Raw genomic sequence first — 72,089 nt, 5'->3', positions numbered from 1 at the left:
GAATTTTAAACACCATAGTAATCAATGGGAGCGTTAGTTCCTCGGTGGCGCTGCTTTGGCCTGGGTCTGCCGCCTCAGACGGCCATTCTAGTTATTATTGTTATTATTATTTTTTCTGTTTCTTTCAAAGCCAGTACATTTTCTGTAAAACTTGCTTATGGCATTTTGTATGCGAGACCCTGTGTCAAGGAACAGAGTTTGAGTAACTGTTCAAAAAAAAAGAAAGTGGCAAAAAAGGCAAGTGAGTGGAACAGTGTGATTCTGGTTGTGAAATTTTGCACTTATCCGACATATATTTTTTAAAATTTTTGAGCCTTTCTTTGTCATCTAGCCCATATATTTCTATATTTCCCATTGCTAACACTGTACATGAGAGCAACTGTACGCCTAAAATGAAATGTTTCTGATTCTGACATTACAAACAAAGCAACCAGAGGCAGAGGCAGACAACAAATGTGACAAACTAGGTCATCAATCAGGCACGCGGCATGATGGGAAATGTGATGTGATAGGCTGAAGCAACAGTATTTTTGTCTTTGTGGGTCACTGTGTCAGACCACTCTAATGGTTGTAAACTCTATATGACTTTGTTTAGGGACACGGTAGACCACACAGCACCCCATAAATCATCAGCTGCCATCTTTTCATGCCTTCCTGGGTCATTTCAGGTGCCAGTGACTAACTTTACTGTTGCACGTGACTGTATCAGCATCATATGTTTACGTATATTATCAACCCTTAGAGTCTAGGCCATTACATTGTGTAGCCTGATCCAACATCAGGGTCCTCTAGGGAACTTTTACTGCCAGTTTAAAACTAACTGAGGTTACCAAAGGCGTGAATCTCTGCTGCCTGCTTCTCTTTTTGTCTTTTTGTTTTCTTTTCATTTAGACCCTGAATGTTGATAATCTTTATTTATATGCACAATGTTGTTGTTTGTTGTTTTTTTAGAATTAAATAATTCCCTCAGCAGATAGCTTTTTATATGTTTTAGCTGCGTTTTAGCTATCATTACAGTCACAAGATACCAGTGCTATTTTAATATGTTAGAAGGGAAATTCTCAATCTGAATGAGTTCAGGCTGGGAGTGTTATCATTTCTGTGAAGTTTGGTAATTATAGACATAAACACTGCAGAGTTATGATCAATTCTATTTTTGACATGGTGCCAAAAATCTCATCCAACTTTGACTTCTAATTACAGCTTTGTCCTATGTTGAAAACTCACACTTACCACTAATTTTGATCTTCTACTTGTCTAGAATCAGCAACAAAATTCTGAAAACAATCAGATAAAAACCATAAGAGTAGTTCTAATAAATGTGCCATCTGCACATTGGCCAAAAATAGATAATATTTAACCTTTAACAGTTAATACCTCACTTCCTGTCCTTTTTTTATCATGACAGTATAAGACCTTTATGTTTGTCTGGACATGCTACATATGTGTACTTATTTTCATGCATGTACGGTACTGTGCAGGAGTTTTAGGCATGTTTGGGCTGAAATTTGAGGCTGAAGTAAGGCGTGTAATGGCGAGTACGCCCACCTGAGGGCCCCATCGGGCAGGAAGGAGGATTGACACAACCCAGGTCATGCTCTGGATGTCTTTGAACATTACCAAGGACATGGGAGAATAATCTGAGGAAAACAAAACAAAACCACAGCTTTAGGGCTGAGTTATGGGTAGATGTGGTGCTTAAACATAGCCTAGGGTACTGTTAGGAAGGGTAGGAGGGTTGCCACAACCCCCTGGTTGTCGTGTGTATGTTCTAAGCACCTGAAAACTGTCGGTGGTTGCTGGGAGTATTACCAGGGGTGCAGAGGCCCAGACAAAAGAAATGCTGTTAAGCTCGACCTTGGCTGTTGAGCGACACACATCCATGTCGGGGTTGTGCAACATCAGGACCTGTAAAGAACCGTTAGCGCTCTACATGCCTAAAACTTCTGCACCGTACTGTAGCTCTAACCCAGCTGTGGGGATGTTTAAACATATTAAGGAGATGCTTTGGAGCCATTTTTTGACGCACATGCATGGAACCACTAGAATATGCAAATTTGAATTTGAATGAATTTGGTGCAAATTTCTGTGAGTTTTTGAGGATGTCAAAACCACTAAATTAGCAGAAAGTAAAGGCATATGGATGAATGTCCTTCAAGGGCTTCCATACAAAATAAAGTGCTTCTAAAACTACATTTGAAGAGGAAAACAGATGAATGTTGTCTGTTTTTAAGTGAAACAGTACACAACGGATCATATTCTTAGTTTACTTTCTTTTTTACTAAACCACAGATGAGTATCGGTCACTTGGGGATCTGGATCTGGAAGTCACCTTTCTTCAGGTACTTTAAAATGAAAAAAAAACTTTCCCACCCTACAGAGTCTTATGTTTTAAGTCTTGTCAAAAAAGAAAAAAAAATCTGATCAAAAAGTCAATGTTTCATAAAGTTGAAGCTTAATTTTACAACTTAGAGATGCTTAATTTGACTGAATTTTGACCAGGGGGTTCATAGCACAGTGACCTGTCATACAACAAACCTAAATACATATATATTTTCACTTTACAGGGTCTTTAACCCTTTAAGGCCATCACTTTCTGTATCATTTTTCAACACCATGCCCTGTGGGCTGTGAGGGCATAAACATGAGAGCAGAACAACATGCCATCAGAGGCAGGTTAACAAGGGTTTTTCCAGCATTTCAGAAACAAGCTCACATCGAAGTTACTCATATGATTTAACTTAAGGCAACATGTATGTCTCAGTTTCCCTTTCACTTCAGCCAGAGATCTGCTCTTACTGTAATGTTGCACCACTAGGTTTTACTTATTAGTGGTGTATTCTTTTCCTATTTTCTCTTACTTTCCATATGACACTGACTTGTGTAATATTCTTATTTGATCATGCTTTTATTCACTTTGTTTTATATCTTGCTTTTATTAAGGGTTTACCCCTTTTCAGTATTGAGCATTATGGCCACTGATCATGGGTTGTCATGTCTGTTGATTGTGTGAAAACCAAGTCTACCTCCAGGTATAAATCAATCTACCTTACCACAGAATACTATGTGCTGTACGTGCTGTTAAAGCAGTGCATAAAACAGAAACTACAGACACGCTGAGGATTGTCAACACTTGTGCAGCAGTCACAGTACGTCCATGTCAGTGTGGATCAGACCTCTGCCGCTGCAAAGCAGAAACTCAGCGGGGGAATCTTGTGGGGAAACAGAAGTGGGAAAACAGATTCAACCCCTGATGTTCCCCTCTGACATCAATCCCCCAGAACCCCATGGGAAACCCCAGAAACTCCTCCTCCTCTCTGCTCCTGCAGCCAAACACCCAGCTGGAGGGTCACAAGGTCCCCCAGCTGATTTAATCCCCAGTCTGGGTCACATAAACACAAAACACTGGGAAAACGACCAATAGAAGTCAACACAGACATCCCAAAGATTGTTGTGAGTTAAGATGAACTCATTTTTTTTATTCTTAAGGAGAATCCCAACGTCAGAACCAGCTTTATTAGCAAAGTATGTCTACACTAACAAGAAATCTAGCTCTTTTGCTCTCCATACAAGAATTAAACATTACAGTGAAATCAGAAAGTATTCAGACCTCCTTCACTTTTTCTGCTGCACAGGTTCCTAAGAGCACAGCGGCCTCCATAATTCTCAAATGAAGAAATTTGGCACAACCAGGACTCTTCCAAGAGCTGGATGCCCGGCCAAACTGAGAGATCAGGGGAAGTAAGAGAAGCGACCAAGAATCCAGTAGTCACTCAATGCTTCAGAGATCCTGTGTGGAGATGGGAGAAATTCCAGAAGGACAACAATCACTGCAGCCCTCTATCAATCTGGGCTGTATAAGGACTCTCAAACTGTGAGAAACAAGAATCTCTGGTCTGATGAAACCAAGATTGAACTGTTTGGCCTAACTTCTAAGCTTTGTATCTGGAGGAAACCAGGCATCACTTATCACCTGCATAATACCATTCCTATAGGGAAGCATGGAGATGGCAGCATCATGTTGTGGGGGTGTTTTTCAGCAGAAGGGACTGGGTGACTGGTCAGAGTTGAGGGAAAACTGAATTGAGCAAAATACAACGATATCTTCAATGAAAATCTGATCTGCAGTGCTCATGACCTCAGACTGGGCCATCTTGACAGTGACCCTAAGCACACAGCCAAGACAACACAGGAGTGGCTTAAGGAAAACTGTGAATGTCCAAGAGGGGCCCTGACATGAACCCTATCCAGCATCTCTGGGGAGACCTGAAAGTGTCTGTGCACTGACCATCCCCATCCAACCTGACTGAGCTTAAGAGGATTTGCAAAGAAGAATGGCAGAAAATTCTTCTAACCCAGGTGTGCAAAGCTTGTTGAGTCATATAAAAAAAGATGAGGCTGAAATTGCTGCCAAAGGTGTTCCAACTAAGGGTTTGACTGCTTATGTCAATGTGATATTTTCATGCATTCCCCCAAAATTTCTAAAATTTTGTTTTCACTTTGTCACAGGGCACTGAGTGTAGATTAATGATATTAGAAATTTCTATATGAAAATAATAAATCTTTGTTCTGTTGTTTGTTCTCTTCAGTGGCCCACTGATAGCTTTCAACATCAAGATGTAAAAATCCTCACCAGAGCTCGGAGTCATTGTAGATTTTTTCTATTGATCAAATAATGATCTTCCGTGCTGTCACTGCTACAACATATCTAATAAAAAGAATCCTATTCTCCAAAGTGATTTACTCACATAACAGCTCCAGCTGAGCTAAAAAAAAAAGTTTCATAAAGTTGTGTAGTGTTGCGTGTGTCCTGCATTACACTGTGATTGCATCAGGCTCATTTTCTTGTCAAATGTACAACAACTCCAACCATGCACAGGCCTTTGCAAAACAACTGTGAGGGATTACGTAATAAATCTGGTCACGCAATGCCTGAACACAAGGCAGAGTGATGATGTAGAGATGTTAGATAGCAAAAAAAAAACAACAGACCGGAGAAAACAACAAAAGGGACAAAGGAACTATCAAAGAAATGAAAAGGAAAAAAGAGAGGAAAGATGTGATTGAGTTTAGGGAAAAGTTAGGAAAAGCTAAAAAAAGATCTAGAAATGTATAAAGGAAGAAAAAGAGGTTAACTGTAAAGTCCTATGGAACATAAATGCTGACTAAGGGATTTTTAAAGCACAGAGGAGAGACCATCTCAACATATAAACAAGAAAGTGTCTCTGTATTGTGTTTCAGTGAAACCTCTTGAGTAAGTTCATTCAAAGTATAACAAAAAAGGGAAAACAGTTTTATCCTCTGCATGAACAGGACAGCCAAAATTACTTTAGCCCATCCTGAATTACCATACCGGCGCTGTCTGCTATATGCATCTCTCAGTGAACACATCTCATTATAAGAGACTGTTTATGACTGAGCCTGGTGATGCCATCTATGGGACTGAAGTACTCTGTGTGGACTCACTGTACCTGAACCTGGTGAAACACAGGAATGTCTCAGGAACAGAACGCTCATTGTGGTTCATATCTGATCTGGAATCAGTCGCAGATACGAAAAAGACTGACAGTTTGCTTAATAAAGGACTAAAGACAAAGAGATAAACCTGGTGACCTGCTGTGGGGACACAAATAGTCCAGCTGTGGAGGTCTGACAGGTGGACTAGCTGAAATAGCCCTATAGAAACAACTGTTAAGATTAGCTGATGCACATTTAAAGGGAAAGTGTTTCTACAATATTCAAAAAGACTTGAAATATTATTTTTATGTGAATGACTTTATACTCAAATGAGCTCACTGTATGCAGGTCAGAGCAACAGTTCATAAATAAAACAGAGTAAAGGTCAGGGGTCTAGCCTGGGTTTGAATTAAATTTAAAGAGCTGTTTTAGAAGTAGTGGCTTGCTTTAGCTTTCTTAGCTTGGCTAAAGCCAACAGCTTTGGTAGCTACATAGTTGATGTAACTATGAAGGCCAATGTAGCTGTTACCTTAAGCTTGAGCAACATGAGCTTTAGCAAACATGGCTAATGCTAACATAGCTAAGTTAGCTATGCAGGTAACTTAGCGATGTAGCTGATGTAGCTCAGATAGCTTTAGCAAACACAGGATGAGCTAACATTGCTTTGTTAGCTTTAACTTTAGTTACATTGGCTATGTAGCTATTTTACGTGAACAACATATGGGTTTATGAGATTTGCAAAACTGTAAAAGGTGTATGTTCTTCAGCCACGCTACCTACATTACTTAAGTAGTTGACATAGCTTACGTAGCTTACTTAGATTAAGTAGCAAATGTGGCTTTGTTAGCTTTAGCCTTAACTACATTAGCTGTGTTAGAGTGTTTCATGGAGAGAAAGTTTTTCCTGTGAGCAAACTGTTTAGTCAGCTTTTTAAAATGTAGGTTTAACAGATTAGATTTTTTACACTTAACTTCTGGTATCCTAACCTTTAGCTTAACTGTTACTCTTACCGTAACTGGAAGTTTAATCCAGTTCTATTTTGAAAGTTTGAGCATGTATTTCCGTCCCAACACACATGGTGTCTCACAGTAATGGTCTGCAAGAGAGCTGTGGTCTTCTTGTTTTCCAAGACCAGAAACCGGTTAAGCCGGGTCCAGCATACTGCAACATTAAGACCAACCAGTAGTCATGCAATGCACTCTGCAGAAGTATGCAGTAGGTGGTTTCAAAAACAGACATCAACTATTTTGACAAAAGTATTCAGCTGCCTGACCATTTCATCAGGGCCTGTAACAACATTCTATTTGAATGCATGTACTTTAATGTGGCGTTGCCCCCCTTTGTTGCAGCTGTAACAGCCTCCACGCTTCTTGGCTTGCCATAAGATTTTGCAGTGTTTTTGTGGGAATTTGAGCCCATTCATTCAGTAGAGCATTTATAAGGTCAGGCACTGATGTTGAAAGAGAAGGCCTGCATACACCTTGCATCTTGTTACTATCTTTCTATACTGAAGCTGAGCCTCACTGATGCATTAAAATGGGTTTAGTTAGAAATCTTTCACTTTCATGTCATCAGACATGTAAATACTGCTTTCATACTTTCTCTTGTTTTTTCATTTTTTTAAGCCTCACACTTGTTTTGCCTGACCGACCACATTTATCAGACTGTTAGTGTTTTGTGTTGTGTCTGTAGTTTGATGTCAGTTGTTTGTTGACTTTGATGGGCTGCATCTCATTCTTTGGGTTTTCTTCGATACGTCTACTAGAGCGCAGCTGTAATGTAAACAGAGACACAATCACGTGCACAAACGCAGAGAAATCAGTAGGACAGACAGAAGAACAAACAACACACACACGCATAAAACCACAGACTCACACTGACACAGGCTTCCTCTGTGTGCAGCAGCAGCTGCGTTGAGGCTCCAAACATTTAAGTGTAGTAACATATGGAGGACGTGCGTGCCTAACGCTGTGCCAGTGTTTCTGTGTGTGTCGAAGTGTGTGTGGGCGAACATTTTGCATGTTTGGACCGGTCTGCTTCTGCTCTCATTTTTGTCTAAGGCTGTCAGTGTGCAGGGACATTTCAAAACACTGTGCTTCAATGTTTTTGTCAGTTTTGCTGGTTTAAATCATGTGCACACATGGGAGAGAGAGAGAGAGAGAGAGAGAGAGAGAGACTGTCAGAGTTCGCTTCTGCAGACTTACGTACATGCATATGTTACTCAAGTGGAAATAAAGCATATAGAAATGTTGATATTTCAGAGGATAAAAATGCAGGTAGAAAAACTTTTGTAGGAGATTTGTGCTTCCAGGGTGCATGCAGGCCTGTTCACAGAATTTGCTTGGCCCATTATGAATTCAATCAATGTGCCTGCTCCAGTTGTGAAATATTGACAGTATCAGTATTGGTGTTGGATCAGCAGCAATGGCGCTGCCATCCTTTCTGTCAGTTACCTTATTTTTGGAGCTGAAAGTGTGTCAAGCTTTTATTCGGTTCTGATGGTGAAATATTTATTTATCCCATTTTATTTTACCTTTTAAACATTTTTTCACCATCTTTCACCAACTTTTTTGGCCAATTTTGAGTAATTTAGGCCACTTTTCACCCATTTTTTATTTTTATATATTTATTTTTTTTACATTTTTGCCTTTCTATCCCTTTTGACCATCACTGCTTTTTCTGGACAGTTTTGCCACTTTGTAACTCCTTTTCACCACCTCAGACAAAAGGACTTTCAAAAAACTTAAAATTAGATTTTTTTTAATAGATTTCACCTAATTGTGAGATTAACCAGAACATATTTATTCCTGACAAAGAATCTTGATGTTCGAGTTCATCCTCTGAAGACTTACTGCGCTGTTTGCATCAATTACAAGGTTGCTGTTTCACACAATGCACATGCTCATTTTACACTGGAATATTCTCATTTCCACTCATGTTATTTGCATATGTGCATGTTTATGTTGGTTTATTCTGTACTATTTCAAAACTCAGATTTTAATGCTTACATGGAAAAATTGATCAATCAGATAACATTCTCTGTACGTTACATTTTTGTTTATCATGCATTAATCATATCATGAGCCCTAAAACTCTCCATGAGCAATCTTTTTTCAAAATAAAGCTGTCCTGTCTTTAAAGAGGCTGACACATTCATGCTAAAGAGTTGCAAACTTTTGCAGAACTCTGCACAAATTCCCTTCCAGCAGCAGCCACAACAACAAAGAGGAAGTGAAACTAAAAACTTTCTGTGGGTTCATGAGTGTGTGAGGACACAGACAGCTGGGAACATCAGGCCCCGCCCACCACTCTACTGTCATTGGCTGTGTTGTTGCCAAGCGCTTTTAATAAAAAAAAACAAGCTCACTCAGCCAATCAGGGCAGACCTAAAGTTCCCCTAACATGCCACAGCATCTTATCGGTGGTGACATCACACAGCTCTTTAAAAGGCTGACCGCAAGCCAAGTTTAAATGGCCTGATGAGACTGAACACGCCTACACAAACAAGAAAGTTTCAGTCTTGTTTTTGTAGGTTTGACAGTTGGCCTAAATTGGCCTTCAGAGATCTATGACAATGACACCTTGTGGCACATTTAAACACTGTGCTTGTTGTTTTTAGACAATTTCTCTCAAACCAGTTTTGCACTCATGTTTTCCACTGTGATTTTATTTCCCTCTGAGATCAGAAACAGCAATGCATTAATATTGATATACAGACATCCATTCACAGTAGAACACAAAAGAATAGAAACATTTAAATATTTACTCAATAAGAAATAATAGGAACAAATCTGTGCTTCCTGGAAGCTCAAAGCATGCTGCTTGACTAACCCAGAGAGCATCTGAGCAGATCCTTCCCCACCAAGTAAAGCTGTGCATCCATTTTACTTTGAGACATTGAAAGTATGAGAGTTCTCCTTGAATGAAGTGATGTTACAGGACAGGACCTAGTGTATATGTGCTCCATGAATAGTTAGTAAGCAGTCACCTGTCTATATCAGGACTATTTCAGACAGCTCTCCTGTCTGCTCTGGGGTACAAAAAAGGTGTGAAAATCAGACCAAAACACCTCACAGAGGAATACGTCAAGAATAAGGTCACAGTAGGGAACATTTCCTCTACCTGCCACAGGCCTATTTAGCTCAGCTTTTGTGGTTACCTTTGAATGATGTTGAAAATTAAGCTCTGGCTGCCTTGTATGTGTTGACATCATGCAGTTATGTTGAACCCCACTCGGGCTCCAAGGGCCTTTGGCTTCTAGCTTTGTGTTAGTATGCTGCCTTTGCAAGTGTTTAGAAAGATGTGATGCAGAGCTCACAGGGACTTATGGCTGGGTTCATATCTTCACAATTTAAAGATGTCTTTATTTGAAACGCTTTGTTGTTTCCCTCTCCCTCCTCAGTGGACTCATTGAATGTCAGTCATCTACAGTTAGCAAGTGTTGCATCAGTGTGTATTAAAAGGGACGCTTGATTTGTGTACTCTGTGGCCCCGTTTTACACACAACTGGATGATAAGGAAACACAAGTAACAAGATTATTATTTCATGGTAACAGAAATGTGATTGCTGATTACCGTAACATGTTGCATCCAACAAGATGGACAAGATGCCCAATGATCTTGACTTTCGCCAATCAAAATCAAAGCTGTTTGAGGGGGTGGACTTTTGAGCAAAGTTTGAAGAAACTCCCTACAAGCGTCATTGAGATAGTGTTCACAAGCAAGGGATTAACATAAGGCTCAATAACCCTGCCTTTTGGCCTATGACCTCAAATCAGTTCATCATTGCTTCAGAGAGGATAATCATGCAAATTTTGAGGAAACTTGCTGTTGACATTATGTTCATGAGTAAGGGATGAACATGAGGCCCACTGACTTTGGCCTTTCATACTGCAAAATCGAATCATTGCTCAGGTGTTCTTGATATTTTGCATTCACAAACAAGGTATGGACATAAGGCTGAACAACCTTCACCTTTGCCCTATGACCTTTAAAATTATATGAGTTCATCCTTGAGTCAGAGCTGGTACTTGTGAAAAATTTGAAGGAATCCCTTCAAGTGTTCTTGAGATATTACATTCATGTGCAAAGGATGAACATAAGGCCCAATGACCTTGACCTTTGACCTACAACCTCAAAAATCTGATCAGTCCATCTTTGAGTTGGTGTGGACACACCCTCTTAAAATTTCATGTTCACAAAAATGATAAAGGCGAAATGACATCCTGAGGAATCAACCCTCAACCTTCATTAGAAATTATAACAATTATTTGAGATAACTGCTGGTTTTTCAATGATAATGACTTAATTTCTCAGTGTCTTAAGAACGAGACTGAAATGAACTCATTATCACATAAAAAAAACACACAGCTGTTTTCCTAGAACAGCGGAACGAACAGGTCTGGATCTAGAGCATGCGTCAGAGTCTTATCATGGGAAAACAAACAAACAAAAAAACACAAATGTTTGCATGCTCTCACGGGGCTGTAGTTTGGGAACCACAGCTCCAGGGGGCTAATAAAACTCTACTTAGATTATTTTGATAAAAAGCAGGCTAGATTGTATGAAAGAGGATATTAATTGGTTCACTGGTGATCAGCTGACTCTGTCCTGGATAAGCATACCCATCTGTGGCACGCTGCAGGAGCTCTGCCCAACACAAGCTGTGTTTACAGAGTTAATCCTCTGTGTTCAATTTCAAGTTTAGTTATCTCTGTGCCATCGCTGTGATTATGGTCATTCCCCTGTTAGCTGAGAATATATTCCCCAACTAACAGGGGATTACTGAGGGAAATCTACTGTGTTGTAATAAATTAGAATAAAATGTAGACTTTTAAAGTAGAATATTGAGGATTTTTCTCCCCTGAAATGTCTACATTTATTTAAAAAATGGCTACTCCTATGTCACGTGTATGTTTAGATGTGCACTAACATTACAATAAATATTTCCAGCCATTTTCAAATCAGAGATTTTTTTTATTTTTATAGCTGTAAAGGAACGTTTCTTTTCATGCTGGCTGCCATGAGAGATCGACAATAACAGACACTAAATGTTTATCTTTGTTGAGAAAATTCTGATTCTTACAACTGCTACATAAAAAGCAGGAACTGCTATTGGAAGCTGACTTTCTCTTGCTGTATTTCATACATGTGTTTTGTTTTTAACTCATGATGGATCACATTTCTTTTCTGCCATCAGCTCCATGTTCTGACGCTCAAACTCCCACATGACATGCACTGTTTATTCACTTTGTAGCTAAAAAGAGTGCAAGCTTTTATACGGTTCTGCTGTTCAAACTATTTATTCCTGCTACTTTTTAACACCTTTTCACCACCACTTAAACTTTTTTTTCTGCCACTTAAACACATTTTTGCAACTTTTAACCCCCCCCCCCCCCTTTTTTTGCCACTTGCCTCCTACATTTGCTACTTCTTTTTACCAATTACTGCCCTTTATGCCACAGTCTGGCCTTTTTTGCCATTTTTTCCATTTCTTTTGGTGCTATAAAACCCACTTTTGCCTCATTTTACCAATTAAAACCCATTTTTGAAACTTTCCCCCTTTCTTGCCAGTTTCAACCCATCTTCGCAACTTTTTGCTACTTGTTGCCTTTTTTTGCCAGTTCTTTTAGCTACCTTTAGCCTTTTTTGCCACTTTTTACCGTTTTTGCCGACTTCTGCCACTTTAACCAATTTTTGCCACTTTTCACCCCTTTTTTGTCCCTTTTCACAATTGTTTGATGCTTTTCCATTATAGTTGTCCCAATTTCTTCTTTTTATTCTTGCATCCTGACATTTATGCACTTTATGGCCTAACTGTGAAGTCTGACATTTTGTTTCTGATCGTGTAGTTCAAGGTGTGTTCAATGCTGTTGATACCAGGATTGACCATCATTAATCAATATTTAACATTTTTGTAGCAGTTGGTGGCTGCTGTGTTAGCTCCTGAGGAATATATAGACATTAAACATGGTTGAGTATGTCTTTGCATGTCTTTCTGTAAACATGTGGACACACACATAAGCATAGAGAAATGCAGATTTGCATAGAAACAAGCATGGCTGAAATATGATCTGCATCTGTTAACCTTTGAATCTCTGCAGATTTGATGGTTAAAATCCATTTACTGAAACACTGTAAACAAGCAGATCAGCAGCCTTTGTCTCCAAACAGTGGACCCACTTTCATTCACAATTGCACAGCTGTGGTTGCCAGCAGTTCAGTCCAGGTGAGGGGGCACGAAGTTTGTTTATTAGCCTTGTGAGGGGGGAAACTCCGGGACATCCAGCCTCTGGGTGAAGGGTCACAAGGTGACTGGTCAGCAGGACTAACTCTGCAGCTTCTGTTTGTCTGAGCGGCCTCTGATCCAGGGAGCTATATTTAACCACACGGGAAAGAGAGCTGATAAGTGGAATAAACAGGGCGCTTTATTGGTCTCAAAAGTGAAAGTCGGTTATGTGAGGACAAGTTTTTTTTTCCTGGCACGAAGAAACTTTCAGGATATTTCAATTTTTTAGCTAAAATGGACTAAACATGAATTTATAGTGGGGCCGTTGACTTTGATTGACGCCAATGAATCAAGATTATTTTTAGGCTTTTAGCCTTTTTTAGTCAGGACAGCAACAAGAAAAATGGGGAGAGAGTGGGGGAAGGCATGGAACAAATAGCATAAAGACTGGGCTGGAAGACTGTAGCTTCTATATATGGGTGCCTGCTCTATCAAATGAGCTAAACCAGCGCCCAATAGTTAGGTTTTGACTCAGTTTATGCATGAATAAGTCAACATACTGTACTATCTGCTAGAACTTTTTAACATCAGATCTCAGGAATTTATAAATTGCCAAACATTAATAAACCAGTCCTGCTTGCAACCATACCAGCATAATTATCCACAATAAGGTGGATCAACTGAGCAGAAATTGCCTTTTCTGTGTCATTAAGTGTTGATCTCTTACTATGATAAGCATAGGTCATACTTCAACAAACTTACAAGTGTGCACCTGAGCAAATTCAACAATGTTTAAATCATCCCTGTCATTTTTTTATGTGCTCTTTTGAAGTGGTGAAGTTCCTCTTCAAAGCTCTCTCAGCCCACGTGCTGTTGTGTGTTTCATGCAGGTGGAGATAAAATCATAACCACACACAAGCTCGCCACAGGGTGACACACACTCCCAATTACACGAACCTGCTGTGATGCACGTCGTCAATGGTGCGAGGAGAGTGTTTCCTGTATTTCCTGTGTTCTTTGGCTCCAAGCATGAGACCGATCAGCTTTTATGTGTGACTGCACCACCCTGCAGCCTTTTAACTGTATATATTTACAGTGTCTATAAAAAGTATTCACCCCATTAGATGTTTTATCCTTTAAATGATTTTATAAATAAATAATATCATATAATATAATATAATTTGGCTATTGTTGACAAAAAAAAATGTACAAAGTAAGTCAATTAAATAAAAATATGTAAAAAACATATATATATATATATATATATATATATATATATATATATTCACCCCCCTTCAAGTCAGTATTGAGTAGATGCACCTTTGGCTGCAACCACAGCACTGCACAGTACATGTGTGTGGATGGGTCTCAATCAGACTTGCATATCTGGACACTGCAATTTCACTTCATTCTTTTTTGCAAAACTACTCAAGGTTGTGGATCAGGTGTGCACAAGTCCAGCCACAAATTTTCCACTGAATCAAGGTTTGGGTTTTGACTCTGCTACTCTAGAACATTCACCTTGTTGTCTTTAAAACATTTCTGTGCAGCTTTCGCTGTATGCTTCGGGTCGTTGTCTTGCTGGAAAATAAATCTTCTCCTAAGCCGTAGTTGTCTGGCAGACTGAATGAGATGGTCCTCTCATTTTTTCCTATATTTTGCTGTATTCATTTTTCCCTCTACCTTTACAAGCCTTCCAGGGCTGGCTGCTGATAGGCATCCCCATGGCATGATGCTGCCTTCATGGTGCTTCACAGTGAGGATGGTGTGTTTGTGGTGATGTAAGGTGTTTGGCCAAAAAGCACCATTTTGGTCTCATCAGACCAAACAGCTTTCCCCCCACTCGTCCATGGAGCCTCCCACGTGCTCTTTGGCAAACTCTTGTCAAGATTGAATTTGAGTTTTCTCCAACATTGGCTTTCTCTTTGCCATGCTCCCATACAGCTTTGACTGGTGAAGAATCTGGGCAACACTTGTTGTATGCAGACTCTCTCCAATCTCAGCTACTGAGGCTTCTAACTCCTTTAGAGTAGTCACAGGTGTCTTGGTGTCCTCTCTCACTATTCTCCTTCTTGCATGGTCACTCAGTTTGTGAGGACAGTTTGATCTGGGCAGATTTGCCATATTCCTTCCATTTCTTTATGGTGGATTTAACTGAACTCAATGCCTTGGACTTTCCATCCCCTGACTTCTACTTTTTAAAAACCCTTTCTCTGACTTGCTTGGAGTGTTCTTTTGTCTTCATGGTGTAATGGTAGCCAGGAATACTGACGAACCTCTGTTAAAATAGGTCACTGACTTTAAAGCGGGTACAGATTTATGCAGTCACTATTTTAAATGACCTATTTATTTAACTGACATTACTTTGTAGAATTGGGTTGACTACTTTATATAGGAACTGTGCGTCTGCTCTGTTCTTGAAGACATGCTGACCTCAGAGTTTTTGTTTCTTTGACTTTATACCTCACTGATTGAAATGTTTGCCCTTTCTTTTTTAAGCCCTACAGCATTTATAAAGCATCCCTTAAACACCTTAAAAAGCTCTGCGTGTAAACTTGCGGTGTAACAGAATCTTGGCTAATCTGAGGTTGCTTCTCACATTTTCCATTTTTAACTCCAGAAAGTGAATCAGTATAAAGTGTCCTTCAATAAGTGGGAACTTGGCACTGCCAACTACCCCAACGACAGGAAAAGGCCTTGTAAACTTAGACCGAAGGTCGTTATTGATTTAATTTGGGTCATTAATATTTAGGTTACTCATATTATTTTTAAATCACTTGTAGTCGTCCTAGTAAAAGTTTTATTTTCAACATGGATTTAGGGTCATAACACAAAGTGTATACAGACAACAGAAAGCCCTCATAAGCAGTGTACATACGCAGATATGTGTGAGTGCCTGTATGCACATATGGGAGGAAGAAGTCAGAGGAAGGAGGAGGCGGAGGGGGGTGATGTAGCTCTCAGCACTGGCTCATGCCGGTTTGCGCTGCTTCTTGCTGGCCCGGCCCCATAGCGAGGTTAGCGGAGAGGCGGATGGAATTGGGGTGGGGAGGTGGGTTACAGAAAGGGGGGGTGGGGTGGGTCATTTAGCGCCTCGCCTACCCTTTGCAGCACTGAGGGCCAGAGCTGGGGCATCCGCTCACATGTCGGGTAGATATCTGCGTGCAGAGTATGCATGCAGCAGACATTAGCTCTGCCTGTGTGAAGATTTAATGGTGAGATGCTCCAGCCTATCAGCTGATTACCACTTTATGAATCACTCTATAGACAGTTCTCGTGCAGAAAAAAAACATGCTCTCATTTCTATTGTCCTCAGGAGAGAATATTTATGAGTTTCCTCTTTTTGTCAGGACTTGGATTTTATTAACACAATCACAAAGAAGCAGAAGTGAGAGCAAAATGACGATTAGTCAAAGGAAACAGCAAAATGACCCAGACATCTATTGCTTAACTCTGCATAAATAAGCAAAAAAATATGCTATCATTGCTTTATTTTACACTTCTGTAAGGAAACTTCACCTAATTTTTCTCTTTGTCAAGCTAAAGTTTCGAGGTTAAACAAAATCTGTTGTCATTGGGCTCCTTCTCATCTGAAACAATTGCAGATACAATTTGACTATTATTTATCTAATTTTAATGGATATGATTGTTTTGTGACTTTACCACAGTGAAAGAAAAAAGACAAAAACAGGCTACAAAAAGATGTATGTTAACACCAAGCCTCTAAAAACCTGTGTAAAGCATTTTAAAGACCCTGTAAAGTGAAAATAGATCTGTATTTAGGTTTGTTGTATGACAGGTCACCTTCTTATGAACCTCCAGGTCAAATTTCAGTCAAATAAAACATCTCTGAGTTTATAAAATTAAGCTTCAAAATCATAATCCTAATCACACCATCCAGGATGGTGCGGGTATGTCTGTTGAATGAGATGAAGCCACGCCCACTCAGGAGAAATATGATCCTCTCAAATTAAAAAAAAATCTACAGTCTTAGTGGAGGAAAGCACTCACGCCATAAGCCTGCCTCTTGACCTTTTGTTGACCTTGGAAGAAGAGACAAAGCCCGTTTACTAGCTCGTTATGATACTTTCAATCATCCAAAGACCACTTTGGCTGATAGATTTGCCAAATTTACCTTACAGTGAACAGAGGGGGATAGTGATTTCTACATAGAGAAACGCTACCAAAAGGCCATATTCCATGCAGTTTATGACTATGCCAAGTGTTCAAAGTGTGAATATAAAAACATTCTTAGTTCTTAATACACTTTGGTGTGTTCCTAAAGTAGTAAAATATTCAGACAAAAATAGAGTTTTAAAAAATCATGGAGAAACTGCAGCAGGCAGCAATTAAAAAAGCCTCTGTCCAACGACAACCGATGTGACACAATGCTTGGTTTCGGTCCGTTTCCACAAAGCGGTTCAGTCTGGATCAGTATAGTTGCCAGGGTTTAGCACATCAAACCCTAATCCTACCCATATTTCCTTAGCTTATGTCCGTACCTGCAGCCCTGTTGGTTGTGACAGGACATTTCTCTTTTAAGATCCAGATCATTAGGCTCAGCTCAGTAGAGCTGAATGTTTGGCTCCCAAACGGCTCTTCATTTGATCACACTTGGCTTTTTTAAAAATGTGAATTAAATAGATTCTGATGTCAGTATCTTGAGTAACTCCTGCAGGTACCCAATGCTAAAGTAATCGAATGAAGACCCTGACACATTAAAAAAAAAAAAAAAAAACGAATCAGCTGATGAATCAGTCAGCCATTTAGGGGTCAGTTCATTAAAGATTTTTTCTAACTATACTATTTGCATTGCTCGGGTAGCATCTTAATAGTAAGGCATTACACAGTACTGGATACTTTTAGCACTAGAACCACTGGGGATCTCTGGGGAAAATTGACCTGTTATTAGAGTGCGTTGATTTTTTATTAACAGCATCTATCATAAGCAATTATTTAACCATAGTTGATGATCTGTCACATCCAAATTGTCTTTGGACTGATTGCGCAGTCTTGAAACTTCCCCAACTTCAGACACTTCTTCACTCAAGCATTGAGCAAATCTATTGACATTTCACAATAATGCATGTCCTTTTGCCTGTGGTGTTCATGTTGAGTGTTGATACATGACCAATGATTAGACAGGCAGCGGTAGAGAGAAGGTGCTCTCATGGCAAAATCCATTGTTAATTTACTGGGGTGAAGTAAAACTGAGGGAAAATCAATGAAAATGGCAGTTCTAGGTGTAAACGGCATTGTTAACATTTGGAGTTATACAAACATGTTTTTAGGACACCAGGTGCTACACAACAAACTTTTAGGGAAAAAAATTAATGACTGAGAGAGTTTGAAATTAGAGCAGTATAAAGTTAGACACAATTAAAGAACAGCCTCGGGTAGATTTAAGCAGATGGTGGTTCTAGTGTTAGAAAAAGCAATATATTAGATCAAATTTATTTGTGTATTTTTTTTTCGGCTTGGCAGACAGCAACTTTTCTGTCCAGCAAACATGTGGTTTCTTACTTCTTGAGGCTCTGCTGGAAATAAATGCACAGTTTAATGAGCAAAAACTACCAAAACAAATTTTAAAAAAGAAAAGAGAGAAAAACATGCACTTGTATTCTGGCAAAACTGAGGTCAGTTGTCCAACTTTTCAGTATTCATCTATGATTCAGACTTTAGCAAGTAACTACAACTTAAAGTGTATTTTCCTGAGCTTCTTCTTTTTGCTTTGTTTTAAATGGAATGAAGAAATCTTTACAGACCAAAACACACAAAACAAAACACACCGTGAATTAAAATGCCCTTTTATTGGATGTATCATATAGATGTTCTCTGTCAATGAAACAGCCTTGACATGTTCTGAAACCCTCCCAAGGAATCAATAAATTGCAGCTGCAGAGTTCTGCAATGGAAAAAGTACATGGTACCGCCTCGCCTCTGACCAGGTGGAACTGATTTAAGCTTTGGCAGATGGAGAAATGTTGCCCAACTATGCTCTACTTGGACTCTATTGCATGATTCTTCTAATAAACAAGGTGTGGAGGATTTGGAAAGGAAGGCCAACGACTCATTCAGAATTTTGGCTTTGGGGTGTTTATTTTTAACGGTTTTCTGCTCAGTTTTCCATGGCATCACACTGCTCCAAACCTGCACACTTTATTGCCTTCAAAATCATTGACCTAAGCTGGTTTCACATATGCAGAAGAGGGAGACTTTCACTGCTGGATGTTAGGTGTGGGAGTTTCAGGAGGCAGCACATGTGAAAAGAACACAAAAATGTCAGTTTTAACCCTTCTATTGTATCAGTGCCATGTAGTTCCTCAGAGTGGACAAAGGCATACTTCAGACCAGAAAAAAACAAAAGCAATAAAGGAAGACTTGGGAAAAAAGTGATGTCTGCATTTGTTAAAGAAAAATTGCACTTTACCTACAATAATATGTGCAAATAAATGCCTAAATGCAAATAAATGACATATACTTTGGCTCCAGTGTGTTTACCAACCTTCTTAAACCTTCATTGTCACCGCTGAAAATGGTTCTAGGACTTCGGCGACATTCACCGATGCACCTTGTGATTTGTTGAGCCCTCGTGCTTTTGTGGGGAAGTTAGATTGTGAACGCTTCTTTGAGTCTCTTGGTCTGGCTGGATTCTGCTCCTTGGATCTTTGCAAATCTTTTCAGGTTGATGATTTGCCAAGTGGTTCTTATGTTATTCGCATCCATCAAGTGTGCCACCGCAGCCTGGCAGAGTCTGCATATTGTTTAGTTTGTCCATTTCCTTTCTCATTTCCTGACACCGTGAAACCAAAACGCTTCCACACTTCAGATTTAAAAGTCGCCGGAGCCCTACAATCCAAAAAACTTGCCACTCAGTTTCCCTTTGCCACTTGTAGCCAATGATGAGGGTATGTAGCTGTATTTCCCATTTCCCTCCACTAAAAACGACACTTTTTGATGTGAAGACCCATCATTAGAAACTGCCACATTAATGAATACCATGAAAAAAAACATTAAAAGAACAGATCTTATGCACAGATCTGTCACTCTTTTGTTTATATTAACAAATATATTTTTCATTAAAAATATATTTATAGTATTGAATGACTAAAATACTATTTTCACCTGGAAAAGAAGGGTCTTTATGAAAAAAGTTCAAAATCACTGTATTGACAGTAAGAAAGTAATATGATTTTTATAAGCAATATACCTTAGACTGAATGCTTTAAATCTCTATTGATTTTTTAACTCAGCTGCATTGTGGTTCATCTGCGTGGAGTTGCCATAGTCAATATGGCTGCATTTCCATTACAGTTTTTTCTTACAAAATAAAAGCAATATTTCTTACATTTCTAACTACAGTTGTACTTTGAATGTGTTTCCATTGAAGGGAGTTTTGGGCATGAGCCTGGCAATTTTTGTAAAATCTCATCTCATGAGACTCTGCTTCAAGGAAGCTGCATATTCAGAACATGTTCCATGTGGGTACGGTTATGATTACATCTACAGCGGCTGCCTTGATCATTTTGAACGAAAGAAAGGCAACGGATGATAGTTCAGGGGCAAAGTCTGTATGTATGGTAAAAACAACGTATAAGGGTATAGGCATAGATATATATAGGAGACTAGATACGTCAGCGCGCTGTAGCAGCCCGCTAAGTGACGTGCCTACATGGCGGCCACCTTGGTGGGGGCAACATTCCCATTAAAGGCAATGCATGTACATTGAAAATAAATAATAACTTGCTTATTTCTCAACTGATTTTCATGGTTTACCTTGTCAACGCCAAAACGTGCAATTAATACAGAATATTTGATTTTAAAAAAGTAAGAAAAGTAGGCAGAGAAGTAAATACACCTGTACACAACACCATATTTAAAAAGAAATCATGCTAACAAATTAAGGACAAAGAACCTAATTAGCCAATATACTGGAGACCAAAGGTATTTCATTTGATAAGATAACCTTGTTTACTAACAATGATTTGAGAGCAGTCCTTAAGAATTGCCTGTAAACCCAGTATTTATCAATACAGCGAGTGATCCATGAAAAAATTCTTAGCATGTAATATTTCAATGACACAGACGAAGACTGTGTGTAAAATGCCTGGGCCCAACAGCATCGCTGTGTGCTACGACCTGAGAATATTTAATATCATTTGCTAGATCATGCACGATGTCAGTCACATGGAGGGTTAGAGAAGTTTGTCATAAAATCGGTTTGGAGGAAGAACGTAGAGGGTAATCTGGATTTATATGAATTAGGCTTTATAACTACTATTGGTAGTAGTAATAGTACTAGTAATACTACTAGTAGTAGTGGTAGTACACCAACTACTACTGCTGATACTGGCACTGATACTACAACTGGTAATACTATTACAAATGCTGATACTACTTCTACGACTAACGGCTATTTATACTACTACTGCTGCTTGTACAACTATACTACAGCTACTATATGTCGTCTGGTATTTGACTGTCAAGTTGTTAGCTTGCGTTAGTGATTTAGCCAAGTAGTTACTGAAGCTCTCATAGACTGGAAGATCTCAACAAGTTTTAAAAATGAAAAAAGAGCCAAAAACTATTCTTACCTATGAAAGGTTATTCCCGGTTTCCTTGTTTCAACCGTACGGCATAGTGTGTAACTGTACGCAGCACAATGTACAGGCATCCTTGTTGTTTTAGTTTTCGTGCCTTCTACAACCATGGAATGCCCTGACACTTTGCCCCCACTAGCTTAGCCTTGCCATAGGCATGCAGCTCAAAGGAGCGTGTCCTATCTACTTATTTAAATCTATGGGTCAAGGTATGATAAGAAAAGTCTCCTCTTCTGTCCACACGTACCGCATCATGTTGTCTCAGAGTGAACTGGTCATGTGACACGGTGCGTCACGTCCTGTGACTTGTAAAAGCGGAAAAAGTGTTTCCATTGCACTTTTGAGATATATTTCTATATCAAAACGTCTGGAAAACCTTCAAGTTCTGCTAAAAAAATTTTAGCAGAATTTGAAGGTTTGTTTGAAATTCAGGTGTTTCTATTAGAATTTTTTTTTATTGCTCTACTTAGATTTTGCACATTCCTAAGGGTAATCACTGTTTGTGATGTGATCAGAAGGTGCAGGACCCTAGACACATCTGTCAGCCAGGACACATCTGGTGCCCACACCATCCTTTTGCCCAGCTGCGCTCTTGCAGTTGTCTGTCTCTGTGCGCAGGTAAGCTAACATCATTGATAAGTTGGTATTTTCTAACAACTCGCTCAATATTCAGAGATATTTCCTCAGGAAACTCAACAAAGTTCCATCTTTTTTCAAACTTTTTTCTTCACTGTGTTTTGCTCCTCTGGGTTGAACTGTTGGCTACAATCGGGGGGGGGGGGGCTGCCCCCCTGATTGGGGGTGGTATCGCAACATTTGGTCCTTATCCATAAGCTTCAAGAGAACGTATGGAAAACATAAGAAATGAAAAAGGAGTAGAGACAGAAAGCTGTCCGTATGCATTTCAAATGAAGACCATAAAGGAGCCTTATGTTGAATAAAGGAAGTAAAAGCAAGACTTTTTTGTTGCCCTTTATTCATTTATATGTAAGATACTAGTTCGTAGTTAGATTTAATCTTAAAGGTCATGTGCTACATTACTCTTTCACTTGTAAAGGGTTTCAGTCTCAAAACCGGATCAGGGCACCCTCTTACTAAAACAGCTTGGTAAACCAAATGGGTAACTTTTAAAACTTTCCTAAAGTGGAGAATCAAAAGAAAATTCCCAAATACTTATTTTAGTGAACTAGTGAAGCATCAGGGATAGGACTTATCCAAAAACGTTTATTCTCTTCACAATGGAGGAAAGGGGTGGGAAATGTGGTTTTGATTTTGCTAAAAAAAAAAAAAAAAAAAACAAGCAATTCAGGGTGTGTTAAATAAAAATGACCAGTGAAATTTGTTTGTTTACATTATTTATCTAAAGAAAGAGGAAGTATGGAGAATTTAGTCCCTAGCTCTTTATTATTCTGTGAATGAAAAGCACACAGTATGGAGACTGACCTGTGTTGTTGTCAGAGAAAGTTCTGGGCTTCTCCAGCAGTTTACAGCTGCCTTTGGTCACGCCTTATAAAAACCTGAGTCAGCATGGAGCGGCTATCTCCCCCTGCAGCGACTCTTGATTGTTTTGTGTCCACTGAGAGTTATGGGGTGAGGACAAAGGTCAGAAGTCTGGCCTCAAGCTCTGCCCCCCCATCCTCAGACGTCCAATGAGGGCGTTCGATTCATTGGGCTGGAACCCACAAACAGGATCTTCTGGAGGCCTCTTGTCATGTTTGAGGCCCTAAGGGGTGAAAATGTTCACTTCCCCCCAAAGAGGCAGAAAAATTATGATTTTAAAAGCATTTAGCAGCTCATAGCTTCCAGATTTATCTTCGGCTTACCTCTACCAAAACAAAAGTTGCAAAGTTGATATGTGCTCATCAAGCCTGCTTATAAATAAGAGGAATTCAGTTTTCGGAGAAAGGTTTCAGGTTTGTTTTTAGTAAAAACTGCACTCCACCAGGAAGTTCACAGGACAGTAAATCATCATTTTTTTGTTTCATGTACATAAAGAAGGAGAAAAGCTGTTAAAAACAGCCATGGCAAGTGATCCCGGAAAGCTTTGAGAGTAGCTCACAGCCCCAAACCAGGAAGGCCTTACATGAAATTCATCTACGAAACAAAAATGCACACACAGAAATAATTGAGACATAAATGACCGACTCTTAAACAGTCTCTGAAAAGACTGACATAGAAATACATGAACACACACACATTGCTATCAAATCCCCAATGGGATACATGGGCTAATGTAACACTTATATCATCACTGAAGCCAATAAAGTTGTTTACAGCTTCTGTCTCACTCTGACCCCTGAAATGGAAAGTGAGGCAAACTGCTGTCAATTAGCTGTGCTGTTCAGTGATTCCATGTTTGTTCTGATGAGGGACCTGGAAACGCTTTGTGTATTAATAGAAACTGTGTGATCTCCTGTGAAGACACCAGCCAGCATTAGCAGGTCCAGGACAGTAAGTTTAGGACTTGGCAGGCGGTTGAGTCCAGGAATAGTTCCAGTTCTCATGAGCTGTGTGACCGAAATCTAGCTGAGAGACTGAGACAGCGCTGCTTATGACCTCGCTGCCCCTTGTTTATCAGGATTTTATAACCGCTCTCACCCACTAAAACCTGAAACCAAATGGCAGGACAACCACGAGGCCTAGGGGGTCCTCGCGCATATTTAAATTTCCACTGTGTTTTTGCAACCAGTCTTATCTATATTCCTCTGATAATTAATTACAACATTTGTCTCTTCAAAACCAACATGGTTTAGGACAGAAAATTGCTTTTCATCTAATTACCCCCCATTCATGCCGTTAGCACCAACATGAGGAGTCATGACATAGTGACACAGTGAGTAGAAATGTTGGCAGAATCTGATCAGTACCTTTTCATTGGTATTATTACATTTAATAACAACAAAATGATAATTGTTTCAGTTGTGGGCCCATCCAAGGAGATGGCTAGACTCCTCAGAGGCCGGTTGAATGGTTAGTCAGCATAACGTGAATTAATCAGAGTCAAAAAGGTTTTTCCTAGTAACTGTCTCTGGTTATAAATTATAATAATAAAAGAATAATAATAACAATAAAATAGTGTAATAATAATAATGATAATATTACAATAATTATTGTTACCGTTACCATTGTCATTGTGTGACAATAACAATAATATTGAGAATAATGACAAAATATTGATAATAATGTTATAATGTGTTTTTTGTAATAACAATCATAATATTGTTATTGTTAAAACAACAATGATAATAATAATAATGATTATAATAATTATTATAATAATAAAAGTTGTAAAAGTTTGAGTAAAAAGAAGTAAAACAATAAAAATGGGCTGGGCCCCACAGGGCCTTCTCTTTGTCCTCCCTTATGAGTGGTATTGAACATCACCTTGTTCTTCTTATTATTGATTATATCCAAGAACTTGATTGACTCAGCACCTAGAAAAACTTAAATATAATTTAAATATGATTTTAATCGAGGCATATTTGTACTGGAAGACAGAATGGTATAAGGTTGTCTTTAAAGTCTTATTTACTTAAAAATCAAAAATAGCTATTTCAGCTCTAGTAAATGGAAAACTTTTTCAGTTTTAAGTAAACAGTACTCAATAACTTCAAGTACTTTTTGTCATTGTGTTCAAATTATTTGACAATCGTCCCTTAATCTGCAAAGTTTTCCCAGAGTGTCTTTGGGAATCTGAAACCTCTGCACCATGTGTGAAGTTACCCACTGTCCCATCTGTGGGGAGCAGCTTCATATAGCAAAGATGATGTACTGGACTCTGTGGAAGAGCACTTCCTGAATCAAAGTATACCGGGGTGGCATGATTGATCAAAACTGAAATATTTGAGACCAGATGGAAAATTGCAGTAGATGAGAAACATGTATATTTTACATTTTAACTTCAGACACACTCAAAAAACTTTATGTCCACTTTTTAAAACTTTATTTAGTAAGTTTTGACTAATATTTTGAGTGTTGTGTTGAATTGCTGCATGTTTTGAAAATATAAAGAGTAAAAGGGCTCCAAAATTGAGCATATCTTCTTGGTTGTCGACATGGGATTCATAATGACAATCACACTTTTTATTTTTTTTCTGCTTATATTTGGTTATCCAGATGAGTACCATCCTACAACATATGAAAAGTCAACACAGCCCTTTGTTCATGGTCCTTCTATGTCTGAAACTATGAAATCTGACAGTCATTATAATACTACCTTATCTCCACCTTTTAAAGTCCGCACACAGCCACGGAAGCACTCAGCTGTTCTTGTGTCGGCACATCCCATGAAAAGGGAGGGCAGGACTTAAAGGGGGTTATTTGCATTTTAACAAAGACAATCAGACTGTTATGAGAAAGGCTGTTAGAGCTGGTTTGTACAGGGTCAAAATCCTCCCCTGGTTCCTGATTCATATTTGATCAAAGATTTGCATGGTCACAGACGAGCACCGTTTCAGCTTTGGCTGGTGCTGCATTAACTTGTGAATGCCTCTGTGTGAAATAAAGGGGAGCACTACTTGTCATGAAAGCCTGTGTCTGTGTGTAAGTTAAGGCAAGTCAGGACTGAAAGAAGATACACGGCCGATAAAGTTCATGTGGGGAGTTTTCAGCTGTTATAAAACAGGCTGAAATTAATACTGATGCTTCAATGTGACCTGCCAAATCAAATGAGGTTGGTAGAAACAAGATTGATTGTGTCTATAATATTATTACTAATAACTGAAACTCGGTGGTGTCAGGTGAAGTCAGTGTTTTTTCTTTTTTCACATTTTTCTCTTTAGGATTCTCTGACCCAAAGCTCAATGAGTGAAACAGCTGATTTAAAGGGGACCCTGCATGGTAAGGCATACTGTCTTCTATACAAATGTCATACAAAAACAGTAGATTTCTAAATTTTGAAATATATAAGTGCAATGCAATGCACTCTGGGTAGTGATGTCTTGGCTGCATCGTTCTCTTCATGTCTTTCAGATTGTGCTTGCCTCGATCTACACCCCACTTACTTCTTTGTTGTTGACATTTTCACCCAAACTGCACTCAAGTTGAATGTAAAAAGTTTTTAAGGATGACACTCCATAGGAGGAACAGTGCAACCATATGACCTCACTACCCAGGGTGCATTGCACAACAAAGGCAGCCTACAGGTGAACCTATTACTTTAATGTTCCACTTCGGGTTTATCTTTGAACGACATACATATAACATATAACGACATACACTATACTGTTAATGTAATAACCTCATCATGTCTAAATTCCCAAATCATTTTTTAATACAAATAAATTTCCCTAATTCAAGACAATGCCATTAAATTACAAAGCATATTTTCCCCAAAACTTCTGATGAAACTCTCCAGAATATACAAACTTCTCCCTAAAATTTCCTTGAAAAATACCAGCATACCAACATATTCAACCAGTGTGTCTAGGACTGTAACCTTGTAGGCATCTGCTGTTGTTTATGATAAAAAAGAGCAGTGAGGATGAGGAGCAGATGCACAGACATCCCTGTGCACCAAATATGTGGAGCTTTTTGGAGAACATGAGTCTGTAAACAGACAGCAACAATCTGCACTACTCTTCCCTCACTTCATCGGTAAGCTGAGCTGAATTAGAAAAGATGATAGCTAACTGCACTCGTTTTTCCGCACTCACTGCACTTTTTCACAGTGTGCTTGTGGAGTGGACCACTTTTTTCACAGCTTTTCTTCCTCTTTATCTCAAAACATACAATAAAACTGTGATATGTTCTGTGAATACACTGGTACTGTAGTTTTTTATTGAAACATGACTAGCAGCAGCATATCTTGTAATTTGTGCAGTGAGCCTGCACCAGAGGAGGTTGTTCTTATGCTATTACAAGAAAAATTGACAAAAACTCAAAAATCCATCTTAAAATGGAGCCTATCCCGTTAGTTCAGTCAAGCACTGCCATATATATAAGATCAGCTGAACTCATGCAAGCCCTTATCAGCTGAGGCCAGCTGCTCTATGCATGCTAAATCGCACTCATGCTGCAATATTTAAACTGCTCCAATCTGGTAATTCTTTGCTGTTGCCTCTGCAAGCTGTGTTTTGCAACCCTCCTCCACCCCAGCTCCTCCTTTATAGTGCTTCTGGCTTAATCAGTGTCATTCTGTTGATGCCTGTACTGCTCTGGGTTTATTGCTGCTTCCCCCCCTGCCCCAGGCTTTCCTTGTAGGCACAGGAAAGGCAGCAATGTGTGCTTTTCCGGCTTGATCCTTCCCACATAGGCTCCCAGAACAGTCACACCACCAAATATCAGTAATGGCAAAAAGTGCAAATACAAAACTACTCATAAAGAAAAACAGTTGTGTTTTCAAAGTGGTCCTGACTGAAATGTAGCTATTCTGCTATGCCTGGTAGGATGTCTCTCTTCAAGCCCAATCCAGCCTGGGCCTGAGGGGAGGGGCAGGGACCCTAGCCCGACCCCATTCCAGACGGCAGGCAATGTCAGGCCAGTCTCCAGCTCTGGCATAGAATCTAACCTCTTATAAACAGAAGTTACACAAGCACAGGTCTAAATCAGTGAAAAAAATAAAAATGTATTTTTTCCATCCTCAGAGGACATCATGATTGGTACTGAGAGTTTGTCATTGGAGCTTTAAACTGTCACCTCTCATCTTTAGCGTATCCTCTTATAGATCTACAACTTATAGCCACAAATAGTCCCCAGATGATCACACCCACAGAAACACACTGTCCCAACAGAAGTATGTGTAAAATGTCAGGCATGTCACCCTGATAATTAATACACCCAATCTGACTCTTCCAGGACACCTCCTCCTCATCCCTTATGTAACGTCTGGGGATCACCTGCCTGTCACTCCGAGTCCCGGATCCTACCACCAGCCACTGCGGATCCTCTTACACTTCTGGGGAATGTGTATCCAAATTGTTCCTGGTGACAACAAGCGCATGACGGAGCACTCAAAGAAAAAAGTTCAGGCCGCCTGAGTCAGAGGAAAGATGAGGAGGAGGAAGAGGGAGGGAAGTGAGGAGGGGTATATAGCCAAGAGAGTCAGCCTACGCTGGTTCAGACCGGTTCCTGCCCCCGTCCTCGTTTCTATATCTCGCTTCTCCTTGTTTTTTATTCTGATACTGAATCAGATTGACACTCGTGTTTTTCTTCCTCTCTTATTTTGCTCACTTTCGTTTTTTAACTCCTTCGTTCCTGCCCCTTCTGTTCCTTATTATTGTTTCCTTTGTGACTGGTGTTTGTCTAAAACCATTCTTGGCACTGACTGAAACAAAAAAAACAACTTCATTTGGCTTGATTCAGATTTTTAGGTTTTTAAAATTCATTGTTAGAGACTCCCTGTGTCCTGGCAGATTGAGAGATTGGAAAACATTCAAGCTTTGTTTGGGAATGGGAGCGAAAAAGAAAGGAAACTGAGAGATGAATACTTCTCATGCCCTTACTCCAACTGGGCCCTAAAAATAAATAAGTGCAACTATTTTTCATAGCTGTAGTTATGGAAAACAACCATACAAAAGGATTTAACAGAGAAAATTGATAGCTAGATCTGATCTTTACTGCCAGCTGTTGATATTCTACACAGACATGCATACTGCAGGGTTTTTTAAAGCACAACTGCAGCTCTGTTTTCCTCTGAGCTGCAGGGTTTGTTCACCCGGAGGAGGCTGCAGATGTAAACACACTGTAAAACTGAACAATGTTTCCTCCTCCAGGCTGCCGGCCAGCCGGATTAGAGACTGTCAGCTTCCAGATGTGACGCAGACGCAGCTCAGCCAGTAGAGATGAAAGGTTGATGACACCAAAGTTGCGTAAAAGATGTCCTTTAGTTTGGCCTGTTTTTTAGAACAGTCTGTCCAAGTGTCAGTGAAGTGTATTTTAAGATTAAAGTGTTATCAGTTCCCTGAAAACCTTTGCAGCAGTTTCCTTGATTGGTTAATGAGTTATTTAAGGGAGAGGTAGAGCCGAGACAAATGAAGGAGACCAGAAAAAACTACAACACATTATTTACAGTGCCTTTAAAAAGTTTTCACCCCTTGGATGTTTTATCCTTTTATTGATTTTATAAATCAGTCATGTTCAATAAAATGTGGCTTTTTGAACAAAATATTTAAAATTAAAAACCCCCTTCTCTAATGTCAAAGTGAAAACATTTTTCAACAAAGTAATGTCAATCAAATAATGTCATATAAAATAAGTGATTTCATAAATATTCACCCTCTTCAAGTCAGTATTTAGTAGATTCACCTTTGGCTGCAATCACAGCTCTTAGTCTGTGTGGATAGGTCTCAATCAGGCCTGCACATCTGGACACTAAAATTTTGTTCCGTTCTTCTTTGCAAAACTGCTCAAGTTCAGTTAGGTTGCACAGCGATCAGGTGTGAACAGCCCATTTCAAGTCCAGCCACAAATTCTCTATTGGATTGAGGTCAGGGTGTTGACCTGGCCGCTCCAAAACATTCACCGTGTTGTTTTAAACCATCTTTGTGTATTTTTTGCTGCACGCTCTGAGTATTTGTCCTGCTGAGAAATAAATCTTCTGCCAAGCCGTAGTTCTCCTGCAGACAGAATGAGTTTGCCCATCAGGATAGTCCTTTATATTAATTTTACCTTCTACCTTTATGAGCTTTCCAGGGCCGGCTGCTTAGAAGCATCCCCACAGCATGATGTTGCCACCACCGTGCTTCACAATGGGGATGGTGTGTTTGTGGTGCGGTCACATGTTTTGGTTGTCTGATGGCCAAAAAGCACTATTTTGATCTCATCAGACCAAAGACCTTTCTTCCACTTGACCATGGAGTCTCCCACTTGCCTTTTTTGCAAACTCTAGTCCAGATTTAATCTGAGTTCTCTTCAGCAGTGGCTTTCTCTTTGCCACTCTCCCATAAAGCTTTGACTGGTGAGGAACTTAGGCAACAGTTGTTGTATGCAGAGTCTCTCCCATCTCAGCTGCTGAGGCTTGTAACTCTTTCAGATTAGTCATAGGTGTCTTGGTGACCTCTCCTACTAGTCTCTTTCTTGCACGGTCACTCAGTTCTGAGGACGGTCTGATCTAGGTAGATTTACACGTGTGTCGTTTTCCTTCCATTTCTTAATGATGGGTTTAACTGAAATCAGGAGGATATTCAGTGCCTTGTATTTTTTTGTATCCATCCCCTGACTTCTGCTTTTCAATAATATTTTCGTTTTATTGACATAACTTGGTAGAAATCACAACATTTACACATGTAATTGCATGTATTTTCCCCTAATGAATGGTTAAAAACCTTTAAAAATGTCTGAGACTGCGTCTGCCTCTCTTAGTTCTTGAAATACACTAAAAAGTTTGTTGCAGTTTATCTACAGTTCCTACACCTGAGAGACAACAGTGCTAAACATCTCAGTTTTCTAATGTATCTTCCTCTTTGCCAGTTAGAATTCAGATGTAATTTGCAGGGCAATATTTGGTAACATTAGGGATAATAAGTATGCCTCCCTAAGCTCTTTGGAACACCAAGAACAAACAAAGTAAACCCATCAGAGCCATTTAAATGCTGAATTAAATTCTGTCTTTCTCTTGATTTGATTTTCCATCACAGGGGCTTATGATGCAAAATGGTGATAACTAAAACTGTCCAGTCAACATGTGACCATCGTTCTCCTTTCTCATAGATCCATTCGTATAATGCAAGTGCAATCATTGGCAAAGCAGGAAGAAAAATGAAACATTTTCTCCTCTTGGCTCAGACTGAATAAGCTGAACCACAGCAACTAGAACATCTCTGAGGAAAACCCCTCCAAATGTCATTTTCAAAAGGGTTATTTGTAGTATCCGGAGCAAGTGCACAAACAAGCAGCTCTGGTGACAGAGACATCCTATAGCTTGACTTACTAATAGCAGCCTGTTTACAGTCCATGTGAGGAAGCAGCCAGCTTCACTGAGCATGTTGAACAACCCCAAAAACATCATCTGATAATCTCATCAACGTCCAGCTCTTGTCTAAGCAAAAAGTCATCCTGCTATCCCATTCATGTTCAGTCCTATTGTGTCATTCTTTACTCAGCTTTGGGATAGTAAGAAAAGAAAAAAAACTTTGCATACCCTCCTTATTCATGAGGCCGCTACTGTAAATCTGAATATGGGTGAAAATTCCCGTGCTGAAGCGGAAGTACATTAAAACATCTATTTTAATACAATGGCTAACGATAGATGCTAACAAACAACAGTTGTTTCGATTGGAATTCACCTTGAATTAGTAAATATTGAAATATTATAGTTATCACACTGTTTGTATTGTAAGCTATAAGTAAGATGGATACCATATTATTCCTGGGGGGTCTACTGCAGCTATGACTGTGGGTGGAACTTCCCGTACAGTAACAATAATGGCAAAAACATCATTCTTCCAAGGGCTTACTAAAGTGATTTAGCGTCACTAGTGGTTGTTCAGAAATAAATACATATTTGCTGCAATAAATACTGCTTCATTTTTGTTAAAGCAGTACAAGCTTAAAGTTTTAAATAATATTTACTGTAATGCTCAGTTCCTGTTGCTTCGTTCAGTAGTTAAATATTTGGATTGTTTGGTTTTATAAATATAATTCCCACATTTTAAGAGGTATCAGTTTGTGAAATTAACATTTCAGCAACCCCACAAACCAGATGTTTATCTGAAGGTGGTGTCCAAACTCCTTTAACAAAACCTGATCATCTCTTTCTATACTAATATGAAGCTAATAAAGTTAACTAAATATGCTTGTCTAGGTTATCTGAGGTAATGTCGTCACTTTGTACTCTCCAGTAGAGGGCGGAGAATTAATAATGTTATCCTGTTTGAGGTGAAGCAGTTGAAGATTACATATTTTGGTAACCAAATTGCTCTAATAATCACTTTCAGCGTCCTGTTTCTATGCAAAGTCCCATTTAGATAGAACGGAACAGAAGTTGCGCCCATATTTCACACAAAGAGTCATGGGGGCTAGGAATAAGGTGGATATATTATTTAACACACAGAAGTTCAAACATCAGAGAGATGCAACAAGCTCAACAACTTTGAGTGAGTGAATATGGTTGCTGTAAATGTGAAAACACTTAGCTCTACATGTGACTGAATTCTGGATTTGGACTGTTAAAAGGTTTTTCATCTCTTTCCCGTGGGCGGGGCCAATATGTGGGCTCATGATGGCATGATCCCACAGTAGGGAATGACCCGCCCCTCTAATGCTACAATATAAAATCACAGAGCAGTTCATCTCAGTAGTGTTGTTAACTGATGTCACTGCATTCATTGAAAAAAGAAAACAGTTAAATGCTGTTTTTTGTTCACTGTGAGGTATTTTGCCAAATCTATCAGCTGCAGTGGTCTATGGATTATTTAAAGCATCACAACAGAGATTTGAGCCAGAAAACGGACTTTGTCCCTCCTCTGGCACAGAGCCAGGCAGCTGCATCCTGCTCATAAAGTCAAACTCAGATTGTAACAATTTTTAAATAAGGGAGAGTGGGCGTGGCTTCAGCTTATTCAACAGACACGCCCACACCATCCTAGAGCAGTTTATACTGCCTCATTTTCATGATTTTGAAGCTTAATTTCATAAACTTAGAGATGTTTTAGTTGACTGAAATTTGATTTAGGGGTTCATAACACGATGACCTGTCATACAACAAACCTAAATACAGATTCATTTTCACTTTACAGGGTCTTTAAGGCTAGGCCCCTTATCTCCAGTGAAGAGCAATCTTACGGCTTCAGCTTACCGTGACATTATGGACAATGCTATGCTTTCAACCCGGAAGCAACAATTTTGAGGAAGACCCTTCTCATTCCAACATGACTGTGCCCCAGTGCACAAAACAAGGACTATAAAGACATGGTTTGATGAGTTCAGTGTGGAAGACCTTGACTGGGCCTGACCACAACCTCATCGAGTACCTGGGATGAACTGGAATGGAGATTGCAAGCCATGCCTACTTGTCAAACATCAGTGCCTGACCTCATAAATGCTATACAGAATGAATGGGCACAAATTCCCACAGAAACACTCAAAAATCTTGTGGAAAGCCTTCCAAGAAGAGTGGAGGCTGTAATAGCTGCATAAGGGGACCTGCTCTGAATTAAAGGACATGTATTTGAATACAATGTCATTAGAGTCCCTGTTGGCATAATGGTCAGGCAGCTGAATCATTTTATTCAGACACTGCCTCTTGTGTTAAAGTTCAACTACATTACAGGTGCAATATGTGCAGGATGATAAAATGTTTTTTCCAGCTTTTTTATCAGGATGCCCTTTGAGAAATCAAACATCTAAACCTGGCAGCATTGATCCACCTGTTGAACGATACCATCCTGCAGATTCATGCTTACCACACTCTCAAATCCTTCCCTGCCTCTGTCTATTTCAGTCTGACTATTTGTCTTAACCGATGCATGAGTAAAGAATATTTTAGTCTCCTGAAGCCAAAGCAGGTATCAACGATAATGATACACTCCAGGTTGAGTCACGGCAGCCGTCTGTCTGAAAGTAATACCACAACAACCCATAGACAGTAGGGTGACATCCTCAAACACTTCCTGTCCAAACACAAAACCACCTTGAGAAGAATCATTACACCTGGCTATTTTAATTCTCCACCCATACACAGACTGGGAGGGACTGTTTGTCTGACACTGCTTATTATGCCTGATTCATTGTTTAAGGAAGTGAGACATCATATGTAAAAACAGATATGTCAAGTCCCAATCCTGTGTAATAAAGAGATCACAGCAGATCCCTGAGTATAAACGGCCTTAACTCATGACAGATCTGAGTGTGTTATCTGTCTGGTCTTCAGATCTGTGGCCTGAGGCACCAGCTCTGTGCCTACAATAAAGGAATAAAAACGAATAACACTCATGCAAGATTCATCTTAACAAGTAAAAGAGACACAAATAACACATTCCAACAAGCAGTCTCCTTCAGCGTTCAGTGCTTTAATGCATTCATTGTGTCTTTTGTTCCACTTTACCCAGAATTAAAGTCCCTGTAAAGTGATTAAAAAAATATTTGTATTTTAGGTTTGTTGGAAGACAGTCCACTGTGTTAAAAACCATCAGGCCAAATTTTAGTCATGAAAAACATCTATAAGTTTTTAAAATCAAGCTTCAAAATCATGACAAATGAGGCAGTAAAATCTGCTCTAGGATGGTGTGGGCGTGTCTGTTGAATGAAGCCACGCCCACTCACAAAAAAATACAATCCTTTCAGATTAAAAAAAAAAAAATGATCAGAGCTCAGTCGCCTGGCTCTGTGCCAGAGCAGAGAGAAAGAAGTTGGGGGTTACATTTACTGTTTTCTGGTACAAATATCTCTGTTATGATACTTTTAATGACCTGTAGGCCACTGTGCCTGATAGATTTGAGAAATTTACCCCACAATAAACAAAAACACAGCATGTAGCTGGCCGTTATCAGCTAACAACAGACTGTACTGGAAAGAACTGCTCAGTGATTTTATATTATTGCAGTGTTAGGGGATGAGGTCATTTCCTACCCAGGCTGGAGATGTCATGGGCTCTTAAATTTGCCCTGCTCAAATAAAACCAAGCCAGGAAAGAGATAAACAACTTTCTAATGGTCTCAGTAAAAAATGTAGTTCCACATAGATCTTAGTATTTTTACATTTATAGCAACCTTATTCCAACATACTGTACCTAGCATGCTAAGACAAAGTTTGGATTTGATTTTTAAAGAGACTTCTAAAGAACTGGTGCTTACATTAATGCCAGTGGAAGTTCGGAACTCTTCAGCTATGGAAAAAGCTGAGCATTTACGTGGTCTTCTGCTTCGTGGTTGAGTTGCTGTTGTTCCTAAACTCTTCCACTTTGTAATAATGTCACATATAGCTGACTGTGGAATATCTCGCTGGGAAGCTATGTCATGAACCATCTTATTGCAAAGGCACAGTGCCATGCTTGCAGTCACTGAGCTCTTCAGAATGACCCATTTTGTATCACGAATATTTGCAAATGGAGACTGCATGGTTGCTTGATTTTATACACCTGTGGGTCTGATCGAAACACCTGAAATCAATAACTAACAGGTGTGGCCAAACACTTTTGTCTATATTACAAAGTGACATCAAACAGCTGCCACTGAGGGATGTTTTGTGCTCATGAGTACTGAAGAGGCTCTTACATACCACTGCTTTATAATACAATGGGCAGTTCAATAACAGCTGTTGGACACAAGCCCTGCAGCAGCCCCCAACACAGGTAAAACGAAATTAAAGGGACTGAGACTGGATTATATCAAGATATCAGACTACAATAAACTGGGTCACTTTAGGAAGAGATAGGAGTCGGGGGCATTTAACTTTTTTACTCGAAGTAAGTGAACAAGAAAACAGATGGATTTGTCTGCTGTGCTCAAAGACTATAAGAAGTCACACCAGTGACTTTCTATCAAATGGTACTCTGCCGTCTCTGAGCCGCCCACTGAGGCAGATTCAGTTACTGTCACACACATGCTGTAAAATGTAAGAGTGATAGGCAGCTATGAAAATAATCTGGAGCAGTGCACGTAAAGGGAAAGCCATCAGTGCAACAGCAGAGAGACCCCTGCCAAAGAGGCAAAAATACTGTATAATATATGGAAAAGCTTTACAAAACTGTATTTCCATTGCTAACAGAAAAACAAATGTTTCCCTCCAGACGTGCAGTCGCTCAAACAGCCCGCAGTAAATCACACAGACAGGAAAACATGTTGATGCTCGTACAGTGAACCTCAAGGACGTGTACCCTATAGTTCTTAGAAATTACAAAAACATCACACTCTAAATAAAATATGCTAACTTACCAGGACATAGCCACAGGTACCTAATGAATAAGAATCACTGCAAAAACTCAACCATAGCAGGTGTAACTGTCTGTTGTAGCTTAAATATGTCGCTTAATTTAAGCAAAATTCATTTGGCTGTAGGGGAAAGTGGGGTGGTTGAGTTGAGCCACCCCTTATTTCTAGAAAACCATAAATGAAATTGATCATGTGACCAAACATTTACTCTCCCAGTGAAGTGAGGAGGCAGATGTAAGTACATCTGAGTTAACAAACTGGTTTAACAGTTCAAAGTGAATTTTTCATGTTTATGTTTTTATGAGTGTTGTGTCTGAACAATTATTGAGACATTTAAAATAAGTTACACATGTGAGGCTAAACTGTTAGCATGAGGTTAGTGCTAATGTCTGGATGAAGCAGAGCCAGAAATGTTTGATGTCAGGGCCTCAGCCCAAACTTGGAAGTGTCCAGGGGTAGTTTTTGCTCATCAGGCAGTTATATATATATATATATATATATATATATATATATATATATATATATATATAAAAAATTGTTGTTGATGATGACACCAAGCAGAAATACTTTCACAAGCCTTAAAGGTTTGGGGCTTTTGAGAAACACTCGAGGCTTAAGCCCTGTAATCCACCGCCTCGCTCCGCCTATGCGGTTAGGTTAATGGAGCCTATATTCCCCTGTGCTGTGGTTCAATATAATGTTGAATAGTTGCTCAGCTGTGTGCAGAGAATTGTAGTGGATTCGGATTTTCTATCTTGATTTTGTCTTGATTTTTGCAAGTATGCCTGCGTGCCACACTGACAAGTGCATTCTGTATTAGACCAGTTTTGCAGGATTTGCAGTCAGTTTTGTTCTTTTCTAACTTGATTATCGAGTTGTCAGATTTGTAATCTTTATTGATGCAGCAGTAGCCTGGTTTTGTGAAATGTCAGTGTGTGTTTGTTCATTTTAAACAAGATTCTGCTCTAAAGAAATGTCAAATCCCAAGGCCTTACTGAAGACAAGTGGCCTTTATAGCTGGACCCTTTATAATGATATGTAGCCATGTGACAAAGCAGTCTGTGTCAAAAATGTCCGCCAATAAGGCAACAAAACGTCTCTTGAAATTAAATATACTGATTTACAAATATACATCAGATAAAATAAGATAAGAAAAAAGTATATTTTGCATGTTGCATTGGCTCATCCTTACTTATATAAAGCCATTCAGGTCTTTTTTGCTGCTCTTTGTATCTTGAAATAGGAAGATTATCTAGACTTGTCAAATGAATGTGACTTTAAATGTTTTTTACTGTAAAATAGACAAACGTTCCTGCTATGATGTGATTTTTTTTCATAAGAAATTTAAGCGTATGTTAGGAATCCTAATCTGCTCTCATGATGAACTAATAGTGTCCATTATGGGAAGTCAGTGTTGTGGGATTTTTCTCCATTTTTGTCCCTTCTTTGGTCATGACAGCGAATCGAGTCGTTCCTGAAAAGAGCAGATGGTGTAATGATCCCCAAACTAGTCATTAAAAGTATATAAACCTTTTATACTCATGCTAAAGTGATTCAGTAGTCCATGTCTTCCTCATACATTCAACAAACTAGACTATCTGCTAGGTGTAGTGATCGCCTCTGTAGCAGGCTGCTGTCTATACATGGCACAGTGAACATGATCAGCGGCTGACATACAGCGACATACAGAACATCATGTCCTGTTCATCCTGCAGTAAACGTCACATTAACACCTCCACACAGCTTCACTGGGAGAGATCAGCAGGAAAACTCATCTGTGAAAAAAGAGAGCTGGGTTTTTGCACTGAAAGACAAAAAAAATTAAACCAGACAACTGGACATCTGCAGACAGGAAAACACCTCATGAGAAGTTTGCAGCATGTCCATTTCTTTTTTTGATCCATGATACATCTTATCTAGCACTTTGACAGCCTTACTTGTGCATTTTGGATGCACACAGTGCCTATTAAAAGTATTCACCCCTTAGACGGTTTACTCTTTTATTGATTTAATTGTGATTGATTTAATTTAGCTTTTTGTGTTAATAAACTCCAAAGGCTGGGTTCACCTGAATGCCAGACTAAATAATTAATAAACTCCAGAAAGTACCTAAGTAATTCTGAGTAATGTCCTCCCACTTTGGTACCGCTTAAACTAGTGTGAATGCAGACTGGTTCACCAGAAAGCACCAAGGTTCTGAGGAACCAGAACGGAACTGGAGCCAGAACTGTGTCTGTCTAAAAGCACTAAAGGACAGACTGGTCCAGGAAATGGGCTACAGGTGTGGTGTTCTTGATGTCGAGCTACTCCTGAACTACACACAGCATCATAAACATCACACCTGGGCTAAGGAGAAAAGAACTGGACCACTGCACAGCAGTCAAAAGTCCTGTTCTCATATGAAAGTAAATTTTGCATTTCATTAGAAAACCAGGATCCCAGAGTCTGGAGGAAGATCAGAGAGGAACTCCAGAGTTTTTAGTTTCCACAGTCAGAGATGGTTCAGGGAGCCATGTCATCTGGTGTTGGTCCACTGTCCTTTATCAAGTCTGGAGCCGATACTGCTATCTTCTGGGAGATTTTAGAGCACTCTGCTCTCATCTGCTGGGAAACTTTATGGAGATGCTGATTTCCTTTTCTAGCAGGATTTGGCACATTACCACAGTGAAGCCATAACTACCATAACTGCCATAACTCTGTCCTCAACTGGCTCACTGACCATGGTGTTACCATGTTTAACTGGCGGGCCAACTGGCCTGACCTGAACCTCATAGAGAATCTCTAGGGAAATGTCAAGAGGAAGATGAGAGACACCAGACTCAACAATGCAGACAAGCCAAAGGCTGCTATCATAACAACCTGGGCTTCATAACACCCCAGCAGTGCCACGGACTGATTGGCTCCATGCCCTGTTGCACTAATGCAATAGCTTGTGCAATAGGAACTCCGACCAAGTTCTGAGAGTATAAATGTTTGTAATTTTCCAGAAGGTCGACATTTCTGTATCATAAATCTGTTTTTTAAGGGGTGATTTGTAATAATATAATATTTTGACTGTGGTTTTGGGGGTTTGTTAGCCCTAAACTACTTATAAAGATTAAAACAATAAAAAAAAAACATTTGCAATATTTCTCTGGGTGTGTGATGGCCCTAGAATATATGGAAATTTCATTCCTTTACCTTAATTACCAGAAAAGTGACCATTTTATTGAAATTCTAATTTGAATTCTAATTGAAGAAGTGAAAAAAAACATCTTAAGCCAGCGTTATGCACCTGTTCTGTCCATCTTTCACTCTGACAGCATCTAGAAAGCTCTCTTGATGACTTTTTCAGTAGTTATTTTACTTTGACCTCCAGCCTGTTCCATCCAGATCCTGGCTAAGCTTTAGTTTCAGCCCCCGCTTCTCTTTGAGGTTATGAAGGAACCTGGCCGTCTTAAGAGACAGAAAAGAAGCTAGTGTATGTGTGTCAGATAGTCTGCATGGATTAGAGTGGTGGTGGTGGTGGTGGTGTGTGTGAGTGTGTGTGTGTGTTTTTTTTTTTTTTTGGGGGCTTGAATGTAAAACAAACTGCTGTGTCACACGGCTACATATTCAACATAGCTCCTTGTTTAGACAGCTCACCCTCCTCCTCTTCCTCCTCCTCCTCCTTCACCTGTGGCTCTTTGCCTCACAGATATCAGAGCTGCTGAGTCAAAGCTCAGTCTGTCTGTATTTCCCAAACTCATTACCTCAGATGATTAGGAAGAGTAAGCCACAACACTTACGTGACATGTTGGCTGGCAACTAGATTCGGCGGGAATTGTTCCTGGATTGAATTTTAGACCCACAGTAACTTAAGTCCAGTGAGTACACATTAGTTGATATCAATAGCCATCCTTTTCACCTCAAGACAACTGCAGTGATGCCAGGGACAAACTGTGACTGTGTTAATGATGAAACACATCAGAGTTTACAGAGCATGGCCTTATTTATGGAAACATGTACCTTTATGCTCATATGTTTACCATGTTAGCACACATCTCAGCCCAGTCAGTCACTGCATTCTGAGTCTACTTCTTTTCTATTGTTTTTTAAGGAAGTTTGTCCTCAACTGTTGGTAGGTAAGTGATTCCCAAAGTGGGACCTGCTCCCCCTAGGGGAGGCCTGTAGTAATGACAGGGGGAACTTGGCAAGGCTAGATAAAACAGTGTGCAATGATGGGGACAACAATGTCTTGACACCAATAACTACAACCACAAAGACAAGAAAATATGTCAAGCTGCATTGCGCCGTCAGCTCATCTCTATAAAAACAGGTGTTAAAGAGAGAGCCACACTCAATCCTTTTACCACATCCTACCTGTGTGACATGGGTTTTTCAATGGATATCACTGGACGACCTTTTTATCTACCAAAGGAGGTCCTAGAAGACGTTTGGGAACAACTATGCTAGGCTCTTGTTAATTGGTGGTTTGAGGCCTTTTCAACTAATAGGTTGCCACTGACTTCAATACTAGACCCCTTCTCATGAGTGCTTACTGTTCTTAGATTACAAAAGTTGTCTAGCAGACTTCCTGCTGCCTTTGGTAGTGAATATTAGGTCTGCATTGCTCTGTATGCTAAACTTTTGTGCTCATTGTGCTCAAATTCTACACAGAAAAGTACCATCCATTCTTGATTCTGAGTGGTCAGTGATGATAAACCGATATTGACAGGCACAGTCCAAATGCTTCACAGTTTTTACCTAAAAGCGCCAAGCGTAGTGACAAAAAAAACAGCTTTTGTCAGGTGTGTTATTGGACTGCATAGCTGTATCAGTTTTCAATAGATAATAGGCACTGCCTCGGTAAAAAGGGAGAAAGAAATGCTATTAGTATGCACAGGCCCTTGATGCTGAGTCTCTAAATAATATCACAAAGAATGACTTGTTTATATGAACTTACATTTTTAATTAGGGTGTGTATTTGTTTTACATATTATTGTTTATTTATATAATGTAGTGTATAGAAAAGTTTAAATCTGAGCAGACAAAAATTACATGTGGAGTCCCCCAAGGCTCCATCCTGGGGCCTCTTCTGTTTAAAAAGAAAAAAAAACTGAGGTATAGGTTTTGGACCCAAGGAGGTATGTTTACATGGCATGGTGCTTTATATATATATATATATATATATATATAAACCCTTAATGTTTCGTTCATTTTTTAGCAGATATACAGACAAAGGTTTAGGTAAATACATTTCAGGACATTTCAGGGATGAGGGTCAACACCTCCAAGTCTGAGGTCATGGTCTCTGCTGTAAAACGGTGGATTGCTCCCTGTGGAGAGTGGTCCTTGCCTCAAGTGAGGAAGTTCAGTTATCTCTGGGTCTTGTTCATTATTGAGGGTAGAATGGATCGTAAGATTGACAGGTAAATTCGTGAAGCATTGTCAGCACTGCAGACGTTGTACCAGACCATTGTGGTGAAGAGGGAGCTGAGCCAGGAGGCAAAGCTCTCAATTTATCAGTTGATCTTTGTTCCAACCCTCACCTATGAGATTCCTCAGGAGGGTGTCTAGGCTCAGCCTTAGAGATAGGATGAGGACCCTGGACATCCAGATGGAGCTCAAAGTAGATCCTGTTGCTGTTTTGCAACGAATGGAGCCAGTTGAGGTGACTTGGGCATCTTATTAGGATGCCTTTTGGACGCATCCCTGTGGAGTTCTTCTGAGCGTGCCCAACTGGGGTAGACCCAGGACTCGCTGAAAGGGATTGTATATCGCATCTGGCCTGGGAACGCCTCAGAATCCCCCGAGAAGAGGTGGAAAATGTTGCTTGGGAGAGATGTCTGGCTGGACTAGCTTGGCCTGCTGCCAGCACGACCTGGTCCCAGATAAACAGAAGAAATGGATGGATGGTATTTGAAGACAGATAAGACACAGGGTTTTATGTCTTTCCTCCTTTTTTCTGGAAATGAAACCCCAGAGGTTGCAATCACATGATCACACAGGAGCACCAGATATGAAGATATTTTATCTGGATAACTATCAGTGACTTGATTTTAATTCTTAGATTTTAAACTTAAGCATGGAAGGCAAACATCAGTGTTCACTTGGATTGAAGTAGCCATATCTTAACATGGCTATTCTTGCATTTTAGTTAAGATTTACACTAGAAGGCTTCTGATGAGTCCATTTTGAACAATGACTCACATGCACAACTCACTAAGTCTGGCTGCAGTGCTAAAACACTTACACAAGTTATTTAAGAGTGCATTACATAGCTTCATAAATACATAACACCTGTGTCTGGTTATTGGACAGGGTCATAATAAGGTCTGGTTTTCCACAGTCACACTGTGGGACTTCAGGTTTTGCAGGGAAACATCCTCTATCCAAAAACAACATCCTATTGTTTGCTGCTCAACCATCAACCGCTGCATTCATTTTAATGACACCCTGTCATAGCCTCAAGGCTTTAGCAGGCTCTACTTCTGATTGGCTGTTGCCCCTTGGATATATACTCTGACATTACCTATGTGTCATGTTTTTAAGTTCCTGATTGTGAGCAGTACGTGTGAAAGGGTTTTACATCAGTCAGATATTCGTAACTGCTCAATACTGGTTAATATTGTTCACTTTTTCTGTGTGTGTCTCCAACAACAAATATTGCCTCGCTGACACAGCAACATCTCAGGGGTCATAAAGATAAGGGTGCCATGTGTGGGCTGTTTATATGCCTGGTCAGTTATGGGCTGTGGACGCAAACAGTCATGACTGACTAGAAAGGACCTGCAAATATGCTTTATTTCATATTTGATAGGTTTTACTAAAGAAAACATGCTTTTCTCACCTCCTTATAATAAAGCTACAACATGAAGAGATTTTGCATTCAAATATCTATATTAATTCTCAAAAGATAAACCTGCTGTATCTTATTGATATTTTAAGGTCAAGCTCGGACATTGCCTCAAATATTTCCAAAAGTTTTCATAGCCGGAGAAATCCTTCACTTTGATAGCGGTGTCATGTCAAGGTTGCTGCCATGACAGAGCCGCCTTGACTAGACACAACATGTTTACTGCTGACTTGGAGCCATTGAGGGCACTACTGCTACAAGCTGCCGTTCTGTTGCTGTGCCTCATTCCTGTTTGTACTACTTACCTGTGATGGACTGTGATAATTCAGCCATTGGCTGTATGTTCTGTCACCCAAGCACCACCTTAAATGTCAAACTCTGTCCTCCTGACCCCTGCATTGCTGTGGCCCCACTAACCATTTCCAAAACTAGTAGACACACAGCTCAGCTCCACCCCTCTAATCCCTTCTTGTTTTTTAATTTGAAGAAAAATTCAACAAAACTGCCCCTTAAGTTTGATTTACTGAGTAGTTTTTGTTTCATGGATGAATTTTACACAATGAGGGGAATAAAGCTGTTTAAAAGCGGCCTTCCTGGTTCCAATGCAAACAATCACAGAATGCTTTGGGATTAGTTTGTGGCGCAAACCTGGAATGACCCTTTTTAACTGCTTTTCTCCACAATTACATGAACTTTGTCCATCAAATAAACGGTAATTTACTTTATGGTAGGGCTGTCAAAAGATTGAAATTTTTAATTGTGATTAACCCCAGAATTTCTGTAGCTTATTGTGATTAATCGCACTGTTTTTATCTCATTTTAAAATTCCATTATTTTGCATTTCAAACTGTTTATGTGTCATTTTGGAATTTCCTACTGACTTACACTAAGGGTAATTGACTTCCTCGACCCACTAAGTCACAACCCCTTCAGCTGAGAACCACTGACCTAAAACAAATTCCTGTAAAACAATAATGGATCATTTTCTTTTTTTTACATCAGCATTCTGTATCAAAAGTCTTGTTCAGAAACATGAGTAAAAAGGTTCAGTTCAATCTGATGGGACTGAAGTGAATGTTATTGAATTTTGCTTTCATACTTGAGACAAACCAGAGGACGCCAACAGCTTCCTGTAGACATGGGATATAATACTGCTCTTAAATGCAAACCTCTATAAAAACCACAACAATAGGCAAAATTACACACAGACAAGTTTCTAATCCAAAAAACAACAATAAACACCATCAATTACAGTTGAAAACTCTGAACCAAATATTCAGTTATCAAAAGCTTAGTGAGTCGGCAGACTTCCCCCTTATGTTCTGAATAAAAACAAGGCCGCCTATAAGAGGGGGGTAAAGGGGAGAGCAGCCAAATGAGGGGTCCATGGAGGTCAGCAAAATCATGGTTGTGATTACCATATTTCATTTTTAAGATGAATAATAACAACTCGTATCAAAGCAACAAACAATGAATTTCATTTATTTATTTTGTAGTATGATATAGCCTTTTTCAAAATGTAAACCTCTTTTCTCCTACCTTTTATTGGTAATGTTAACAATGTGGTCGGGCAAACTGAACTAAACCATTAGGGGTAATGCCAGACTTCATTGCTAAGCCATGATGTGCACAAATGTAAGCGTGCCAGAAAATAAAGTACAGGACAATGAGACAACTTTAAGGGGGGAAATAATGAAATAATTGCAAAAATTAACAATACTGGTTAAACGAGGTTAAATAAAAGGTGGTAAAATGAGGTCAAAAAGGCAAAAAATAGGTTGTAAAATAGGAAAGAAAAGGTAAAGGTGGTTAAAAAGTGGAGGAAAAATGCTGTGAAGGGGCAAATATGGGCTTAACACGCAAAGATAGGCCAAAAAAAATTAAAAAAAGGCTAAAAGTGTCAAAAGAGGTTGCAAAACGGCCAGGAAAAGGAGTGAAAAGGGACCGAAATCAATCAAGTAATATAAAGGGTTAAATAGTGGTAGTAGAAGTGTGTAAAAAAATGCAAAAATTTATAGAAAAGTGGCAAAAATGGGTTTACAGGTAAAAATGAGCAAATACCAAAAAAAGTTTAAAGTACCAAAAAGTAGCAAAATAGAAATAAGGTTAAAAAAAGGGGAATAAATGCTTAAAAATAGAAAAAAAGTGGAAAATAGGTTACAAAAATGTTAAAATGGGTGGGAAATGGTGGAAAGCGGTGAAAAAGTGGTGAATTTATTATTGAAAAGTGGCAGTGGGTTGTTAAATAGGGCAAATTGGGAGATAAAAGTAAAAAAAATGAGTTTAAGGTGATAAGTAAAAAGGGGTTATGATGTGTAGAAAAGGGTGAAAAACTGTTAAAAAGTGACAAAAATTTTTGTTGAACAGTGGAAGAAATGGGTAAAGAGTGGCAAAACTGGGTTAAAGAGGCAAAAACAGGCCAAACATTTGTAATGGGTTTAAAATGGCCAGATAAGGCAGTAAGAAGGGCAAAGTGGCAAAAATTTGTCAGGGTTGAAAATGGAAAAAATGGGCTAAAAGTGGAAAAGAAAAGAAGTGGTTAAAAGTGGCACAAATAAGTGTCAGAACCCAACAATAGCCTAACACACTTTTGGGCCCAAAATGAGGGAATTGTTAGCCAGGAGGCTAACACCAGTGGTACTGATCCAACACACATGCATTGATATCACAAATAAATCACAACTGGGGAGGACCCATCCTCTGGGTTTTTCAGGGGCCCAGCAAATTCTGTGGGCAGGTCTGAATAAAAGACTCTCTTTGTGGACTCACATTGACCTCTGCTGACAGCTGGATAAGCTTCCTCAATGCAGAGTAGGAGAATGGAGAGTTGAGCAATAACAGCTTCAAAAACAAGACCACAGCCCTCTCCAGTGGCTATGATGAGGAAAAACAGTGGAAACATAACACTACCAGGATCTATGTGACACTTGTGTCTGTACAAAGAGTGAATAAAGAGAAGGTTTTCACGTCAAAGTAAATGTATTAACAGTAAACTTCTAGTGATGGCTCCACAAGCTAGCTGGCAGACGAAGTAAGATGGGAAGTAATACTCTGTTGCAGTAATAATCAACCCTGATTTGTGCAGCTGTTCCCAGTCACTTCTTTTGATTTGCTCAAGAACAATCTCTGACAACATTTTTATTTTGAGCATGCCATTTAACCACACAGTAATCCTACAATTGAATGTTTCGGTATGCCTGTATGGACCTGTTGGACCATAATTTGCTTGATATAAAAACATTTGGGGGCTTTTTCAGGGGCTTAAGTATTGCTGGGATATGTTCTGTCTGCTGGAACTATCACAACCACAGATGCATTTGGCTAAAAGTCGTCAGTCAATACCATACACTCTAAACTGTAACACCAGTGAAGAGCTCTGCCTCTGGAGAAAATGAAGCGCCTCTATGGGGGCAAGGAACCATATATGGTCACTTCAGAGGACTTCTTTTGTGACCTCCCCCAACTTTCTGTAATACAGTAGAACCAGAGTGATTTTTCTCAGTCAATCAGTGGAGATTGGTTAACTTCACAGAAAGTGACACCACACCCTCCAACCAATCGGCAATCAGCAACTCAGCATCTCAAACTTCCTGTTTCCTCCAGAACTTGAAAAATGCAGCTTAACATCTCTTTTGGGTCCTAAACAAAAAGCCCTAAAATTACAACTAACCATGATAAGTTGATGAAACTTAAAATTTAAAAAGGTGAACAGTTGTGCTGAGTGTGATGGTAGGTTTTGTTTGTGTAGGATTTTTGGCAATTACTGAAATTTTAGCGTGAAAATGTAGGAACCAGATTTGGACATATATCTGTTTAGGGGTGTTGTCTATAATAAGACATATGCCCAGTTCATCTAGTGAGCCATGCTAAGGGTATTTTCTTAACAAATAACTCATAACAATATTACTTTATAGTGTAGTGGTTGCCACAGGTTTGGCAAAAATCAAAGAATGTTCCAATGATAAATTTGACTAATTTATAGAAAGTTTCAAGGTATAGACAAAACTGTAAAATGTGTGATTTTGGTCACTTTATATATATATATATATATATATATGTGTGTGTGTGTGTGTGTGGGTGGGGGGGGGTGTGTGTGTGTGTGTGTGTGACTTATATCAGTTTTTACTTGTATTGTGAGCCTTATTTTGGCCTAATTAATTGAGACATTTAATATTTATGATTTTTCTTACATTTTCTGGTGGAATTATAAAGAAAATTAGATGTATAAATAGTGAAATATATGTGATTTTAGTCAGTTTTACAACATTACTATTTCATTCATCTTAAATGGCATAAGCCAGTTTTTCTGTTTATTATGGGCCTCATCACTGCTAAAAACCACTTGGTTATTATTTTTCATTATGATAAGTGTCCTTTTGGAATTATAAAATAAAACTGGTGGCACCACTACTACTTATATTCATTCTGAAGCCATGTCTTGTCTCTAAGAGGTCAGAATCTGACAGCAGCCTCACCATGTCTTGTAAAATGAATATTTTGTATTTAAATTATTTTTCAATGTACAAGTAAATACTCATTAGACTCTTGTTGTGTATATTTTTCATTATTAACATTTTAATATACATTCACCTTATGGATTTGTGTATGTGTGTGTGTGTGTGTGTGTGTGTGTGTGCCATAAACAGGCAAGGAACCATATATGGTCATTTTGTTGACCTTGAATTTCACTGTAATAATAGAAAAAATATACCGTATATAATATAAATGACAAAAGCAAAAAAAGTCTTAGGATGTTCACCAATAATATTCTAAGGCTTAAATTTTGAATTTCCCAGTATTTTAATGTATGCCCTACAAGGGGTTAACGTTTCACAAAGCTAAATTTGACATGTGAAAGAATAGTATTTAGAAATTCTGATATCTAGATATTTGATATTTGATATAATTATAAATATAATGATATTTTATACATTTTCCATGCTACACCCCCCCTTTTCTTCTTTCCGGCTGTCAGCAAAAGCATTTCGGATGATCCTATTTAGAAATAGGCTAAATACCACGTTTAAATTTGGCTATGAAAGCCAAAAACTATTTACAGCGGACAATTATGCTAGTCCTAGGCCTAAGTTTCATTATCTCCCTGTCTAAGTTTCAGTTTCTTTTCCTCAGAGAAGGCGTTGCCTCTGTCGCTTTATCGTCTGCATTACTCTGTGACTGCTGTTGTCCTCCACGTCTGGCTTCGGGCAGCAGCTACCATGCAGAAAGAAACAGCAAAACCACCCAGGTAATAATACGCTCAGTGTTACGTTACGTAAATTAAAATGATATCAGTTTGATACTTTAAATTCTAACCTTGCAGGTTTCTGGCTTTTTGGGGCTTCTCCAACAAATATAAAGTAGATTCATAGACTTCTACTCTTTCTCTGATGCTTGCAGGCAGACAGGTAATTAGGAGGAGCGAGCGTCAGGTGTGTTAGCTAGCTCAGGTGGTGCTATAAAGTATGCTTAGGTTAGTTCTGTGAAGAACTGTTTTAGGAAGCATTGCTTGCCTTAAATTGTGAATGATATACATGAAGTTAATAACTCTTTATATTTGCTTCATACTTTCCAAGATAATATCACAAAGAGAATCTTTATTTTGAATTATTCTAAGCAGAAAACGAAGCTAGTTTTAAATCTGAGCGCTGGTGTGTCGATCAAATAAGCGACCGTGTTAAGTAATGTCAGTCAGTGGCGCAGTTGGAACACAGTGGGGCACAATTGCTCCTTTATTTTTATTTATTTATTTATTTATTTATTTATTTATTTATTGTTATTTCAGCATTATCATGTGAATAAGTTGCATGCCTTCAATAAAATAGGCTATGGTTAATTGGTGAGAGTCAACGCAAAAAAAGCTCCCTTTGTGGCTGTAATAAAAATAATTACCATTAATATTAAAAATGTCGAGGTGTTTAAAGAAAGTTATCTGGCAAATCCGTCAGTGGCTGACGCATTGAAAAAGATGTTGAAGACATGATTGTCCTAACAATTTATTTTGGTTTAGTTCTTCATTAATGCATAATTCATTAATGAATAATAACAATAATAATATTTATTATAATGATAATAATGATGCTAATAATTAGTGACAATAATTCAAGTACTAATACCATGAATACTGCTTAAAATAATAATAATAATAATAATAATAATAATAATGGCACTGAGAAATGTCAGAAAGTTTCTGTACCATAGAAAAGAGGAACCTAACTACACTCTCCTAGAATGGATATATTTGCACTATGGCCATTACTGTTGATTTGTGAAGATAAATGATTAAAGGCTTTTGTTACGTCTAATATATATTAAGCATCAAGCTAAGACAATTCTTATTGATCCCCAAAGCGAGTGAATAAGATGCTGTGTATTTGATTTTCTTTATATTTGTCATTGCAATGTAAAAAGAAGTTTTTTGTTTGTTTTACCTTTGGGTTATAACACTGAATTACATGAACATCTGCTGTGCCAACCACAGACATATTTGCCTGAAAGCTGCCAGTTAACATGGTCTCTCTTGAAAGCTGAAAACCTGCTGGCTGGTTGTTTTAAAGAAAAAATGCTGCCATTCTATTGAAAGTGCTACAAAGTGATTTTTTTATTTTACAATTTCAATCTTATTTAACTATAAAACTGGATCCCCTGTGCATCATCAGTGATTTCTTCAACAGCTTTACTTTTGGACAAGCCAAAGATGTCACGTCTTCTTCTGTGCCGGCTCTATCTGCTTTTGTCTTACAAGACACCAAAGACATCCTCAAAACTGCTGCAGCTGCCCCTACTAAAGAGAAACCAAAGAAAAGCTCCATTTTTGCATTGCCAGGTAAGATTCTGGAAAATCTCAAACTATGATGGTGGTCAAAGACAGCACTGCTACAGATTGGGAAAAGGTTGGTGGGATTTGTGTTTTTCAGTTTCTTTTCCTCTTTAACAAGAAGTTAATGCAGGAAGCAGAACCCCTGATGCATAAAAACACTGAACTGTAAGAAAAAAGGGCAACCCAGCTTTTGTTTTTTTACGGAGGGTAGGAAGTTGACATTAGCTCTTTTAGCACTCATTACTTGACATGCTTCAGGTTTGGTTTTACACACAGTATGCATTATGTATGTGTGTCACTCTATGAAGTGGCATACTTAGGGGGGGTTAAAGTTTTGTGACTTTTAAATAGAGATTTCTTTACATTAAGAAAAAAATCATAATAGTTGGGGATAATGAGCCTTAACTACTAGTACTGTGTTAAGCATATTAATATGGGGGCACTAATGCCCTAGCAGTAAGGCCTTGCCCCATGTATGCTATAGTCCTCCAAGCAGATCAGTTGCACCATCCACCCTTATTTCCTTCTCTAGCCATTACCCTATCAAAACAAAGGCCAAAACTCAAATATATTTTATAAAATCTAAAATGTTAATACAGTGCTTAATGTATATTAAAAATAGACAAATATGTACAATTTCATAAATATAATGATCACCATAGATTTATTGCAGTCATTTTATTTCTGTTTTCGACAGTCACTCAAAAGGCCCCTGAGCTGGTAGCAGATTCTCAAGATGTTCTTGGCTCTGCTGCAACAGTCACTACAAGCAGTAGAATGACGAGAGACCCTCTGTTTTTGTTTTCATGTAAGTTCCAAAAAGTCTCAATTCAAAATAATAGTCAAAGATCATCACTGCCAATTTTTGAAAAAGGTCGGAGGCTTCGACTCACCATCATCAGACAAACACCTGACCTGATGTTCTTTCCTGCTCCCTTAACTTCAGCTACCAATAGATGTCACTGTCACTGATGCATTTTCCACTGTATAAGGCTGCATTAATTGGGGTTGCACCACCTGACATTCTCTACTAATTTCAGATTGAACAGGCAGATACAGTGATATATGTTGTTACTTTTGTTCTAGTAACAAAGTAGATAAATATATTTTTAAAATAACTGAAGAATTTTATGGTAAAATAAAATGTTGCTGTTTTACCTTGGTTGTACGATCCGTCATAGAAAGTTTGGACACCCCCCAAAGCAAAATTATAATCAATTAAGTTTTTGAATATGTGATACCTCCTTTGCCTAATGTGAAGTAAAAGAAATATTTTTAGAGCTCTAAATAATATTATTTTTTGCAGTTGCACCACCTGAAACACTCGCATGCACACTGGAAAGTGTACCCACCCATCTGTGACTGAAAAGGAACAATTTTATCTTTACTTGAAAAGGATCTAAAAACATTTCACTGGCCATGAGTGTCAGTTTGAGTCAAATGGATGTTAAATTATGCTCCAGTCTTTCTAATCACTCATTTTAGAATAAAAGCTCCATGGTTACAGTTGCTCAACCCTGACAGTTACAAACTTGCAAATTCAGGAGCAATATTTTTTCAGTGATCTTACTAACTTATGATACATTTTAACAAGATTTCTTTATTTCAATGATTTTAACCATAAAATCATGCAAAAGTGTTTTAATTTAATTTCCTCACTATTAAAAATGCCATTGTTAATAGTGTTAATAATTTGTTCATTTATGTGTTCAAACAAAGTAGGTTTCACAGAACAATTTGACATATGTCATGACTTGATTACTATTATTATTATTATTATTATTATTATTCCAAAAATAATTAATAGACACAAAAATATGCAGTCAAGTCACTGGCCCACATGCACTCCTTTACATCTCAGGGCTGCAACATTCTGGCACTCTGTTTAAGTGATATCACTTGGGGAAGCCTGGCATTAGCACTTATGCTTTTGTATGTGAAGTTAACAAAAAGATTTAAAAAAAACATTTTTACAAAAATGTGACAGAGCGTCCGTCCAATCATCCTTTTGCAGATGGAGATGAAGAATATCCCATACCATCGATATGTGAACAGTCTTTATGGCCTGACAGGCTAACTGAGTGAAGTTTAAATGTTAGTAAACAGTGCATATTACATTACACTTAACTATTCTTGATCTTTCTTTAGCTCAACAGAAGTCGGAGAGTCCATGGAGGCATGTAGAGTGGACGAAAGAGTGAGTAAAAACCATTTCTGATCATTCGTAAGCAAAAAGAAACCGTGTTGTAAACACTTTTTAGACAAAATTCTCTTTCCTTTCGCTCTTTAAATACACTCCTGCTACCTCTGATTGGTCTGACAAGCTCAAAAATTCCCATCATAGGCAGAAGACAAGCCTGATGAAGACCATCAGCTCCTACAGACCGAGTTATGAGGAGGCGACCCGAGCTCGGGTGCTCCTCCTGGGCCCGGTTGGATCTGGGAAGTCCAGCTTCATCAGTTCAGTCCAGTCGGTGTTTAATGGTAGAGTGACAAACAGGGCTATGGTGGGCTCCTCCTCCACCAGCTTCACCAAGAAGGTAAGAGGAGCTCTGATGCGTTACTGAGGCATGCTTCTTAAACTTTGACTTTATTTTTCTCTTAGCATGAGAAAAAACTGTAGAAAGGTTTTTTCCTCAGCTGTTTTTACAAAGCTCTGTTGAAATCTTCCAGAAAGGATCTGACTAATTCCCAGAACAAAGGAGAACATAAAATACTGCTCTCTTTTGCCTCTTCTTTAGGTTGGGCATTTCCATGTAAATTAAACTAATAGAGAGAAAAACTAGCAGTGCTTTAAGGGCTTTATTTGTGCAAAAACTGTTGTCTAACAGCTGCAAAGAATGTATTGATGTGCTGCCAATTTTTGGACTCAGTTCAATGTGAAAATAAAGACAGAAAGCTACAATTAAACAACTCTTAACAAAACCAACTCTAGACAGTCCTGTCAGTGCGTCCATCACATGATTACCTTGTTTGTGTCAGCTGCAGTCATTCAACATCCATGGTCAGAAAGGAGAAGATCCAACTGGACTGGTTCTGTGTGACACCCTGGGCCTGGGGTATGGGGAGATGACGGGACTGACACTCCATGACATCCTGTCCATCATTAAAGGCCACGTACCTGAAGGACACAAGGTGAGCAGGATGTAATGCTGACAGCAATGCCATTTAACAGTTTGGTCGACACTTCTTGAGGATGGTTTCTTCTGACCTAAAGATGTGCTAAAATAACCTTACACAACAGATGGATTTGCTAGACTCCATCTCTGTCATCAGGCAAATCTATCTTTAAAAGCTCTAATTTACAACATTTATGCCGAACCAAACACTGTTCATTTTACCAAAATTTTACCATGGTTCTGCACAAAATTAAGAATGAAAAAAAAAGCTTTTCATGATGGGACAGTATTTTTGCTATTCTGGAGACCTGCTTCAGGATCAGTTTGTGGCAGTTATAGGGGTAAAGGGTTAGTTGTACTTGTGAGTGGGTATATACAATGGCTGCTAGCTTGGACTTAACCACAGCCTTTTTTAAAACAAGGCCACACAGAAAGCTTGTCTTGGCAGAGAAGTTTTTGCACTTCCCCCAACTGGCTTTGGCATCAATTTTATTCACATTGATTCTCCGCCATTAACAATTTACAGTAGCAGTAACCTGTCAGCTCAAGAGAAGTGCATGGGTACAACATCACTTTGCCTTGTCGCTCTGATTGGCCCATCATGAAATTGACGGACAGAACATTCCTTGAAAAGACTTGCCCTTCCCAAACCGTTTCTATGGGTGCTTTCCCAGATGAATATGAAACGCATGCAATAAATATTTGAAACAGTTGATCTGGCATGTCACGTTAGTGCTAAAAGGTTTTTAAGGAATCATCCATGGTCTTATCTGACTATAGTCAGTGAACAGCAGGATCCCCTGAACCCAGTGTTTTCCGAACTTTCTCTGCTAGATCCTTTTGGCAGATGACAATATTTTCAAGTCCCTACCCATTACCATACTCATCAACGTGTAAATATTCAGATTAGGATGACATATTTAACCCCATTCTATGAGAGTTTCAGTTTTTCCCAACTATTTCTAAAGTGTTGTTAAACAGAGAAAAGAATTCTTACACAGCTTTTCCAAACATCCTAGTTTAATTTCGGATGCTTACATTATTTTACTTTGTACAGAGAAACAAAATGATTTCACAAAAACTATAAACTACCAGGGTCAAAATGATTATTTTGGATGATACACCTCTCCTTTCTGTCTCCAAAAGAAGCATCATCTTTATGACCAAAGATCTCAAGTTTGGTCCATCTGACCAAAGAACATGCTTCCAGCATGCATAATCGTTCTCCAGGTTGTCCTTAACAGACTTCAGTCTGGCTTTAAGGTGTCGCTTCTGCAGAAGAGTTTTTCCTGTGCAGGGCTCTACTGATTGCCTTTTTGAGACTATAATTCCTGACTAGTGTCCTTGCAGTTGTTCTGGGGTCTCTAGACACATCTCTCACTATTTTTGTTTTCCTTGAAATCTTCCTCTTCCTACTGCTGCCTGACTTGTTCTTACTGTGTGGCTCTGTTTGATTTTCTTAGTGATACTTCTCACTCCAGTTCTTGAAACTTGGAAACGCCGTTATAACTTTACATATTCTTCTTCTGCTTTGTGAGCATCAACAATTCTTTTTCTCAAGTCTTAACTGATTTATTTTGTCATGATGCTCTCTTTATTGACAGCTTAGACCCTCACTGAAGTTTTTATACTATGTGTAAATTGAATATGACCCTCAGTTTAACTTGATTTTACAAGCTTTAAGCATTACAAAGTTAAAGCAAATCATTAAAAAGCAGTGTTTTGTGCTATTGCTCTACAAAAAGGTCAGTTCTAAAGGGAAGCTAATAAGTTAGACCCTGGTAGTTTTTGGTTAAGAGAAACAATTTTGTTTCTGTGTCTAAATTGAAGCCATATTTGAAGAAGAAGAAGCACTGTTTGGATAATTATTCTACTGATAATCTGGCAGGGATTTCAAAGTTTAGTGCAGCAGTTGCTACTTAAATATGGCATCCTAAAATAATGACAGAATGCTGTGATGTCACCCTGACACGCTTGGAGGCGGGGCGCTCCCTGCTCCAGAGAAGGACCATTCTTGGTGCTGCTCAGTGTAACCTGGTGGGGCCACACTGGTGATGGAAAAGTAAATCAGCACGGCTTGGTTTGGATTGGCACAGCTAAAAGTTATGGTGGAAAAGCCCCAAGACTGTGTGACATATGAGTTAAAAGACCCATAGTCACTAATGCCTACATTGGGGCTCTTTTTTTTTTTTTCATTTTTGCTTATCGTACATGTAATAAAAGATAATGGCATTCCCATTTCCCTTCTGAATTTTCTGTTTTGGCGCTATTTGCAAATGTTGACATGCTAACACAAAACTTGAAATTTTACATGTTTTCATTTTCTTCTTCTAGTTTAGCCCAGACCAGCCGGTGAGGTCTGAGACTGTGGGCTATGTGAAGAAGCCAAGCTTCAAGGAGAAGATCCACTGTGTTGTTTTTGTGGTGGACGCCTGTCAAGTCCTGACCTACCCTAAAAGCCTCATCACCACCTTCCAGCTCCTCCGAGAGCACATCAGTGACCTGGGTAAGAAGAAGGAAAACAGGCAATGAAAAGAAAGACTTTATTCAGTCATACACACTCATGCAAGATTGATCATTACAGTCACTCTTTCATATTGTTGCAACAAAATCAGTCACATTTTGCTGTTGTCAAAAAAATTCTTTGGCAACTGTTGAAGCCATAATAGAAAATATATGTAGTTTATAAGTCAGTGATGTTTTAGTTCTATTTCATAAGTGAAGTTGGAATTTAACTGACAGCATTTAATTTCTCTGACATCTAAGTCAGAAGTCAGAAGCTCCTTGTAATTGAGTACAAAACCTAAATGACGGCATCATAATTTGTCTGAAGGTGTTCACCAGGTGGCTCTACTCACCCATGTTGACCAAGTGTGTCCAGAAACCGCCAAAGATGTCACTAAGGTTTACGGGAGCCGAGTCATCAAGGAAATGGTAGGTTATAAAGACATACACAGCACAATAATGTGTAAGAAGAGAATGAAGTGCATGACATAAATTACTGTAGATGAATATATTCAAGATACATCAACTTTAACTTATTTTTTTAATCTTGTGACTTTGAAAATAGAATCAAATTTTTGCTTTGTATTTGACTGAAAAAAAATTTCAAGGCATTCTTTTCTAATTCTGATAAAAGATCTTCGTTTTCACAGAAGCCATGCAGACCTTAAAACTAGACTTTTTGGGTGTAGATAGCCTAGTGGTTTAAGGCCCAGGTTAAAGTCTGGCTTGTGTCTCCCCAACTCTCTTGTCTCTCTTGTGGCTGCTGTGGTGGTTTTATCCCAGAATGGTTTACATGGTCAGAATCCTGAGAATCAGAGCTTTCTTGTTGTATATAACATGTTATATTAATATTTTTTAGTAACTAATATTGACAAATAAATCTGCCTGCCTGATGGTGGGCCCTCTGATTTTAAGGGGGTTAATGTGCTAAAACATTGATGCTGTGATTATGGACTTTAATCACCCATCAACTAATGCATCAGTGCAGACAGCCTTGATTTAAACTGATGAATAATACAATATGAAATTACAAGCCAACAAAGACAACTTTACCTATGAGCATGAAAAGCATATTTGATGAATTATCCATAACCAGCCTTTTACAATGTTGCAGTAGTGGTGATTTACTGGTTTTAACTATCTTTATTCTTGATGTTTTGTGCTATTTTTTTAATTGTCCAAAATGAGGTGTTTACATATTGGATTCTTCTGACTGTGTAGTATTTAATCGAAGGATATACAAGAGTTTACCTTGTGTACGCAATAAGGATAAATCCTTTTCTGCTCCTTTGTGATCAAATATTTTATTCATAGTTTAGGTTAAAGTGAAATAACAGTAAATCATTACCCTATACACATACAGTTGAAAGAAAAAGTATGTGAACCCTTTGGGATTTCTTGGATTTCTGCATAAATTGGTTATAAAATGTGTTCTGATCTTCATCTAAGTCACAACAACAGACACACACAGTCTGCTTAAACTAATACTGCACAGAAAATGATATGTTTTCATGTTTTTATTGAACAAAACATGTAAACATTCACAGTGCAGGGTGGAAAAAGTATGTGAACCCCTAGGCTAATGACTGGTTGACCCTCCTTTGGCAGCAATAACCTCAAACAAACGTTTCCTGTAGTTGCAGCTCAGATCTGCACAACGGTCAGGAGGAATTTTGGACCATTCCTCTTCACAAAACTGTTTCAGTTCAGCAATATTATTGGGATGTCTGGTGTGAATCGCTCTCTTGAGGTCATGCCACAGCATCTCAATCAGGTTGAGGTCAGGACTCTGACTGGGCCACTCCAGAAGGCATATTTTCTTCTGTTGAAGCCATTCTGTTGTTGATTTACTTCTATGCTTTGGGTCATTGTCCTGTTACATCAACCATCCTCTGTTGAGCTTCAGCTGGCAGACAGATGGTCTTCAAAATGTCTGATAAACTTGGGAATTCATTTTTCCATCAATGACAGCAATCCGTCCAGGCCCTGAGGCAGCAAAGCAGCCTCAAACCATGATGGCCCCTCCACCATATTTCACAGTTGGGATGAGGTTTTGATGTTGGTGTGCTGTGCCTTTTTTTCTCCACACATAGCGTTGTGTGTTCCTTCCAAACAACTCAATTTTGGTTTCATCTATGGACAGAATATTTTGCCAGTAGTGCTGTGGAACATCCAGGTGCTCTTTTGCAAACTTCAAATGTGCAGCAATGTGTTTTTTTGGACAGCAGTGGCTTCCTCCGTGATGTCCTCCCATGAACTTCTTCTTGTTTAATGTTTTACTTATTGTAGATTTGTCAACACAAATGTTAGCATGTGCCAGAGATTTCTGTAAGTCTTTAGCTGACACTCTAGGATTCTTCTTCACCTCATTGAGCATTCTGCATTGTGCTCTCGCAGTCATCTTTACAGGACGACCACGCATAGGGAGAGGAGCAACAGTGCTGAACTTTCTCTGTTTGTAGACAGTCTGTCTTACTGTGGACCCATGAACATCAAGACTTTTAGAGATACTTTTGTAACCCTTTCCAGCTTAATGCAAGTCAACAATTCTTGATCATAGGTCTTCTGAGAGCTCTTTCGTGCAAGGCATGGTTCACATCAGGCAATGCTTCTTGAGAACAGCAAATTCAAAACTGGTGTGTGTTTTTTATAGGGCAGGGCAGCTTTAACCAACACATCCAATCTCATCACATTGATTAGACTCCAGGTTGGCTGACTCCTGGCTCCAATTAGCTCTTGGAGAAGTCGTTTGCCTAGGGGTTCACATACTTTTCCCACCTGCACTGTGAATGTTTACATGTTTTGTTTAATAAAAACATGAAAACATACCATTTTTTGTGCGGTATTAGTTTAAGCAGACTGTGTGTGTCTATTGTTGTGACTTAGATGAAGATTAGAATACATTTTATGACCAATTTATGCAGAAATCCAAGAAATCCCAAAGGGTTCACATACTTTTTCTTGTAACTGTATTTGACTCATTTTCCCCTACAATTTTAATCTCCCCTTCACTCTCTCTGTTTTGCACATGGATACGAATTTTAAAAAAACTGATTATAACTTTGAGAATGGGCTGGTTGGTGTGATTAAATCTAACATGGATTTAATCGTGTTAAAATGTGGTTATGTGTCTTTGTGTGTTTTTGTAGATGGGTAAGGCTGCAGCTCTGTTGGGTATGCCCACCTCCTACATTGTCCCTGTGAAGAACTACTCATCAGAGCTGAATGTGGATGTGAACACCGACGTTCTTCTGCTCAGTGCTGTCGACCACATCCTTCAGTACGCTGACCTGTACTTCCAGGACAACACGCCACAAGAAAAAATAATCTATTAATTGTAATGGCTGCTTTGATTTGTAAACAGGCTTTATTTAAAAAAAAAAACAGTTGAAAGTAAATTTTAAACTCAAATTTCTGTGTCAGAGATGTTTTTTTTTTTTTTTTTTTTTTTTTTTTACAATGATTTTATAATTGTGGTGAAGGTTTAGCCTGTAGGTTGTTAGTTGCAGGCAGTTGAAAATCATTTGGCAGTTGCCTTTTTTGGGGGGGATGAAAAAAAAACTATTCCTTTCTTATAATGTCATGAAAAATCCATTCAAACTTATGTGGAAAAATATCTCTGCGCACATGAATATAATGAGTGGTGTGGTGAAACACTGGATAAGTGCTTTATAAGATAGCCTTAAGACTGGAAAAATAGCTTGAAGTAAAAAAGATCTTCCTGAAAAACATTCACAAACAATACAAACACTGTTTCGCACACTTGCTTTATGAAGGAAGGAACACCAAAAAGCAAAACCTAAATAGGCAAGTGATAAGTTTCAGTTTCCCAAACAGTTCATGAGTCATGACCAAGCCCTGCATTTCTACCAGCCAAACCCAAACCTTTTCCTCCCCACTAGACGGTCTCGTCATCTTCCTGCGGTTACAAGACTGAGGGTAAGAAATAATGCAGGAAGTGTTTCTTATAGCTCTAATTTCTAACCTAAATTTAACAGAAAGAGGCGAAGAGCTCAGTTTACACTGCTTCATCTGTCTGAAACTGGCCAGTTATGTTCCTGCCACGGTTTGTGAACATCGGCCGCCTCCCCTTTGCAGGTTTCTGGCATGTTCAACATGGGGAGAGCCCGGGAAGGATCCAGCGCTAACTAAAGGGATGCTGATCCCACCAGGACTGCTAACGTCTCGGGGCAAACTGCCCAACAGGCGTGGCGCCATGATTACAACTTTGGATGGGCTTTGGTTATTCCATAGCATACTTTATGTAAGAAAATGCTGGAGATTTTTGAAACATTTATACAGCCTATGATAGAGTCAGCCTTTTGTTTACGTGACAGCTTACGAGTCACGTTAATTCATTGGCGATAGTAAAGCATGCAGTTTTTATTGCCCAAGATATGTTTCTGTCATGATCCAGAGTTTGATTTGTTTAGTTTCTTTGTTTCCTTGGTGTTTCCTGTTGCCCTTGTGTTTCAGTGTAATGTGTTCTGTGTTACCTACTTTCTGTAATATAGTTTTTTTTTCCCGGGTTTTATTTTCTAGTGTTATTTTGTATCCTTGTCCCTCCCTGGGTCCGTTGGAAAAGTCCAAAAAAATCACCTCCTTAGTCTTTTCCTATTCACTTTTCCTTAACCCCGGTGAAAAAACGTCACAAGGCAAGGTAGGAGCAAGTAAGAGAGTAGGAAGAACAGTGGCGATAAGGGAATCCGACCGCACTTCCCCTAGGCGGATGTTGCGGGCGTGACGTACGTTATTTGTGTAAAAACTACAATTTAACGTTGATGGACTACAAAATTCGCACTCTGTGCGTTCTCCGTGTTATGTGCAGCAAATGAAATGTTAAGTCTCTTCAGGACGAGTAACTGTGACTGGACATCTTGAACAGCAGAAACGTTTCTCTTAATCTGAACTCTTTGCAAAGTCAATACAACTAGATGAAAAATATTCAAGTCCTTTATTTCACAATGATATTAAATATTTTTGTTTTATTCCCTACCTATCCATTTTCTTTAATTTTCTCGTCTCTTAATTTTTTCAGTCTACTCTGGTTCTGTCTTTCTTTCAGATTATTATGTGAAAGCTCTATAAACCACATCTTACTTGCGTAATTATGATGATAAATATAGTAATCACAATATGGCAACAATGCTGACTTTATTATTTTAATTGGTTGTGATTTACAAACTTTTATCACATTTACTTTAATATTTCTAAATAGCAAAATAAATGCAGTTTGAAATACTGACTGATTGGTTTACTGTTTGGATAAAAATGGAAGTGAGATGAAATGAAACGTTATAAGTTGAATGATATAGTTTATATGTCTGTAATATTCCTCTGTTCATCCCTACAGCCTTCCGTTTATCATATGTAATACAAGTTTGATGAGGATTTTTACTGTTTAAATCGGGGCTGGTAAAGTTACAGTCAAAGTGATTGCTTGTTTTGATGAGCGATCAACAGGTGTGTCTTGTTAAATGAAGTTTACACAAAGAATTGTGGGTCGTCTTTTCATCTCTCCTTTGGTAAAGGATAATCCAGTGTTTCCTAGGCTAAAGAATGAAGTGAACCTCCTTTCCTTTTCAGTAAGGGAATTTGAATGGCCTTTATCATGGCCAACACTTAAATACTTCCAGGTTGTTTCACTCAGTTAGGAACCTTCCTAAGCAAAATGGACTATACGAACAGACCTCTAGCGTTTGTTTATGTTTCCTAATGCTCTTGTTCCATGTTTCCTGTTTTATTTGGTATGGTTTATTTGATTTCTGGTGTTTTTCTGCCTTGGTTTCCCTCCACTTTGATTGACCTTACCTGTTTCAACTGTCTAGTTTGCCACACCTGTCTTCTTGTGTCTCATCACTCAGTCTATTTAGTTTCTGTGTTTCCCTTTGTCTTTGTCAGCTTGTTGAATGTCATACAGCCTCCTAACCTGACATGCCAGATGGATGTATTTCACACATCCATCTAGGAAACCTTCAATACTAAGCGTTTAGGAAAGGGCAGAGGATCTGAAAAAAACTCGGAGTGTGATTGGATGAACTTTTTGTCTGTCACATCTTTACGAGCCAATCAGAGTAACAAAACTCGTGATGTAGTTGCAAGCAAGCCGCACGTGTGCAGCTACCGAGGAATAACGCAAACCATGGCGGTTATAGACATGTCAGTACACGACTTTTGTCGTTTTTGAAAAGAAAACAACTCACTGCTGTTCTTTGTTGTTCTTTTAATGAAAGAAATGTCATCAAGTTCTAATAAAACTGGCGCTTTAGCAGCATCCACGCTAATCTCTTCTGCCATAATTGCACCAGCCTCTTGTTGCTGCTTGCTTACATAATGACTCACCCACACCTGAAAGTACTGCCCCTTGTCACTGATTGGTCCTGTCACTTTCTAATTGGGCCCAAACGGTTCAGACTGGAGCTTAAAAGCCTTAAAAGCCTCCTAGGCTTCCTCGTGTTACTTGTGTTTTCTCCGTTGAGCCTTTTGTATTTTGTAAGGAGTTCTTCTGTTTTTTGCCGTTTAATTATTACATTTTTGAGTTTCTTTTGAGTCTAAAAAAACAGAAGGAGGACCCAAATGCAGACTCAATGGTTCTATACATTTTCTGCTGTACTTAGGACCAATAAATCAACTCTCAGAGGACTGTTCTTTAACTTCTATGTAGGAAAATTCCCCCCTTATTGATAATTAAGATGAATAATAATTTGATTACTGATCGCAGATAGAGAGGGAGTAAAATGGAAAATATTTGAAGACAATCATATCAGACAGGAACAGTCAGCACTAACTTGTGTCTTTCCTTTTTGGTTTTGCCTTGTCATTCAGAAACCCTAATCCAGTTCTGAAAATCGCACACGACTCTCAGCAGATGCAGTGTCAGTAGCTGTGGATGAGACTGATGAGAGAGTGGTGGTGTTTAAACCTTGACGTTTTCTGACTTTAACCTGTTGAGAGTTGAGTCTCTCTCCTTCACCTGTCCCCCATAGATCTTCTGATGATCAGCTGAGAAAGCCAACATGAGCACCAGTGCTAGTTTTACAAGCATCGGCAGCATAAACTGGTCTGATGTGATTGGTTATGACTTCCCACCTGATAACGGCATAGTCATGAGTTTGTATGTTTTAAAGGGAAGGCTATTTTAGTTTTATAGCATTAAAATAGCAATATAATAAGAAGTATAAACAAGGAAAGTGTATTATCTCCAAAACTTTTTGGGGTTGGCCAAATGATAAAGTGGGAGCCTGGGCCCACCCACCCTCATTCTGTTTTGCATCAAATCTAGGTAGTCAAATATTAGAGTATTAAATACTTTTGCAGATTTTTTATAAATATGGAGATAACTTTGGAATAAATGAGGGGAGTATGTGAGGAATATCTTGTAATTTTTTGGGGTCAAAAAAGCCAAATTATCTGAACCATGATTGATTTATAAAATCTGTAAAATGCTAAAACAATTAGTGGGAGTGAATACTCTTTATAGGCACTGTTTGTCAGAAGACTTGCCTGTTTCTAGGTTGATCTAATTTTTACACTGTTTTTGATGTGATGGTTGCCTCAGGTTGGATTTTAAAGCCCCCCTAAGTTACCAAATTACTGACACTCAGGATTTGTCCAATAATTTCTACAGCCTTTGGTGAAAATAGAGCCAGAGGGAAAGATTTTTTAATAAATTTATCTTGAATCAGACAGTCAGCCTGGCCAAAAGATGGTCAGCCCTATATACACACATAAATACGAAGCATTATCGATACATGTTTTATTGATAATTTTACAACCCCAATTCCCCAAAAAGTGGGACATCTTGATAATGTGAATATAAACAGAAAACTGTGATAGGAGCATGCTGTAGGCTTCAAACCCACATATTTTATTTCTGTTTACATTTTACATGACATCCTATTCTTTGGAATTAGGGTTTGTATACTTTATATTTCCAAGAGTTTACTGGTTGTATATTTTAATAATGTATTAATGTCTTCTTTTGTTCAGATACCAAAGTGAGGAAACTGAAAGTTTCTTCAGCATCTTTGACATAACTCAGCAGACCTACAGTCCATCATGAACCCCAGACTTACCAGAGGCCAACAGAAGACAATCTGCTCCCACCTTGGAAAAGTCAGACTGCAGCTGCTGTACAAAGCCAGCATCCATGGTTTCACCGGGGCAGCCTTTCACCAACATTGTGACACCCGTAGTCCCACAGTCTCTGTGGGCTATAATGCCTCAGGCTATATTTTTGGAGGCCACACAAAACAACCATTCAGTCAGTCTGGACAGTATGTGGCTGATGACCAGGCCTTTGTTTTTACAATCAGAAGAGATAAGCTCATTAAATATCCAACCACAGGAACTAATTATGCCGTAAAAATGGTTGGTAATTCTGGACCATATTTTGGAGAAGCATTGGTTCTTGTTAATGGAAGCCAACCTGTGGTGCTCAGCAGTCCAGGCAATTACTACAACTTCAGTGCTGCAGAAATGCATGGCAATGACCTCAACCTGACTGAGTGTGAAGTTTACAAAGTCGAGGGTGAGTTACCAAAAGTGACTATACAATTAATCAGTATGTTGTGTGTTTGGAATCTATTTGACCTAAAGGAAAAAGGGGGTGGCTAGTGGCTGTTGTCTGGTATTGCCAGTATAGTTTCAAAATAGTGGAAACTGATAATGAATTGTCCTTTCCTATTTCTCTGTTCCCTTAGTCACCCTTTTTGATTGCATTAAAATCTGGAGTAGAAAGTAGTAATAGGCTGCATATGTAGGTGCATCGTTATATGTGAACAATGCTCTGTTGAACTTACAACCAATGTCTGCAGCCTCAAAATAGCAGAAAAGGTACCTCACCAATGCTCATTGAAAGTCACTCAAGACCTGTGCATGTGTACTAGACATAAAATAAAAGGCTAAAACCAGATGAATCAGATTTATCTACGTGGAGAATAGACAATGAGTTATCCTCAACTAAACAACACAGTAACTGTAAAGGATTGCACTATGGTCCTGCTTACCTTGTGGGTGTCTGTTATGCTTTATTATCCTGACAACTCTAAATAACTCCTGACGTATGTTATCATTGTATCACAGAAACTACTGTACTAAGAAACATTATACATAATATGATGGTACACTAGATTTTTGTAATTAAAAAGCTGTTTTGTGCTCTTTACTAGAGTTGACTGAAATGGAGAGGCCGTGGAGAACTGTCATCTGGAAGTCTGAGTAAGATGAATTGTTTATACTGTTTCCCTACAAACTATAAATCAACTAGTAGTTTTTTTTCCTGGGTCAGGGCACAGTGGTGACAGTTTCAGCAAGTTCACCCAATCCCTCACCCCAGCAACATCTGTCTGCCACAGGGGATTCTGAGGCGTTTTGAGACCAGATGGGACATTAGATCCCTCTGGAAAGCTCTAGGTCTACCCCAAGGCCTCTTCCCAAGTTGAACATGCCTGCATTTCGACTGCATACTCAGTTTCTACTAATAGATTGTACGTATACAACATCTATCTATCTATCTATCTATCTATCTATCTATCTATCTATCTATCTATCTATCTATCTGTACCACTCTCCAAATTATAATGCAAATGATATTTTTCTCTGATTTTCCCAAAAAGTTGATGCAAATGATAGTCAGTATAATTTTCAAGTCATCAGCCGTTAAAACATAATTCAAATTTTATTGAACAAACCTCCCAATGATAACTTTTTTTTGTTTTGTTTTTTCAAAAATAAAACAAACTCAGAATGCACTGTTCCAAATTATTATGGACCAAGTTTTAAAATATTTTATAGGTCTTAAAGAACTTAAAATGATCATTTGTTGAAATTGCAGCATTAGGAGGTCATATTTACTGAAATCAAAAGCCTTTTCAATCAAAAACATCTTAACAGGCAATGTTACATGTTAACATAAAACCCCTTCTTCGATATCATCTTCACAGTTCTTGCATCCTTTGAACTTGTGTTTTTGGAGAGTTTCTGTTTGAATTTCTTTGCAGGATGTCAGAATATCCTCCCAGAGGTGCTGTTTTGATGTGAACTGCCTCCCATCCTCATTAATCTTTTGTTTGAGGATGCTCCAAAGGTTCTCAATAGGGTTGAGGTCAGGGGAGGATGGGGGCCACACCATGAGTTTCTCTCCTTTTATGCCCATGGTGATGGTGCATTGTCATGCATGATGATAATTTTGCTACGAAAGGCACGGTTCTTCTTTTTGTACCATGTAAGAGAGTTGTCAGTCAGAAACTCAGAAACTATGTGCATTGATGAGGTCATTTTCACACCTTCAGGAACCCTAAAGGGGCCAATCAGCTCTCTCCCCATGATCCCAGCCCAGAACATGACTCCACCCCCTCCTTGCTGACATCACAGCCTTATTGGGACATGGTGGTCATCCACCAACCATCCACTACTCCTCCATCTGGACCATTCAGGGTTTCATGGCACTCATCAGTAAACAAGACTGTTTGAAAATTAGTCTTCATGTATTTTTGAGCCCACTGCAATTGTTTTTGCTTGTGAGTATTGGTTAAGGGTGGCTGAATAGTAGGTTTATGCACAACCGCGAGCCTCTGGAGGATCCCACACCTTGAGGTTCGTGGGACTCCAGAGGCACCAGCAGCTTCAGATACCTGTTTGCTGCTTTGTGATGGTATTTTAGCATCTGCCGTCTTAATCCGATTAATTTGTCTGGCAGAAACCGTCCTCATTATGCCTTTATCTGCACAAACCTGTCTGTGCTCTGAATCAGCCACACATTTCTTTACAGTACAATGATCATGCTTAAGTTTTCTTGAAATATCTAACGTTTTCATACCTTGCACTATTTGATGCTTTTTGACACAGCAGAGAGACCCTTTTTCTTTTCCATATTGCTTGAAACCTGTGGCCTGCTTAATAACATGGAACGATTTTCTTAAGTAGTTTTTTCTTTAATTGGGCTCACCTGGCAAACTAATTATCACAGGTGTCTGAGATTGATATCAGTGATCCAAAGAGCCCTGAGACACAGTACAATCCATGAGTTTAAATGAAAGGAAAAAAATAGTTGAATGTTTATGACACTAAAATCCAATTTGCATAATAATTTGGAACGCGGTGTATGTTTTTTCCTTGTTTTCGATCAGCTTTGCTTGATTCTGTAGGACAAGGACAGAGCTGATGGATAAGATAAGGACCTACAAACCATTAATCCACTCTGTGGCCAGAGCTCGTGTGCTCCTCATTGGACCAGTTGGAGCTGGAAAGTCGAGCTTCTTCAATTCCATCAACTCTGTATTCAGAGGCCACATTACTGGCCAGGCCATGGAGGGATGCTCCACCACCAGCCTCACCACACAGGTTACAATATGCCTTTTAATTATTCCTAGATAAAACGTCCTATTCTGTCTGAAATTTGTTCCTGTATGACTGTGCTCTACAGTTTCGCACCTACTCTTTGAAAGACGGGCGTGAAGGTAAACCTCTGCCAATCATCTTGTGTGATACCATGGGGCTAGAGGAAAGCAAAGGGGCAGGCCTTAATGTAGATGACACCATTACCATACTGAAAGGACATCTGCCTGATCGCTATCAGGTATAGCTGTTTGTCAAATTTAGGATATTTAAGCAATGACTCCCTGATTTATAAAAAGTCGAATCAAACCTTTTCAAACCCTTGTTTTTCTTTTTACTGTTTGTCTTAGTTCAACCCCTCTGCTCCTCTGGATCTGGATGCCCATGGGTATCGTGAGTCTCCAAGGCTCGAGGACAAGATCCACTGTGTGGCTTATGTCATTGATGCTTGCAAGGTCTCCATCATGCCCTCAAAGCTGGAGGAGAAGCTGGATGCAATCCGCAGAAAGATCAACTCGCTTGGTCAGTCCCATTTTACTATATGGAATACAGTCAACTACGTGTATGTGCCCAAACAATGGAAATGAATCTCACTAACTTGCTCCATTTTGTTATATTGAATAACACATTCTACTTAGTTACGCAACAACTATTCCTTAAAGTTTGGGGGCTATGTAAAATGTAAAAAAAAAAAAAAAAAAAGAATGCAATAATTTGCAAATATATCATAAACCCATTTTTAATTCGCAATAGAGTGTAAATAACATAGCAGATGTTATACCGAAACATTTTACCATTTCATGAAAATATTAGCTCATTTTGAATTTGATGGGAACAACACATCTCAAAAAACAAGGGGCGGAGAAACAAAAGGCTGGAAAATTAATTGGTACTTATAAAAACAGAAGGAAGAGCATTTTGCAACTGAAGGCAGGCTTACATCTCAAGACTTTTTCGTGTGATTTTAAAGTCGCAGACAAAATCCCAAAGTTGGAATAAAATCATGGGAGTCTTGCTAAAGTTGCAGCTCGCTCTCATTGTCTCAGTCGTTATGTGTAAGGTGGTCATAAGACTTGATTTTAGCAGATTTAAGTCAGTCTTCATTAGTTTTGGCATTATGATAATATCAAACATGGTTGATATTGTCGTGAGTCTGAAGTCTGGTCATATGTGAATTGTGTTTCTGTGACGCAAGCAGCATCCATAAGCAATGTGAATGTGAGCGTAGATCAGTCTGAGGCCACTGAATGTCCACTCATAGCTCAAGAGATTGAAAAATTAGGATTTTCAGAGTTAAAATTTTCACCAGATGCATGATTGGAAATATTCTCAAAAGGAATTGTATTCCAGTCTTGTAGTTAGTGGCGCATAGTCTTTGCAAAATCTTATCTGAGACTAAAAACTCAACGGCTTGTTGACAAATTGTCTTCAGATGTGAGAGGGTCTCAGGCGTCAGTCCTTTAAGAGTCTTTAAAAAAGTATAAGCAAAGTCCTCTGGTGTAAGGCTGGCATAAGGCTGGCCTTACACCTTTGCTAAAACTTCAAAAGTTTTAAAGAATCTGGACATGAATGGCTCGATCTTCAGGCCCAGAGGTGGGACTGCATTAAAAGACAGGCATGATATTGTCCTGGAAATAACTGCATGGACTTCCAGAAATCGATGTCTGTCAACACAGTCCCCTTGCCATCCACAAATGCTGACAAAAAGACAGATTTGAACACAGTCCAGAAACACTGCCATCTTCTTTGGGCCATAGCTCATTAAAAATGGATTGCGACAAAATGGTAAACTGTTCTGTGGTCAGATTAATCAAATTTGAAATTGTTTTTGGAAGCAGTGGGTGCTGTATCTGGAGTAGGGCTGTCAATATTTATCTACAGTTCCATTTGAATTTCATTTAATATTTTTTACAGATTTGGAATAATATTTGAATATTTATGCACGTTTTATTAATAAGTAAAATGTTCAGTTGCTTTAATCACTGTGTAGTTACACAACTGTCCACTAGAGGGCCCTCCAATATTACATTACAGATTGCAATGAAGAAATCATGTGCTTAAAGCAAAAGTAGTTAATTTTAATTTTGATGTACTTTTTTAGCCACCTGCACCATTAAAAGGCCTTTAACAGGTATTATGGTACTGATGTTCAACTTTAACACGAACAAACAGGTTAGAAATTAAATGTCTAACAAAAATAAATTAAATTTCGCCGCTTACGGTGGTGATGACATCATGTTTATAATGAACAAAACATTTAAAAATGTTGGTACTGTCTTATCCCTACATGTTTTTACCTAAAAACACAAGGCGAGCCACATTTTCTGAATCAAGAACAGAGCATGTTTTGTTCACCCAAACCGTGGAGAAAACCCTCTCCACCCTGCCGGAGGTGCCCGGGATGCACAGATAATGGCATGCCAGCTGGGACAGGAGAGGATACCTGGACCGGAACGTTTTCCACCATGACAGCAGGTTACTGTCAGTAGGCATCACGGTTTTACTCTCCTAAAAATGCATCTCTTAATGTAGCGAAGCCTTACCTGCCAAATCACCACCAGTGTGTGCACCACCTTGGTGATAAACATCCCTAAACATCCCCAATGGCGGTCATTGTGGCACGTCTGTGTTTTGGTGTAAAAACTTTATTGTTCATCATGTCATGTGTCATGTGATACCTACACCTACATATGGGTGAAGCAGAGGCCAAGGAAAGAAGGGAGAGACTCAAGAATGATTATAAACAGCAAAAATATTTTTTAAAACTCGCTTGAATAGTAACTTTAGCGCTTGAATATTAATGAGTTTTTAAATATTAAAATTATATTCGAACCCCGAAATTCTTTCCAACAGCCTTAATCTGGAGAAACACTGTTCCATCTGTTCAAAGTTTAAAAGCCTGCAGCTCTGATGGTATAGGGGTGCATTAGTGACTTAGGTGTGGGCAGCATAGATAGGGACTAGTATATACTCCCACCCAGACATGGATGGGAGTATATACGTGGGAGTATGTCCCTTTCAGGGAAGGCCTTGCATATTTCAGCACAACAATGCTAAACCCCATACCACATCCATCACAACAGCATGGCCTCACAGTAGAAGAGACTGGGTGCTGAACTAGCCTGCCTGTAGTCCAGACCTTTCACCAATAGAAAACGTTTGGTGCATTATACATCAGATAGATAGATAGATACATACATACAGACATAAATACATACATACACACATACATACATACATACTTTATTAATCCAGAGGGAAATTTCAAGGCATCTAGTTGCAGCTTAAAGACACTTACAGACATCTGACATGACAGGAAAAACAATTTTCCTCACACAAAAACACAGACAAAAAAAGTACAGTCTGCTCTGCCCTTTCCTGTTGAGTGTGTTTGCATTTGCAGTCCAGTCAAGCCTGTTGTCCAGCTGCAGTCCCAAGTATGTGTATGACTGGACCACCTCCACTTTGACACCGCCAATAGTCACTGGTTGGAGCGCAGGCTTATTCCTCTGGAATTATGGGCTATAGGGGGTTAAATAATATATTTATATTTTATTAGTTATGTAAATGCAGTGTTTTCTTTAATACACTTTTGTTGACACTTTTTGTGGTGGGTCTCCTTTCATGTGTGTGGGTGTTATTTTTTTTATTCCATTCTGCATGATTGTGAATTTGCAGCCTGTTTTTAATGGACATCTGCAGGCTGCCTCTGACTCCTTCAGTATTTAAAACCTGACACTAAGAGTTGGTAGTAAAAATGTTCATCTTGCTCTGTTGTTTCCAGGAGTTCCTCAGCTGGCGCTGCTCACCAAAGTAGACGAGGCCTGTCCTTTGGTGGAAGAGGATGTTGCAAACGTTTACAAGAGTTTCTACATTGAGGAAAAGGTGAGATTTACTGTTTTTGGAAGAAGAAAAAGACCTGGCCTGAACTTTTGAAATAAAAAAGATGAGATACTTCAAAATAATGCAAGACAAGACAAAACTAAATTGATCCATCACAGGAACACAAAGACAAACTAGCAATCACTGAATATAATAATGAGATATTCAGAAGAATGCACTTTAAGACCCAAAGCTTTAAGACAACCTTAATGTCTTGTGTGCATTGAAGAGCTTAAGGTTTTATACATTAGTAGGATAAAATGTTATCAAACCAATGTTTCAGCATTCATCATTTACTGACATTAATATCCTTTAGAAGTAATTTTAGAGTGAACACTACGGTCCAAGTGCACCACCTAGTTGTTTTCCTGGGTGCAGACTTAAGTGCTTTTCAAGTTACGCCTGCTATACATATTTCTAATGAAATGTTTAGAATATAAACATTTAGTGTTGAGATGTTGAGATTTGAACATGAATTGATCAACAGCACCACTAAATACCCATGTACTTGGGTTTTCAGCTGTAAACAGTGGCTTTGGGTTTAGTCTTTAAACTATACGGGGTAGGTAGCCAAAATCAATACAAATGAAAAACATTTGTCTAACTTCATAACATTTTTCTTATTTCTTTGAAGTCCTCACAGAAAAAGTATCAGCCTTTGTCATATGAGTGTTTTATGATCCAGATGCAGGAGGCCAGCACTCGTCTCGGTCTGCCGTTGTCCTGCATCATCCCAGTAAAGAACTACAACCGGGAGTTAGAGTTGAATCTCAACTGTGACATCCTGCTGCTCAGCGCTGTCAACCAGATGCTTCGCTTCTCTGATAACTACTTTGATGACGTCAGTGACCACTTCAGCAACATGAAAACCAAGGAGTAGAAATTTGGTGCTGCAGATAAACCAACACTGGTGCCAGAGATTAAATCTGCTTTACAATGATCCATACACGCAGCCATCCATTTATCAGCATGAACAGACATTCTATTTCCCTTTGTACTTTGGGTTTTCACAGCAGTGTAGAAATTTATAACATTTACATAATGACTGATATTTTTAATCAAGCATTTACCATATTCACAGTGTGGCCATGTCATGCTCATGGTGAGAGCTTAAATCATGTTTTAATCTTGTACTGCTCTGTTCTTGGTTGTAGCCTGCTTGCTTCAGCTCTACTTGCATCTTTATCAACAACTGTTTTAGATAACTTGGGGTTACTAGGTTTGTGTTTAAATGTTTTGCATTAACTAAAAAAGATGGGTATCTATGTAAAAGTTTACGTTTGAAAACATGCACTCCTGAAAGGTTCCAGAAATTTTCAGGCAGAACTACAGGTGCATCTGGTGAAACTCGTTTATTGTAGATTTATTATAAACAGACTGATATATTTCAAGTGTTTAATGTCATCTAGTTTTGGCGATTATGGCTTACAGCTAATGAAAACCCTGAAAATGGAAATAAATCAACCTTTTGATGATATTCTAATATTACTAGCCACGCTGCCATAAAGCCCAGATAAGTG

The 72,089-nt window shown here is 38.9% G+C and overlaps 2 protein-coding genes across 8 annotated transcripts; both read left to right on the top strand.

The window, feature by feature from the left end:
• The first annotated feature begins 48,001 nt into the window (after window positions 1–48,001).
• On the top strand, window positions 48,002–58,761 carry LOC121511831 (interferon-induced protein 44-like). Of its 2 annotated transcripts, XM_041790651.1 has the most exons (9): window positions 48,002–48,154; window positions 49,581–49,732; window positions 50,424–50,534; window positions 51,875–51,923; window positions 52,071–52,266; window positions 52,709–52,861; window positions 55,180–55,351; window positions 55,679–55,779; window positions 58,500–58,761. In XM_041790651.1, exons 1-9 carry the CDS (start codon window positions 48,126–48,128, stop codon window positions 58,683–58,685), a joined length of 1,149 nt encoding a protein of 382 aa, XP_041646585.1. In that variant the 5' UTR covers window positions 48,002–48,125; the 3' UTR covers window positions 58,686–58,761. The 2 variants fall into 2 exon arrangements, with proteins under 2 accessions (XP_041646585.1, XP_041646586.1); XM_041790652.1 differs by lacking the exon at window positions 50,424–50,534.
• Window positions 58,762–59,170: 409 nt separating this feature from the next.
• Window positions 59,171–71,506, top strand: LOC121512720 (interferon-induced protein 44-like). 6 transcript variants are annotated; one of them, XM_041792126.1, is made up of 9 exons: window positions 59,179–59,289; window positions 59,449–59,614; window positions 63,340–63,880; window positions 64,521–64,569; window positions 66,498–66,693; window positions 66,776–66,928; window positions 67,038–67,209; window positions 70,472–70,572; window positions 71,255–71,506. In XM_041792126.1, the coding sequence occupies exons 3-9, from the start codon at window positions 63,409–63,411 to the stop codon at window positions 71,447–71,449; spliced, it is 1,338 nt and encodes a 445-aa protein (XP_041648060.1). In that variant the 5' UTR covers window positions 59,179–59,289; window positions 59,449–59,614; window positions 63,340–63,408; the 3' UTR covers window positions 71,450–71,506. The 6 variants fall into 6 exon arrangements, with proteins under 6 accessions (XP_041648058.1, XP_041648060.1, XP_041648061.1 ...); XM_041792127.1 differs by having other exon boundaries at window positions 59,208–59,289; window positions 59,401–59,614; XM_041792124.1 differs by lacking the exon at window positions 59,449–59,614 and having other exon boundaries at window positions 59,171–59,289.
• Window positions 71,507–72,089: the final 583 nt, after the last annotated feature.

Source organism: Cheilinus undulatus, linkage group 7 (assembly GCF_018320785.1).
Source record: "Cheilinus undulatus linkage group 7, ASM1832078v1, whole genome shotgun sequence".
Taxonomy (NCBI): Eukaryota; Metazoa; Chordata; class Actinopteri; order Labriformes; family Labridae; genus Cheilinus; species Cheilinus undulatus.
Note: the sequence above shows the minus strand (reverse complement) of the source record. Positions and strands in the feature narration are given on the sequence as shown.

Coding starts and splice junctions, on each gene's coding strand:
- LOC121511831 (XM_041790651.1), top strand. CDS start 48,126: ATGCAGAAAGAAACAGCAAAACCACCCAG. Junction 52,267..52,708: donor CCACCAGCTTCACCAAGAAG/GTAAGAGGAGCT, acceptor TGTTTGTGTCAG/CTGCAGTCATTCAACATCCA. Junction 55,780..58,499: donor GCCGAGTCATCAAGGAAATG/GTAGGTTATAAA, acceptor GTGTTTTTGTAG/ATGGGTAAGGCTGCAGCTCT.
- LOC121512720 (XM_041792124.1), top strand. CDS start 63,409: ATGAACCCCAGACTTACCAGAGGCCAACAGAAGACAATCTGCTCCCAC. Junction 64,570..66,497: donor ACTGTCATCTGGAAGTCTGA/GTAAGATGAATT, acceptor TTGATTCTGTAG/GACAAGGACAGAGCTGATGG. Junction 67,210..70,471: donor CAGAAAGATCAACTCGCTTG/GTCAGTCCCATT, acceptor TGTTGTTTCCAG/GAGTTCCTCAGCTGGCGCTG.